Source organism: Microplitis mediator, chromosome 2 (genome assembly GCF_029852145.1).
Source record: "Microplitis mediator isolate UGA2020A chromosome 2, iyMicMedi2.1, whole genome shotgun sequence".
NCBI lineage: Eukaryota > Metazoa > Arthropoda > Insecta > Hymenoptera > Braconidae > Microplitis > Microplitis mediator.
The window spans coordinates 4,378,354-4,441,787 of NC_079970.1; the positions used below are offsets into that span (position 1 = coordinate 4,378,354).

The following is a 63,434-nucleotide window of genomic DNA, read 5'->3' on the forward strand; positions in this document are numbered from 1 at the left end:
ATAGGGTGCATTATAACGATTTATGGTCGACAAATAAACCCTTGCATTGAGATACTTGCTAATGGTTTACGAGGTCTTTTTTTATTTTATTCTTTTTGTTGAATATTTTTAAAACCGGTCTTTAGAAATATGTCCATCATGCACAACGATTTATAATATATAATAAAATTTATTTGAAGAAAAATATATGGCCGATGAGGTTTTTAATAAAAAGATAAATAAAATATAGATAAGATAGATGAGAGACAAATTGACGGATAATTGCCGTGGTGTGATGCATTAGGAGTGAATTCTGAATAGATATAGATTTTTGTTGAGGGTGTGAATGAAAATATACCCGGGTTTATATACCTGGGTTTCATTCTGGTAGTCATGTAGTAGCGCAGTACGTGGGAGTATCAGCAGGTTCAATATTTTATTTATAATAATAATAATAATAATGATGAAAATGAAGAAGCGAGAATGAGTGAGAGAGGGAGGCAAGGGGGCGGTAGGAAGAGAAAGAGAGAAGTTGCCCCCGGTGGTGTATAAGAAGCATCACACGGCTCTACTCGTCGTCGCCCTCGCACTTTTATCCTTGGAAGAAATAAAACTCCAAGTCGTAAGAGCCAGATGATTAATATCCAGCCGACAGTTTGTTGAAGCGGGCGGCCAATAAACGGGATAAAAATACTCGTGAAAAATAGCGCGCTCATTAGGGGTACAGTCACATCTGTGACTGGCTCAGCTTCTGCCTCGTCGCCGTAGTCCTCGTAGTCCTCGCAGTGTAGTTACTGCAGAACGAGTGAGTGAGCACCAGATATGCGAGAGATGATGGTAAAGAGTATGAAGGCGTATATATATTGTTGGAAGAGGAGAAAAGAAAGCTGCGCCCAGACCGCCCGGACGTCAACTGACGACCCGGCAACTACTGCTGCTACTGTAAGCGCGGGCTGAAGGAGGGTACAACTTTTATTTTACTCTGATTTATTAAAGTAATCACAGATTATTTTAATATTCCAATGGGTACGTTTGCCATTCGTTCGGTGTCTTCCAAACGTGCGCTACTCGGCCTCATATCCTCCATCTACACTCTAGTACTATACTCTCCTTCTCTAGATCTACCTCTGCATTTTTATTGCCATCAAACATATCCGAGACAGACCCTGCCTTGCATCGCAGTATACAATTATTTTCAGAGATTTACTATTTTTTTTCATATATATACTCCACAAAAATATCAATTAAAATTGCTTGTTAAAAATTTGAAATTTTTTTATAGAACTACGAAGAAAATTAAATCATAGATAGGGGAGGAGGGGGAAAAGTGAGCCCCTTAAAATTTTCAAAACTTCAAAAAATATAGGGGTAAAGCGGGCCCCTCTAAATTTTCTATACATCAATAAATTCAAACGGTTAATAAGCTTATCGAAATTTCTTATTTTCAAAGTTATATCGCAGCAGACTATTAAAATGATTTTTTATATTATTAAAATACAATTGTTTTATAGTTATTCGCAAATATCACACGTGTAAAGAATAAACAATATCAAATCCAAAATTTTTTGGAGGGCCCACTTTGCCCCTAATTTTCGATTTTTCAATTTCAATGGACGCAGCATAATGAAGTGAAAAAAAGTATCAAGGGTCTGAAAAGAAGTAAACGCGTAAAAAAAATGATATAATTATTTTCCTTAAGGGGCCCACTTTGCCCCCCTCTCCCCTACAACTAATTTAGTGATAAATATAAAAATTGACTCTGTATTTGACCATTGCCGATTAACATTTAAACACCTGCAGATAAGTACACGCACGTTGGCCATGCGCGAGTCTCATATATGAAATCCCCGAGGACTATACTGAAAACCTGTTGTACCTGCACACAAGTAGTTTAAGTTCCCTGATAATATTCCCATCTCAACAGTAATCGTTATCAACAAAACGATGTACGAATAATCAAATACGAGTAACTTTTCAATATGGTAAAAATATATTTCAAAGGAACTTCATTGACACTAACATTATGTTACTGTCAATCCAATTGTATATATATACTACTTTTACTCTATACAACAACAAAATAGTAAAATAGTAAAACGGGATTACAGTCGACTTGTATATACAGTCTAAAGAACTTAAATTCATGAATGAATGCGTACTATATAGATTCTTATGAATGAAACTGCAGGCATCACCGACAAAGCTATGCATGTATATATATATACATATAAGTATACTATATACCAGTCATTTTAGTTTAGTTATAAATAAACGAGGGTGGCGCACCTGTCCTCAATAGCTACTGGGATTTAACAGTTAAATTTCATCCTAAAAGGCATCACTAACGCACAATGAATAGACCGAGTCACTAAGTCACGTCCGGTCACTCCGTGGGATATTCTCATCCTCATCCTCATCCTCTGCTACTCGTTTTACAGTCACATCACTAAAATACCCTTCACATAATAGTAAATACTAAAAATCTATTTTACTAAATTTTTTTTCTTTTCCTATTCTACAAATTAAATGCCGAACCGCAATGTCACTGACTTTGTGTGACTCAGTCATCACTTACGATCGATGGATTTTTAATTTCCCCATTTAACGAGTTTCCATTTATGATTTTTAAGCAACAAAATAAAATAAAATTACTACGGTGTCATTTAGAATAACGAGTGTAACCTGACGTTTGAACTGAGAAAAAAAAATCAAAAATACTGTCTCATTTAATCTATAATATGAAATAACAAAAATATAATGAATGCTGTGAGTTATTAAATTTATTTAGCGACACCTGAGTACCGACAGTTGTTATACTTGTCACTAAAATAACAGCTAAATATCTTTATCAATTTTTCTCAAGCATTTAACTACAAGCTCCTCATTATATAAATACCGCTTTCATCTGTCACAAGTTCACATCTGCCGTAAATAATGTCTCGTAATCCTTACTCTTGTGTAATTGTATTATTTTATCACTGACAGATTTAAATAGATCTTATTAATATTAAATATCCTAAAAGCATGAGCAAACAAATTAAGCGCAAGCATTTATACTACATATTATGTATTACATCTTATATACTAAGTATATGTGGCAATAAAAATTTGTATGCGTATGTGTATGCGTGTGTATATTTATACATATAATGTAAGATATTATATGTAATAAGTGGAGTATATAATCCAAATGTATATGAAAGCCGATGAACAAGCTGCTCTCTGTGACGTCTATCGAAATATGGCCAGACGGTAATAACTGAAAACCGTACAGTAATAATGTAATATATGTGTCATGATCGATGGGGAGTGATTGAGTCGTAATATCGGTACTCGTAGTCTCGGCTATCGCGTAACCATCTGGCGCGTGGCTCTGTTATTGCATCTCGCTAAACATATAGATATGTATATCCAATAAATATATACACTTATATTTATACATATGTATAAATATATATATAGCTTACTAATTCATTTGAGCTGTAAACTAATATGATACATCATAATCTGATCAATTTCCATTATTGATAATCCCGCATCAAATAATTATTGCCATACATTTAGATTTTTAGAATATATGTGTACATGTGGGGGCGGAGTAAGGTGAGCAAAACGGGGTACGAAATTTTGTAAAAAAAATTTTTTAAACAATCCAAAATTAATTTTGTGAATATAGGGAAGGGAGGGGCGAAAGGGGTACTTAGAGAAAAACCAAGTTTTCGAGGACTCAAATACGCTATATCTTTTTTTTTTTTAATGATATTCAAAGTAAATAGAAGAAATTTTCAGTTACCGTTGAAAAAAAAAATTTTTATTTCTGCGGGCAAAGTGGGGTACCCTCTAAAAAAGGTAAAAAAAAAAATTTCTTGATTTTAAACGAATTTGATTAAGTTGAATTTTTTTGTAAGTAATTTACATGAAGAAAAATTATATTTTACATGTTTATTGGATACAAAAGAAGAAAAAAGAATTTTTAATAGTTTTTATCATAAAACAAACGTCATTAATATTTCTCAACTGACAATTGATTTTTGAAAAAGTTTACCAAAAAAAATTCAAAGTAACGCTTAATTATATTTACAGAAGTGATTTTGGAATGTTTAAAAACCATTTAAAATATACAATTTTTTTTTATTAAATTTTGGGGATACCCCATTTTGCCTATCCTACCCCCTTTTGCCCCTCCTTCCCCTAATTGAGCATTATTTTGAATTTTTTTTGTTAAACTTTTTCAAAAATCGAGTGTCAGTCAAAAAATGTTAATGACTTTTATTTTATGATTAAAACTATTAAAAATTTTGCTTTCTTTCGTTGTATAGAATAATTATGTGAAATGTAATTTTTCTTTAGGTAAATTTCTTACAAGAAAATTTAATTTAATCAAATTCATTTAATATCCAGAAACTTTTTTTTAATCACCTTGTTTAGAGGGTACCCCATTTTGCCCGCAAATGAAAATTTTTTCTATTTACTTTCAATATCATTAAAAAAAAAAAAAAAATTTAGCGTATTTTGGTTCTCAAAAATTTAGTTTATCCTCAAGTACGGCTGCCCAATTTCAAAACGCAGTAACTGATAAAAATAAAAATTTTGAAATATGCATCGAATCATGTTTACAAGACTCCACTTGAACGAAAAATACTCAAAAATCGATTTCGAAAAATTTGTCACTTATTGTGTTTTGAAATGGGGCAGCCGAGTACCCCGTTTTACCCCCCCCCCCACCCCTATATGTGAGCATGTAAATATATGCATGTTAACTTTTTTTAACCCTCAATTTGTCATAGTTCAATACACCTAATATCCATTGGACGTTTGTTAAAATTTCTTTTTTTATTTTTTTGAGTTGACCCTCAAGTAAAGCAGTAATGTCATTTGTGATACGTATTTTTTTTTTATATATTTTCGCTATGACATGAATGAAATATATTCAACACGCTCCATATACCCGTTATTTGCTCGTCCTCATCCGTTTTCAAGTCAATAGAAAAGCAAACAGCATCGTTGTGAGCTTTGCACGTGAAAAGGCTGACTCTGAGATGAGTGTAAGCTAAGAGAAGGGCAAAGAGTCGATCTGTATATACTGTATACACTAGTGTAGTGTAGTGTAGTCTAGTGTAAGTTTAGTTTAATATAATAACATATAATAGTGGTATATGGAGAGAGGAAATAAAGAAAGAGAGCTAGTGTAGCTAATACGTGATGATGACAATGGCCAAAAACTACAGCTGCAAACGGCCTGCATCCCAGCCTGTCTATAACTTTTATACTTCGTTCTTTCTCGCGCTCTTTTAACACTAGCTAGTTATGTTCATTCTACCTATTATATAAGAATATTGCTGTTTATTTAATATTTTTTTTGTTGATCCCATTGTCTCGCGGATTACTGGCTTAACTTATTGCTATTACTTAAAAAAACGTTAAAACCATTTACACTGTATAAATTTCAGTGGAATATCATTCCAGGCAGTCCGCCTCAACTTCATCATACTAAAGCTGGTTCTGATTTTTTTTTTTTTTTCTTTAAATTATTATTAATGGTGAAATTAATAAGGTGTGTACTGAAGTACAATGATAATTTATTGCAGGAAGACCTGGGGTAAACTGGAGCTGATGATATATTTAACGCTACATGAACAATTTAGATGCACTAAATTATATTACTTTGGATCAAATTTTTAAAAATAACAAAATTCTTCACTGTTATGAAAAAAAAATTATTTTTAGTTTCGAAAAAATCTGAATACTAATGGCAATTAATGTAAATCTAGACAATTAATTTTAGAAATTTAAACAAGGGCCCATTATTCTTTAAAATAATTTTACTACAATTATTTTTGTTTGTATGCTTATAGAAGCACGCTTGTTATCGTGACTAAAAACACGTGTCATTTTTTCACTGACAAATAAGCGAATCGAAAGAAAATACAACAAATAAAATATTTTCACAAGCTTTAACTTCGTTTCTAAGACCACAGAAAAAAAGAATTTCTTAGAGCAAGAAATATTTCGCACTATGAATTGAAGAAAAAAATTTTCTTAGAAAAAATTTATCGACGCAAGAAATTTTTTTTCACTACAGAAAATTTTTGTTTTCAATTTCTAATGCATAAAATTTTTAGAGGCAAGTAAAAATTTTCTAGTGACGGGTAAAAATTTTTTGCGCCAAGAAATCCTTTTTTTTCTGTGTAATTCCACTGTTCAAAAATTTATATTTCATATAAAAAAATAGACAATATAATAATTTTTGACATTTCTAAATAAGTAGAATACTTCTATAGTTCATGACTTTATTGTAATTAATAAAACTATAATTTTAAAATAAATATAATAAAAATATGAAAATTATATGATCCTGAAGTTAGCAGACAGTTAAAAATTTTTGAATTTTTTTTTTTCAACGATTTAATTTAAAAAGAATAAAAATAAAAATACGCACATGTAGAAAATTTAATGAACCATAGGTGCAATTTTTTCAAATATTTTTTTTTTATAATTTATTGTTTAAAAAAAAATCCAAAAATTATTGGACGTCGGCTAACTTCAGTGTCATAAAATTATCACATTTTCCACTTTTCCTCATCGTTACATCCATAATATTTAAAATATGAGAGTACTAATGTCCTGACCACATCGCAATATTTATATTATTAAATAATAATAATAATAATAATAATAATAAATGAAAATGTATTAAATTAATTACTACAAATTTTCGATAACAAATGATTTATGAGCAAATAGATATATATTATTCTCCGAGTAATGCTTATGATATATATGTATCTATACAGTTTGTATAGTAGAAGGAAAAGCGGGTTTGTGATACTGACAATAAATTATAGAGGTAGCGGGTAATAATAATGTGGCAAATAGCGTTAAATATGGTCGGTTGTGACAGAGCTAATAGGGAAGGAGGGATTTCATAGCTCGTTTTATGAAAGGTATACCTTACACGGATTAATTTTAATTCAAATATTTTTTTATTCATAATAACAATAATAATAAAAAAAAAACTTAACATTCACACTTACGAAGAAGCTAAAAAATTATTTACTAGCTTCATTAAAAAATGAAAAAATGCCCGTGTTAATGTTTCCAAACGTAAATATTTGATGGCATTGAATAGTAAATCTGTTATGAATTTAATTAGAAGCTATTAATTTAAGCAATGGTGAGAAGTACATAGCTTTCACAACTGCTAAGGTAATAAACTTTATGTCTGACTACGAATACGAGTTGTAGTAATTATTATTATTAATATTATTATATTTTTGGCTCAATAACCAACCGAGCGACCCCTTAAAACCGGCTTCTAAATACTTGTGTATATATTATGCGGCTTTTAAACCCATCATACATTTATATAGGCCTCGTATTTATATAATTATTAATTTTATTATTTGATGAGCTAATTTAAAGCCCATTAAATGATACTAAGGATATTTTAATATTCTAAAATTCGTTAAAGATTTATTGGTAATATATTTAAAAAAGAAATATGTTTAATTTATTATTGCTATTTATGATAATTATAATAAAGTGACGGCGCGTTAAAATAAAAATTTGAAAAAAAATAAGAAAATTCTTTTGTCATACAGGTTTTTAAAAGAAATATTTAAAATTCTTCAAGTATTATTTGTTAGTTTGAGTTTTATTACGTGATTTTAAATTATGGTAATAAATAAATCATGAGTTGAATTTTTAAATTTTTTGTTTTATTACCATTCAAGTGCTTTGAGTGTAATAAAAAATACAAGTTTGATTTTTTCCCGCGCTCCTGCCATCTACAAATTTATTTTAAAAATATTCCTCAGTATTTTCCTGTATTTTATGATATGTGGGTACAGTAGTTCGGTTACATGTTTCGGTGATGGTAAAAATTTATCCCCCGACAATAATACGCAATTCCCAAATTTAAACTTCATCATAAACATGTGGGAAAATTCATTGTCTTGAATAAGTTTGCTTTTGACAAGTCGTAAAGAAACGTAATTTTATAATTAATTTATTTAAAAAACTGCTGGTAAAATGTCAACTCCAGATTCAAATACAAGTCAGTCAAGCAGTGAAAATATTTTCAAAATATTACTCGCTACTGACTGTCATCTAGGTTATGAAGAACGCGCTTCGAAAAAAAGTACTGTCACTATTTATTTACGCGGTGTCAATAAATAAAAATTATTAATTACAATCTTTTTTTTAGCGGACCGGAATGACAGCTTTACGACATTCGAAGAAATTTTACAAATTGCTCTAGCGAAAAAGGTCGACTTTATTTTACTTGGTGGCGATTTATTCCACGATAGTACACCATCGCAGAATGTTGTATTGAAATGTATTAATTTATTGAAAAAATATTGCTTTGGCGAACGGTAAATATTTATTTAATATCATCGATATCAATGTCTGTAATTATTTAATATTCGATTATTTATTGATTCTGTTTTTTCAGAACAATTAAATTTCGGTTTCTAAGCGATCCATCGGAAACGCTATCGAATCCGACAGGTCTTAATTTTGAAAATGATAATTTGAATGTTGGGTTACCAATTTTTACTGTTCATGGAAATCATGACAATCCAAGTATATTTTATTACTTATAATTAAATAATTATATTTATTAATTTAAGTAAAAGACCCTAAACCCGATCAGTATTTTTAGTCGCTCACTTCAAGAGCTCGTTTTTAAAACTGGGCTTTAATTATAATTGCTGGTATATCTATATATTATTAATGTATAAACACACTAGTAATTTTAATTTGAATGATACTGAAGTTAGCCGATGTCTAATAATTTTTGAATTTTTAAATGAATGATAAATTACAAAAAAAAAAAATATTTGAAAAATTGCACCTGTAGCTTTTTTAATTTTCTACATGTGCATTTTTTTATTTCTTTGATATTTTTGTAATTGATCTGTTGAAAGAAAATCCGAATGTTAATTGTCTGCTTAAACTGCAGGATTATTAATTGAAACCCGTATAAAAATAAACCCGATTTGGAAAACTATTAATTTAAAAATAAAAATTATCATTGATAAATAATAATTTGTAAATCTAAATTTATTAAAATATGACGTATCAAAGTATTTTATAATTTATTGTAAATTTGAATTGTGACTATTTTCAAAATTGTACTCAGTCTAGTAACGCTCGTTCATTAAATTAAATTCAGATGACGTTGAAAAACTATAAAAAAAAAAAGAAAAGATTTTTCATTGCATTTAGCAATTTATATTGAGTGGTTCAATCTCACTTCAAGAAAAAGTGAGCGGGTAATGGGTCTTTTACGTTACTTATTCAATAAATAAAATTATTCTAGCAACTTAAAGTATCCTATAAAAATTTTAAATGATCATAATAATTATAAATTTTTAGGTTTCGAGTGTACAAGCACATTGGATATACTTGCAGCATCAGGACTCGTTAATTACTTTGGAAAATCAACAGATCTAACTCATCTAACAGTTTCACCAATGGTATTTAAAAAAGGTGATACTTATGTCGCTATTTATGGTATTAGTTTCATTGGAGACCAACGATTGTCTAGATTATTCAGCAATGGCTTGGTATGAATCATTAATCATCAAATAATAATAATTAAAATTTTTTAAAATTAATTACTTATACAATCATCATTAAATTCTGTCTGGGACTGTACTCAGTACTATCCAGATAGTAATGGATACAGTCTAGATAGCATACAGTACACGGAAAAAAAAATAGTAGTGGCTACTCTCTGGGATAGTACTGAGTACTTTCTATAAAGAAAAAAATTTCAGACTACTGTATGCTATCTAGACTATATCTACTACTATCTAGACTATATCCACTACTGTCCGGGATAGTACTCAGTACTATCTCTAGCCACTACTATTTTTTTTTTCCGTGTGTGAAATTTTTTTTTACAGAAAGTACTCAGTACTATCCTAGAAAATTTCCACTACTATATTGTTTTTTCCATGTAATTGTAAAATAATTTTTAAAATTTTCTAGGTCACATTTCTACGGCCGAAAAATATTGAACACTGTGTCAACATTCTTGTGTTACATCAAAATCGTGCTAAACACACTCGTCACGGATACATTCCAGAAGATAAACTGCCATCATTCTTTGATCTAATTTTTTGGGGCCACGAGCACGAGTGTCGTCTCACACCGGAAGAGATAACACTACCCGATGGTGAAAAATATTACATCACACAACCAGGTAATAAATTTACTAATTAATTGTCAGTGTTTTTATTTCATTAATTCAAATTCAAATGATTCATCAATTGCAATTTATTTGACAGGAAGTTCAGTGGCAACGTCTTTAGCTGAAGGTGAAGCTAAACCAAAACACGTGGGACTGTTGAAAATAGATGGAACACGTTTTATCGTTAAGGACATAAAATTACAAACAGTGAGACCATTTGTCTTTGATGCACTCAATATCACAGATCTTATTAACAAAAAATATTGTGACAGTTCATTGAACGGTATCCTTGAATACGTTGATGATTACATACAAAATACAATGCTTCCGCAAGTTAAAAAACTTCTAACAGGTCATCCTAATCAACCGACGATGCCGTTCCTTCGATTGAAACTCACGTATCACGATGATACGCAACAGTTTGATCCCATGTTGTGAGTATTTCTTAAATTATGTATTATAATATATTTTTTAATAAATGATTTGAACATTTTTTTTGCAGGATTTCACGTAAATACTGCGACACAGTTGCCAATGCTAAAGATTTAGTTTTGTTTAGACGCGATAGAGCGTCGCAAAATTCTAAACAAAATTTAGATTTTGATGTTGAAGATGCTGCTGCTGATTTAGCTGAATGTTTTCAACACGAGGTACTTTAAGATTCAACATATAAATATGTTTTCTCCTCGACGGGCGGAAAGAGTCAACTTTCGTCCCGCTGTGCAAAACGAAGTTGCCGCTTTCCGTCTCTGTCGAGGAGAAAAATAGCATACACTCCTCGGGAAGTAAATAAGAAAGCCTCAGATCACATGTTTGTTGACCTCGGCTTCGCCTCGGCCAACAATTACATGTGATCTGAGACATTTCTTACTTTACTTCCCTCGATGTGTAATATACTAATTTTATCACATATATTTTTGTTTATTTATTTATGTAGGCTGATAAAGACTGGTCACTTGCCGTTCAAAATGAAATTGAAAAAAATTTCATAAAAAATGATGAGAATTTACGGGTGCTCTCATTGCTAGGAATGAATGAAGCATTAGATAGATGCGTAAAAGCTAATGACAATGAAGCATTTTTAAGTATCTTCAAGTAAATATTTAATTACTTTCTCAGCTTCGCCACCAAAAAAATATATAGTGATTAAAACGAAATATTAATTTCAGTTATCAAGTAAAGAAGACTCTTGACCACTTTATTGGTCGGCAAATAAAATTGAACCGCGACGATTACAACATTGAAGTTAAAAAATTCCGAAGTGAACGTCTTGGGAAGAATACGACTGATGAAATGAATCAATTCAAAGAACTGTTGAATGACCGGGAGGCGCGTAATAGATTAAATGAGAGCTTTGGGGGAGAAGAAGCACTAGATGATTTAGGGAATTTGGATACTGAAGATGATCCTGCTCCGGTGTCTACTCCGGTATCTACTCGCGGTCGCGGGCGCGGTAGAGGTACAAGAGCTAAAACTACACGTGCAACAACTCGTGGTGGTAGAGGACGCGCTGCTTCTGGATCTTCAACAGCCAGAAGTCCTTTAACTATAACTACTCAAGCTCAAAATAATCAGGTACTAGTAATTTAATTTACAGTCGACTACCCGTCATAAGCCTGCTCTTCATAAGCCTCTTCCCCTTAATCGGGAATTACTGAGTCCAAACAGCTTCCCCCACTTAACCACTCTAAGGATTTTCGTACCAGAGAACCCGTTATAAGCCTCCGTTAAAATTGTCTAAATTATAAACTAACAATAGGAACAAAATATCAAAATAAATGATGAAAATTTACTATCGATGTTTCGCGGAGAATAATTTAATCATTATTAGATAAAATATAATTTATTATTCATAATTGTTGTCATGAATTACATTCAAAGCTTCTGTTACAATTGAAAAGTTTTATTGAGTATTAAGTTGATCTATAAAATTATTATTCTTATTATTACTGTAATCAATACCGTTATCATTATAATCAGGGTACAGAAGTTTGTGCTTAACAATAAGAATAAAAGAAAAGAATTCGCCCGAATTTGTCTATATCAAAATTACGATCGCGAGGAAATTCACGTGAATTAAATTAAAAGATATATTCAAATATTTAATGCCATAAAAGAATGTTGAAATTGAGGTCGTGAAAAAAATATGTTAATAAGACAATCAGCATGATAATTAGCAAGATCACCAGCAAGACAATGAGCAAGACTGCCAGTAAGACAACGAACAAGACAATTGTCTTGCTGATGGTCTTGCTAATTATCATGCTGATTGTCTTATTAACATATTTTTTTCACGACCTCAATTTCAACATTCTTTTGTGGCATTAGATATATGAATATATCTTTTAGAAATTTCTTTGAAAAATTTACGCGAATTTTTTTCTTGTATTCTTATTGTTGAGCACAAACTTCTGTATACAGAAGTGATTATAATTATTATCAGTGTAAAAAGATAAGTGTTTATTTTAGCGCCATAAGCACCAGGAAAATCGGGACAGTCGCGTATGTAACAAAATGTAAATGACATTTAAAAGAATATCAAATAAAACAGGCTTATAACGTAGTCGAGAACAAAACTAAACGCACGGTAGTGAGAAGACGAATTCCAGAAAAATTTCCCCCAGACCAGGCTTTCGACGGGTAGTCTACTGCACTATAAATATTGTTATCTTATTTATTTATTATCATTTTTTTATAGGCATCAAATCAAAACTTCGATCAATTTCTCCAGCCATCAAGTCAGTTTACCACATCAACTCAACGACCAGCGGCTCGTAAGCCAACGCAATTCTACAACAGTGATTCTGATTAAAGATAATTTTAAAAATAAATAAATATCCATCATTACCTCAGTTACTTTAATGGAATTAAATTTTCTATCTTCAAGTATTATTTTTATTAAAAACTTGTAATAATTTATAAAAGGTTTATAAATAATAAATAATTTTTGATAACAATTTTATTACCAATCCAATCAACAATATATTTATTATAATAATATAATATAAACTCCATAAAACTAAACTGACGCCCCAATCTCACCAAGAATCTCAGATAATTTTTCTAAATATTTACTCATTGACGAATACTGCGTCTGACTTCTAGCAATCAACTGAAAAGCATTTATATACTCCAGCTCTGAAAATTGTGGTCCATTCTCAAGTATATTATTCAAAATATCATCAGGTGTTTCGTAAAAAAGTTCAAAGTATTGTCTTGCGTAATCCAGCGCCAGTTCGCGTGCCATCGTGATATTAGTGAGTGTCTGCTGGAGTGTAAAAACATTCCGGCACATGCGTTGAATCCCACTTTTATCTATTTTATCAATATACTGGGCGGATGTTATTAATATTTTAGTTATCAAGTGACCAAGGCCTTCAAAAATATATTTTGTCTTTTTCGGATGCAGTGTTGACTGCAACGACTCGTCTATATTTTGTAGAACACGACTGAGTTCTTGTACACGAGGATCAGCTTCCTGAGGATCTTGAACGCCGTCACAGAGATGACTGTACTCACCACGTGGCAATAAATAATGAAAACACTGAACTCTTACTTCAAGATGCAACAGAAGAATGCACGTGTTAGCAAGTTCTTCAAATTCAACGGCTACTTGTTCAAGTAATTCAACAAGCGAATCAGATACGCGTGGTAGTAAAATCTGACTGTCGGTACTACTCTTAGACTGTTTCAATTCAGCAGTAAGTGAACGTATTGACAACGCAAACCACTCAACACTTTCTTGTAAAAGTGCTAGGCAACGTAACTGACCAACGTCCGATAAAATTTCACTGGAATTAATTCCACCTTCGCCTAAATTACTCGCAAGAATTTCGGCTTCACGTAAATTACGCTGACGGACGTCTTCAGGACTCTCTTCATCCTGAGTCTCCTGTCGACGCATTGACCAACCGCGTGTTATCTTTCCACGTTTATCGCTGATTGACTCACTCTTCATATTGTCCCAGTTTGGAAGTGATTTTATAAATCTACTGATATCGTCGTCCTTTAACCAGGCGCCTGAACATATTTTACGTTCTTCGCTGCCCGATAATGTGATGTTACGATACGCTGATTGACATGTTTCGCGATAATTGTGCAAAATATTTAGAGCCAGAGTACAAAAGTGTTCACCTTGAAGTGGCAGAGCAATCATCAGTGCTCGTAACTCGGCTAAACATTGTTCAACTTTTACAGTTGATTGCAACAACGGTCGTGCTAATCCTAATTCTTTCATCAATTCTGGCGGCGTTATTGTTTGCCAGGCATCTGATGCTTTTGTCGCTGCGTCAATTGTCGTCGCTACCATTATATGATGCCGACCAAGAAATTCTTCTTTTATGTAGTCAGCTATAAAACTATTTAAAGTACACGAATTACCAGGTTGAATTTCTAATGCGCGCTCTATTTCTTCGATAAATTGCATCATAGGACGGAATATAAATGTTATATTTTTAGGATCTGGTTCACATACGAGTCGCTTTGATATTTTTGCCGACACGTTGTCCTGAAAAAAATTAAAACATCTAGTATTTATTGTCCTTTCCTGTGTAAAAAAAATTAGTTCCAAAAAGATTCCAAAAATGTTCTGCATGTAGAGCTTCTAAACATGAGACAGATTAGAACTTTTTTGGAACGTTAGTAATTTTGATGGAAAAATAAAAAAGTCTTTATGAGCGAATTTGAAGTAAAAAAAGGACGTTCTTGGAAATTTTTTGGAATTTTATATGGATATTTAAAAAAATTTCCATAATCACCTCTTTTGACCTTTTTCGGAAGCTAAAAAAGACTTTCTAAAAACATTCCAAAAAAGTTCCGAATCACCACTTTTGACTTTTTTATGAACTAAAAAAGGCGTTTCAAGAACTTTTCGAAATCACTTCTTTTGAATTTTTTATAGAACCAAATAAAACGTCCATAAAAAATTCCAAGAACGTCCTTTTTTGACTCTAAATTTTTTTATAAAAACTTTTTTTTACCATTAAAATTACTAACGTTTCAAAAAAGTTCCATTCGAAGTTCTAATCTGTCTCATGTTTAGAAGTTCTACATGCGGAACTTTTTTTGAATCTTTTTGGAACGAATTTTTTTTACACGGGTTAAACAAATATAAATTTAAAAATTTTTAAATTATTTTAGTCTTGAAAAAAAAAAAAATAATGAATAAAAATTTCATGTCTTTTTATTTTAGCCCTTTAATTAAATAATAAAATAAAATTTACTTACTGTCAAACTAAAATTATTAACTTTGTGATCCTTTAAATAAGTATTCAAAGTTTTAGGATGTAAAGAAAAGTCAAATTTAAATAAAGCGCCATTTTTTTGTCTCTGAGGTTTACGTTTTGCGAAGTAAGTATTGATATCAATGGTAGCTTCTGAAAAATTTGTTGACTGAAACGGACGATCGACGACATTCTGTATATCAAGATACTCCGTCAGTAATAATTGTAAGACTGTTTGTATTTTACTCCAGACATCAGGCATTTCATACAAACGTACATCGACATTATACTTTTTACAAACATGAGAAAAACTACGTAACGCCATTGAGTGGGCATTTGCAATCAGTTTAAATTGATCAAAAAGCGTTTGTAATAATTCAAGCAACGCTGATTGGCCATTACTGTCTTTAATATCAACGTCATTAATACGCACGCCATTTACATCAGATTTAGCCATCGATTTACCAGCATTAGCTTTTACTGTGTCCGATGTACGTGCAATGATATTCAATAATTCAGTCTGCATTCGACTCTTGATAGCGTCAATGGCTTCGGGAATATTATTCAACAACGCTAAGCATTCAACAATAATAGCAATGAAATGTTCGGAATTTTCTTCCGGATTTAATGAATTTTCATCTTCAATAATATTAGTCAGATCTTCCTGTTGAATATTAGCTCCCCGTGACAGTTGACTGTTTGGATAACTAACGTCCAGCAATGCGCGTTTAACTTTATTGCCCCTAGAGCCCCGAGCTTCATTACCACGTTGGAAGTCACGTCCTGATCCCTGTCTCTTGAGCAAAACCTCGCGAGTGGTCTCAACATACAAGTGTCTGGTCAATTCTTCAAGCAATTTAGATTGCAGCTGCTGCTTTTTAGTCTCCAACTCCATTCTCAGTTCTCTCAAGGCTTCAACACCCTCGAGATTACCATCGCCCATTGACAATGCTGATACCAAGAGCTGAGTCGCGTGCAGATATAATTTTTTATTCAAATAATTACTCAGTTTCGCCGGTACTTCTTTTAGTTTTTCGATATCATTTAATAAATGTAATACATGTTTATGTTCAATACCTTCTAGCCATAATTTCATCAATTCTTCACGTCTACATCTCAACAATTGTTTACAAGCATTCAAATTTTCTTTGACTGTATGAATTTTTTCACGTGATGACGTAACTCGCTCAGATAAATTACTAAAAATCTATAAAAATTACAAGTAATTATTAATAATTTATGATACTGAAGTTAAGCCGACGTCGTATAATTTTTTGAATTGATTCAAAATTATGAATTATAAAAAAAAAAAATATTTTATAAAATTGCACTTGTAGTTTTTTTAATTTTCTACATGTGTATATTTTTAGTTTTTTTTTTTGTAAGTGAGTTCTTGAGAAAAAAAAATTCAAAAATTGTTAACTGTCTGCAAACTTCATGATCCTGAAGTTAGCTGACGTTTAATAATTTTTGAAATTTATTCAAAACGATAAATTAAAAAAATAAAATATTTTAAAAAATTGCACTTATAGTTTTTGAAATTTTCTACATGTGCATATTTCTGGTTTTTTTTTTCTTTGGATTTTATTTAATGGAAAAAAAATCCGAAAATTTTGAATTGTCTGCCAACTTCAGGATCATTCCTGAAGTTAGCAGACAATTGACAATTTTCGGTTTTTTTTTCAACAAATTAATTTAGAAAAAAAAAAAAATGCATATGTAGAAAATTGAAAAAACTATAAGTGCAATTTAATAAAATATTTTTGTTTTTTATAATTCATAATTTTGAATCAATTCAAAAAATAATCATACGTCAGCTGACTTCAGTATCATCAAACTTCTTGGTCATAATAATTAATAATAATAATTATTAATTAAAAATACATACTTTCATAACTTCAGTGAGATCTTGATCATGCAGTGAAACCAATTCATCAAGTTTTTGATCACTTCTTTTATATTCTTTTTCAAGTTTAGCTTTTTCAACTTCTCTCTGTTCATTTGTTTCACTTGCTGACAATGCTCTTATTACAGATATCAATAAACCACTCTAAAAAAAAATTAAATAACAAAAACAATTGTTACAATTATAAATATATAACCTTAACACACCTTAAATAATTAATTTATATATTTATTTGCAATTATATTAAGAAAAACTTACCGTTTCCTTGGTATGTTTTATACCTCGCGGAGGTTTTATCGGTGGCCCGGACATTTTTATTAATTAATTAATAAATTAATAGTCATTTATTACACATTCAAAAAATATATTGTTTATCTATTTAACACAGGAGGTTGTTTTTTGTTACAACTGTCAAACGCCATCTGAAACAGCTGATTGTTATGACAGCTCTGGCAAGTGCGCTCGTAAAAACTTGCGCTTATTGAATTTTATTATTGGGAATTAATAATAATAATTAAGTTGTGATAATATATTTATTATAAATATAGTTTGTAATAATGAATTTGAATAATATGACAATATCAGCAGTACGTCCTAGGACAAGTATACTTGATAAATCATTGAGTAAAGGTAAAGGTGAGGTTAGTTTGAGTTGTTATGCATTATTATTTTCTGAATTAGTACAATATTGTCAAAATCGTGTTTATACTGTACCTGAATTACAAAATAAGTAAGTAATTTATTTATTTAATTAATAAATAATATAATTATTTAAACTCTACAGTCAGAAAATTTTAAATTAATGAGTGTGAATGTAGACGAGTATAAATGTAGCAGACATCAGACAAATTTAAAATTATAAATAAATAAATGATACTGAAGTTAGCTGACGTCTAATAATTTTTGGAATTTTTCAAAATCATAAGTTATTAAAAAAAAAAATATTTTAAGAAATTGCACTTTTAGTTTTTTAAATTTTTTACAAGTGAATATTTTTAGTTTTTTTAATTTTTGTAATTAACTAGTTGAAAATAAAATTCAAAAATTTTTAATTGTCTGCTAACTTCAAGATCATAATAAATAAAGGAAACAATTTAAAAAATAATATTTATAAAAAATGCACTTATTGATTTGAAAATTTTGTAAATGTGCATTTTTTGAAATTTTATTTTATCAATTATTTACCCCATCTATTAATAATTTTAAATTTATCAGATGTCTGCTACATTCACTCATAAAATATGATCATACTGATAATCGGAGACGTTAGAAATTTTTGTTCTTGTAAAAAAATGACAGATTATTTAAAAATATAGCGACAATTATTTATAATACTGGAAGTACCAGACATTAAAAAAAATTATGTCTTTCAAATGAAGAAATAAAATATAAACAATACAAAATGACAAAAATTGCAGACAGAATGATGTGAAATTAATAATTTACTTTGTTGTTTAATTAAGTAAATAAAAAATAATGTAAAGTTGGTCATTAATAAAATTGCTGATTGTAGAGCTAAGAAAAACGGTTTTACTTTATGTCAGTATCTAAAATTTTACATATTTTAGACTTGCTGAAGTTGGAGCAGATGTTGGCCACCGAGTAACAGATTTACTAATAATGCGAGATAAAAATGGAAAACGTGAAATAAAATTACTCAACATATTATTATTTGTAAAGAGTACACTGTGGAAATCGTTGTTTGGCCGCGAAGCTGATAAATTGGAGCACGCAAATGACGATGAACGTACATATTATATTATCGAAAAAGAATCGTTGGTTAATAAATATGTGTCAGTACCTAAAGACAAAGGTAGTTTAAACTGTGCGTCATTTGTTGCCGGTATTGTCGAAGCTGTGTTATGTGACTCTGGTTTCGTAAGTACTTCAATACAGAAAATTAAGTATTAACTTATGGTCCGTAAAGCTGTAGTTTAACACAGTAAAGAATTAAAGATTACTACCAAATTTACAAATCACTTGGCAGCTAAATAAATTCACTTAATTTAATTTCAATTAATTTAAATAATTGAATACAAAGAAGAAAAAAATTTAATTCTTCTAGGACTTAAAGCTTCATAAAATAAATTTTCAAAATTTATTTTTTTAGATCAAAATAATTCTATTTGAAGTATCTGTTAAATTTTATAAATTTATTTTAAGAATAAAAAATCAATCGATAATTTTATCGATGAGTTGTCTATTAAATGTATTCAAGTTATTTATTAATATAAATTTTTACAGCCAGCAAAAGTAACAGCGCATTGGCATAAAGGTACAACGTATATGGTGAAATTTGATGACTCGGTAATAGCACGAGACAAGCAACTTGATGACAAATAAACATTCATCATTAGCATTATTAAATTATAATAACTATAATTGTGTATTTAAAATTTAATTGAAGATAAATGACAAATAAATTTTTATGTATATAATTTTTTTACTTCTACTTATTTATTGTTCCAATTATTATTATTATACACGTGTACTTCTGTAGTAACTGTAATTTAATTAAATTTGTATTCCCGGTCGCGGTAACTCACTTGACCAGTCCTCAATCGGTGTTCTTTGCTTTTCTGTTAGGAAAAAAAACGAGCTATTATACATTTAATAAAATTTAAACTTATAAAAAGTATAAATATTTAATAAAAAAATGGAAAAATACCCTATCGTGATAACAACCGTATGTGAGAGCTACTATTGGTATCACACAAACTGCAGTCATAAAGCCAGCATTTTTCCATGATGGTTTGAAAAAATGAGTTGCTGATACTTTCATTGCCATGAAACGATTTATTCCAACATCTTCCTATTTTAATAAATTAAAACATTAGCTATTAATTTTTAACAATAATAAAATTAAATTAAAAAATTACTTGAGTAAAATAAAAGACCCAATTACTGAGGCAGTGTTACAATTCTACTTACAACATCTCTACTCAAGGGAAGTAGCTAAAACTCTAGTCACTCACAACTTTACTCAGCCTCGACTCTACTCACAATTTTTCTTACTCAGGTTTAACTCTATTCAGTCATATCTTTACTCAGCTTCAACTTTACTCAGCTACATTACTCACGTACTTTAGCCTATCGTTGAAAAGCTATTCTTTGAGAGTAAAGTTGAAGCTGAGTAAAGATATAACTGAGTAGAGTTGAAGCTGAGTAAAGTTGCGAGTGACTAGAGTTGTGGAAACTTCCCTTGAGTAGAGATGTTTTGAGTAGAATTGTAACACTGTCATTATTGACACTGTAAGAGATATCTGAGGCATTATAATTTATTAATTATCTCTAATATTAATTTTTTAAGTCCGTACTCTTACTTGCTGCTTCTGATTTAATCAGTGTTTTTTTTTTTAATGATCATTACACTGAATAATAAATATAAAATATTTTAAATAATCACTAAAATGTACCGATAATTGTCAAGTCTTATAATCATGTAAATTGATTACATCAAGTAAAAGAAAAATACATGTACTGAGTTTAGAATTTTTCAAAAGCCAATTTTTTAATTTTTTTGTTTAAAAAATTTTATTTCATTATTTTAAAGTTTTAAAAATTGTCAGATGTCCGCCAACTTTACTGTCATCTTATAATGAGTGTTAATGTAGCAGACATCAGACAAATTTAAAATTGTAAATAAGTATAGTAAATAATTAATAGAAAAATATTCATAAAAAATGCAGTTATTAATTTAAAAATTTTTTAAGCGCGCACTTTTTTTAAATTTTATTTTATTAATTATCTACTCATTGGTAGTTTTAAATTTTTCTGATGTCTGCTACATTTGCACTCATCTCTTTTCAGAGTTGTCGTGAAATTTAATTGTAGTTTTTTTCAATCTTTTATACCTATTACAAACTAGAAGTATATATTTTAAAATTTTCAATATTTTGAAGATTATATTAAAATATTTATGACTGCTGAAAATATTAGAGGAAGTAAAGTAAATAATTAATGAAAATCGAGTATTAATAATTGATACTGTGTCAATAATTGAGTCTTTCACTTTAAGGACAGTAATAAAATAACAAAAACAAAAAATGACATTATGTAATAGACGTAAAATGAATTTAAATTTGAAATTAAAATTTCCTTTCAAGTAAAATATAAAATGAATAATAAATTAAAATATTTAAATAAATATTATTGTAATAAAATTTGTACTTATCGTTGTTTTAATAGATAAATATTTAATTTTAAAGTAGACACTTACAACACAACCTCCAATACCCAGCCCATGACGATAAGGATTTTGAGTTTGTTTCAAATACTCATAACGTAATTTATTACGTCTCGCTGCACGATGTTCTAATATTTCTTTTTGAACAGGAGACAAATCTATCGTCTCGCGCCCAGACATTTTTAATATGTGTAATTTTTATTTTATTGACAAAATGAAAAATGAAGTGGGCGAATTTCTGCTTATAAAAATAAATGCAAGCGGATTAAGGAATTGTTGAGGATCACTGGGAGCTCAGGAAAAGAATATGTGGCGCCGTCATAATAAACTAGCATCAATTTTGTAAGTTAAATTTTGCTCATTCAAATTTTTCCCGCAACTTTTTGTCAGATTCAAATTAATTTTTGCTCTCAAATTTTTTTTTTCCGTAACTCGAAGGCAACTTTTTAAGTCAACTTTCATTCCTATTATCTGTACCCTGATAGCCAATTTGACGGCAAGTATGCGACAAACTATTGCTGCAATTTGTTGCCAAGTTTAACGTAAAAATTTATATTTCTGTAAGTTGACGACAACTTTTTGAGAAAGTTAATGGCAAAAGTTGACGACTTGGCTTTAATTTTATCAGAAAGTTGGCCACAACTTGTAGTCAACAGTTACAAAGGCCGAATTTGATGTCAACTATCGCAAGTAATAGACACCAAGTTTCTGACCAATGAGTTTTGCTATCAGGTATTGTACTGATACTTGAATCAAAACTTAGAACAGCAGAACTTGACGTTAATTTGACGGAAACGCTGAACAGCAACTTTTTGAAGGATGGTAAAAATTTATTGAAGTTTATTTGTTGAAAATATTTATTTAAAATTTATATATTTATTGACAGTCTTAATTATTTTACTTAATTGACAATTTGTTTGTACTTTCAATAGTTGTATTTTTTTTAAATATTAAAATTTTTTAAAAATAAATAAACTATTAACTGATTCGAGAGTGAAAAAATTTTATTGGAATACCATATGATGTTATTTCTTCTTCAGATTTCAAAGGTAAATCTGGACAATAATGTAAAACTGCATCCCAACAAATATCCGTAAGTTTTGGAACTCTCAACCAAGCAGAATAAATTGTTGGATTGTTTCTCCACTATAAAAAAATTAAATTTTTTAGTCCAAGTTGTCATCTAAAAATATCCCTGACGGGCTTAATTTGTACTGTAAAATTTGGATATTTTATAATTGGGTAATTCAAAAATTAACATAATAATTATTTTTCCGTAATAATTACTCATTAAAAATTAAATTAAATTTGATTATTTTATTATTATTAAATAAACATACATTTTGTTTAGCAAACGAATAGTCGCCACCACAAAGTACAAGCCTTCCAGCCGCAGTGACAGTCGTTGAATGAAAATCTATCGGATGAGGCAACACTAGTCCAAATTTTCCAAGACATGTCCATGTTAAAGTTTTCAAATTTATCTTCCAAATATCACTAAAGGCATCCGTATAATTAGTCCCACCTGATAAAATACCATAGGTATCACCAGTATCTGGATCCTTGTACTGAGTAACATCAAAATTGTTTCTCTGAATCGGGTAACAAGAATTACCGGCACTATCGTCACCAATAGTGTCTAAAATATACCATTTAGAATCGACTAAATTGAATCCCGATATTTTACACAGCGGTAACGATTCATCCGACTCCGTAAATACCAAACAGTAAATCATTTTTCCATCACAAATTAATGTCTTTGGGACTTTTGTCAACGGACTTGAATCGGAATCTAATTCATTTAAGTCGTACACACACTCCCATGAATTACTAGCGATATGCAATCGATAAACTCCGAAAATAAATCCTTTATTATAACATTCATCCGCGGAAATCGTGTAATAATAATCGCCATGACGAATTAAATTTCTCGGGTACGCGCCATATTTCAATATTACGTCACTATTGTTAGTAACGACCGTATAAGCATGATTAGTTATCAAGTTCCACGTGTGTAAATACACAAATGGTGATGAACGTAAATGACCACTCATCCAGCAAATTATCAAATTATTGTTTTCAGAAGTAATGCCGATCATTTTGTTGTTATTGAGAGGTAATCTATTGTCGTCATATTTAATCGCTTCTAAGAGTTTATACTGACGCGATGATAGATTGTAACTCCAGACATATTGTACGGCGTAATAAGTATAAAATGTTATCGTATTATTATTATTGGTATTTAGTATTAACCTGCGTGCAGATGGTTTTTCAGAACCGGCCACTGGATTTTTTTTTAAAAGGAAAGGTTTGAATTTGAACATTTTTTGAACGGTGTTTTTTAACTGTTGCACAAATATATGTAATTTTATTGGAAGTTGGTTTACTGTTTGATGTATGTAGATATAATTAGAACTAATTTTTTTATTTTAACTCAGTAAGTTAAATGTTTCGTAGATATAAATGATATGACAATGACTAATTTATAGTTTGAAAAAGTAGGAGAGTGCGTGTGCCATTTTTTTTTTGTTTGTGATGTCAGACATCTGGTACTGACGCATGTAATTTTTGTTGATAAACAAAATGTTTGGTAAATTTTTTACCGCAAGCAAAACGACGGAGCTAAAGGCGGTTTTTACATACACGTTTAATTTTGAAAAACAAAACGGCGCCATCTGGGCGAAATGGCTGCAACGATATTTCAAATCTCAATGTTTGAAATTTTAAAAAAACGAATGAGTTTGAATGTAGCAGACACTAAACAATTTATAAATTTTTAAATAAATAAATTTATTCAAATAATGAAATAGAAAAAATGTGCGTACCAGTTTTCAATTCTATTCTTCTTAGATCTTATTTATTTATTCGAAAATTTGAAAATTGACAATTGTCAGCAACTTCGCATTCATAAAAACGAACGATAAATTTTTTTTAACATCCGAAATATTTTTTGTTTAAAAATTTATAGACAGAAAATTCATGTTTAGATTTAAAATTTTATTGATTGAAAATTAAGGTTGCATTCGGAAATGCTCTAGATCTAGCTCGTGCTGTATGGCAACACTTGGCTAGAGCTAGAGCTCGAGCATGTCCGAATGCACCCAGGCTAAAAAATGTACTTAAAATTCGTTATTTTTATTAATTATTCTTATTACTTGCGTGGTAAATTTAAATATTTGAAAAATAAATAATTAGGAACTGGAGAAAAACTAAAAATCGTACGTCAAAATAAAATGGCGGCAGAAAAATATTTGAAATATTAAAAAAAAACACTTGAGTGTTTGAACAAACCTTGGCGGGAAAATAATATGCAGAAGGGTGTCCTAATACACTTGAAGATTTAAATTAAATTGCTCCAAGTGTATTGCAGCTAAAAAACGTCACTTAACTGCTATTTCCCCACCATACGATGCCAGATGATTTTGCTCAGGAACTTGAAAGTTGTCAGCATCAGCAATCAGCAACACTTTACACTACCATCGAACACTTAACACTGTACACTAGCGCTGAACACTCAACACTTAACTACACTACAGATACTTTGCACAATTAATATTAATAAAAGATAAATTTTACAATCACTGCACAATTTTACATGACGCCACTGCGATACTGTTTCAATTCAAACGTAAAGAACAAAGAAGAATCTGGACTACTACTGAAGTTGTCGATGATACTGACTGCCGCTATTGGACCGCCAGTTGATACAAAACAATCGATTTTGCGATTCATCGACCTCCCCCACTTTAGCAAAAATTTGAACGTCGAATACAGTGACGCGCAGTAGCGCCAACTTAGCGCGAAATTTCAAAATTGAAATTTAATCATTTTCTAAAAAATTATTTGTGTCGATATGGCAACGCTTGGCTAGAGCTAGAGCTAGAGCATTTCCGAATGCACCCAAAATGGAAATCGATAATGCCCGCCAATTTTTAAAATTTTTTTAATAATCGAATAAAATAATAACAGAAAAAAAACCTAATGCACACAAAAAATTTAAAAAAAATTTTCTGTATACATTTAAAAATTATTGTTCCTATTAATATTTAATTTCTTTACAAAAATTAAAAGTTTGTCTGCTGTCTACTATTTTTAGTATCGCGATTTCATTTATTCAAATAAAAAAAAGCATTTTTAAGATTTCCAAGTTCGAAAATAATAAATTTCTTAGAAGACGCATTAAAAAATTACTTGTAAATTAATCACAAAATTATATCAGCCATGATTGTGCATTTATGAAGCACAAAAAAATTAATAAGACTTTAAAAAAATATATTTCAAGTAAAACAATAAAAGCATTTAAATTTAAATGTACAACAAACCTCGACAGAGAAATAATATGCAGAAGGGTATCCTTATACACTCGAATAAATAATTTATTCAAAGTGTATACTTGCTATCAACATCACTTAACTGCTATTTCTCTATCGTACGACGCTAGATGATGAGTCTACTACTCCGCTGAAGTCAGGATCATTGCAGAACTGCTAGAAGCCAGACTGCTGCAATCTTCATCAACACCACATAACTTCACTACTTCACTACTTCCCTTACACTCGGAACATTTAAAAAAAAATTAAATCACAACTAATTTAATTTAAACACTATTTTTAAACTATAAAACTGTTTATTTTAAAGGACAATAAATTATTTAGAATCACTAGCGACACTAGTACGTATTTAAATTAATATTTTTCCGATAACGGCTCAAAAATGTTTTGTTTTATTTAAATTAACCGAACAGTAGACTTAGATACAAGTGATGCGTTCTAATTTATATGTTATTCCGTTGGCTGCTGCATCGATACTGAAGATTCCATAATGTCCGGTAGAGCGTCGCTCCCTCCACCTCTCCCCCCAACGATTCAACTGACGGACGCTCCCTCCACCGCTCCCCCCGCTTCGACCGACGCTCCCCCCGCCACGGCTGGCGCATGCGCGTAGAGCTGACGCGCTGCTCCCACTACTTTCTTCTAGCGGCTAAAATTTTTTTAATCTGCCCACAGATGGCACTAGTGTTGGACGCAACGTTCAGTTTGTCCGGTCCGGTTAAACTTTTAGCTGCGTACCAATCATATAAAGTGTTTTAGTTGAATTAATTAATTAATTAATTAAAAATATTAATAATTTTCGATATAATTATTGTGATTATTTGGATTATTAATGTGAGTTTAAAGTGACTTGAATATATTTATTTAACAAAGTGAAGTTGTATCGCTTCGAGTTTAACTCGAGATTCAAAATGGTCATGGCGACGAAGCTTTGCTTTTCCCGCGCATTTAAATTTATTTTTTAATTAATTAAATAATTATTATATTAATTGCACATTTAATGTGTGCTTAATACAAGTGAAAGTGATTTAATGTTATAAATAATTATAATAATAAAAAAAGTAATAAACCAAAATTTTTTTGGTTTCATAAATAACAATTTTAAAAGTCATTTGTATAACTTTTTATTTAAAAATTAAAATTTAAATGACAAATAATTAAATCCATCGTGGTGTCAAAGCAGAATTAATTTTTCGACCAGTGGTGAGCCGGTGAGTGAAAAAACAAAAATTTTTATTTATTCTTTATTCATTTTCCCATTTAGAAGCTACCAGTAATTTTCAGGTATTTATTTTTATAATTTTCGATTAGCATAATTTTAAAAGTTAATGACAATGACATTGCTGATAAAAATATTTACTTATACATGCAAAAATTATTATTCAAGTATAAACATATTTTTAATTATACAATGCGCATGTAACAAAAATAACCAATAGACTTAATATGAATATTTTTAATTTATAAATTGCGTGATAAATAAACTTTGAAAGTTATAAAAAATTAAATAGAACAGACTAAATAATAATAAAAGTCTATTAAACAAAGTACGAACAGTGTAAACAGTATCTGTTACTGATAAAATAAAATATTATACCACTTATTGATATTTGTTATCAATTATCGTTAATTGGTATACGATAAAAAATAAAATTTTTTGACGTTCTGGGCCTTTCCTCAGAATTACTGGGACTTTTGGAGCTTAATTAGTTTCCATATTTTAGGGCCAGTTTTTCGATTCGGGTTTATTTTAATCCGGGTTTCAATTAATATTGCTAGTATATTTACAAATTAATAATATATAGATACACCAGCAATGTTAAGTTGACCCGGGATTAAAAATAAACCCGGTTTGAAAAACTAGCCCTTAAGGGCTTTTCCTATAGGAAATTTCGCACAAAACGACGCATAATTAATCTAATTTTGATCAATATTGAAATTTTTTACATGTACATAAGGTAATAAACCCAGTACCCGATCGGGGAACTAGCACCCGATCACTCATGTATTTATGATACTGAAGTTAGCCGACGTTTAATAATTTTGGGATTTTTTTTAAAAACAATAAATTAAAAAAAAAATATTTCAAAATATTATACTTATAGATTTTTTTTTATTTTCTTCATGTGCATATTTTTTTTATTTTTTTTTTTTATGTAATTGACTTATTAAAAAAAAATTCCAAAAATTGTTAACTGTCTGTTAACTTCAGGATCATCATGTATTTGTATATCTATAGTTACTGAATTTAGCTAAATATAGATAAACAAATACATGGAGTGATCGAATACTACTATAGTTCCCTGATCAGGTACTAGGTCTCTTACCTCATGTACATAAAAATAATATTTACCGGAACTCCTCAGTCTTTAACGGGGGTTATCAGATATTTTCGGCTGAGTTTTTTTCGGAAACAAAATCTCTAAATACAAAATACAGATCGCACATACTACTACATACTGTCTAATCTAGCAAAGTGCGCTTATATTGTTTGACAATATTCGTTTGTTTAAGAGAAAAACTCGGCCAAAGTTGCCATTTACTGCACAAGTGCAACAAAGATAGTACCGTTCGTGGACTTGAGTGTAATAGAGAGAAAAGTGCGAACCCCTGTTAAAACAAATGATTTATCTTGAACTATTTTGTAGAAAACTCTACACAAAATGATATTAAATGAGTTAGTATTGATGCGCTTTAAAATTTCTGGCATACACGTAACAGGTAGAAACTATAATCAAATTATGCGAGAAGTTTTAATGAGATCGTATTGAACTAATTAATTAGCCAAATGTCAATAACTTTAAGTAATGTTATATGTTCGTGCGCAATCATTTAACCAACCTTCACACCCACCCACCTTAAAACAGAAAATCAAACAAACAAACAAACAAGTTGACCAAACTACGTACTCAAAGTAATTACACAACAAACAAACGTTAATAATTTATTAAAACAGTGCATAGAATATGCTAACTGTTTTGTCCATACAAATTGAACCAGTAATTATAATAATTTCAAAAACAGGTAACTTATGCAAAACCACTAAATGTATCTGTCATTCCACAATAAATAGTTGATAGAAGTATAATAACTATTAAGAAATTAATTATATTTACTCAAATTTGCATCATATTCAAGTTTAATGTTCACTTTAATTGTGCTGTGAGCTTTTTAATTTCAAAGGTACAATTATTCAAAGCTGCTTTTAGTTACAGCTATTGCTTTAACTGAACTTTTATTACTTCCGTTATTAAAATCTTTATTTTGACTACCGGCTTTTGTCTTTAGTTTACGAGGTCTTGATAGCTGTTGCATTATTGTGTTGATCCATTTGCATTCTCTTTCACTTATTTGTACAGGCGTTGTTTTGCACTGATCACCGTCTCCAAGCGCTCTGATTAAAATTTTATATGAATGAAATTCTCTTTTTGAGACAACAGTAAAATCTTAATTGTGTAATTTTGTAGTAAATGTTTTTCTATTTATTAATTTTTATAAAACTTGAAATAATAATGATCTTGAAAATACGTAGGCAAAACATGCTACCGTGAATTCATTTTTTTTATTTAGTTTACTGAGATTGACATTTAATTAATGAAAACATAAAGTTATTTACCTTCGACGTTTTTCCTGTTTTACAATTATTTTCTTCAGCCCCATAATTTCTTTTAGTGCGTTTTTTAGTTCATACTCTTTCTCCTTAAATTTATTTCCAACATAATAAGAATTTATAATTAATATAAATTTATAAAATCGTCTATATATACATATTATTGTTTATTAAAAATACTTCAAGTATTTGTGCCATTGTCCGAAGGTCCTGATAACGATTTTCAGCCAACTGATTCACAATAATTATCTCCTGTGCAAGACGCGTTAATTGCTGACAATTATTTTGTTCTCGCTCCAAATAATTAATTGAAGTTTGTTCTTTAAAAATTAATTCTTCCCTCAATTTATTCATTTCTTCTTCCATAGACATTAATTCTGCTCTGATAAATATCTCAAAAGTTTAAACTCATCAGAAAGTTAGCATTAATTTTACACACTCGTATTACATATAAATTACTCACTGCTACTGACGTAATTAAAGTTAAAACATATTCAGAGATATAACTCACTTAGTAATCAAAACAAAGGATTCAGCTGCATTTAATTTTGGAAGTTTCTTTATACAGTACTTGCAAAATGCCCATGGCATGTAATTTACTTTTCTTTCTTTTAAATTTTCTAAATTTTTCTTTATTTTTATTTTACTTTCATACTACAAGCACAAATATACGTACTTAAAATTTAAAAATATAGTGAGCTATAAATTATACATAAAAAAATATAAATTCATAAAAGTTTACTTACTTGTTGATTTGAATTTATATTTTTATTAAAAATGTTTGAGTTGACAGTGAAAAATTTATCTTCAAGTTCTTTAACTTTACGTGACTCTTTGGATACTCTACATTTATGATAAATTTTATTTAAATTTACTTACTTTACTACAAATAAACCACTGCCTACTTACTGCTCCTTTAAATTAACATTCTCATGAAATAATCCAATAACTCGTTTCTGCATTACTTTTATTCGGTCTTCTTCAAGTATTTTTTTAAACTCAAAATTACCCTCGTTTATTAAATTATCGTTCATTTTGTCTAAATAAATTAATATACTTTTATTAAAAACTAAAGCAATCATTTAATTTCGTAAAATTATACTTTATAAAACAAAATGTTACCACAACAAAAAGTAATTTTTTGAAATTTTTATTATCGTAACATACTTCTGACATTATATTAGTTTAAAAAAGTATAAAAATAAACGAGAGTTGAAGATAAAAAAAAATAAGTTGAGATTTTTGTTTCACCTGAAGTGGCAATTTCATCTGACTTTTTTTCTCTTCCTCTTTTTTCAACTTTTTTTTGTACGACACGTGTAACTTACATTTTTTTTCCGTCAAAAAACAAAAGAGTGTACAAGAGAAAAAAGTAACAAAACCAATAAACTAACCTGTTGAATTGCTATCGATATGTGAATTTCCGCTTTGAATTGATGAGGTAATTTCAAACATTGCCACCTCTCAATTTTTTAAATAAAAAAAAATTATTGTTTTATTCAAATAATAATATTTCCCTTCAAAAGTAGTAATTTAAAATCAAATGCATAAATTAAACTAAAATATTTTTTAAAATTTTATTTTTATGGTATTATTTGCATATACTAGTCAATTTCATTACTTAATTTTTTTTCAAATTTATTCATAATGAGCTGTCAGTAACAACTACTCTCGTTTGTTTGTAATTCAAATGTTATTAAATATTAAATATCCTGATTAAAAACTACGATTGAAGCCTACCGAAAAATTTTAATTAGATTTAGTCCAAAAATAGTTGAGTTTCAATCGAATTCAATCATGTACCTGAAGATCGGAACATTTTTCGCCGAACTAAAATAAAAAAAAAATGCAAAGTAAAAAATCTACTGGATGTAGACTTCTGAAATGTTTCGCATAGATGCTAGTATATACATGTATGTCAGCCGAAAATTTCAGGTCACCCTCAGCCTCCGGAACTTCCTCTGTCACTCTTTAGCAGTCAAATTACATAAATCTTTTTCATTTTCGTTGAGCGGAAAATGTTCCTATCCTTAGATAAATATTAAATCGTAGTTATTAATCAGGGTAATTGAGATCACTCGTATAATTACAGAGTTAAATAATTGACGATGAAATTTCCAAAGAAAATATGCGAACGATTTAGTTGAAAAAATTATTAAATTTAATATAAACTATTTTAAATTTCAAATTTGAAGATAAAATCATGATTTAATTTTCATACGTTTTTATTAATACAGAAATTATAATAAAACATAAAAATTATTTTAAAATAATTACTTAAATATCCAGGTACATAACAAATATCTATGCTATTTATCCTTAAATGTACATACATTTTAATTTACAAATAAATAACAAATAATATTTTCAATTACACGACAATATTGATAGTAAATAATTGATGTCATAATTCATTATATATTACCATGCAATAATTAAATCGTAATTCAAATTTTAATTAATCGTTTCATAATTCACTGTTTAAAAAACAATTAGTTAATATTATTTTACAACAAACATTAGCTCTATTAATATGACATATCATTTTAAACGTTATTTATATTATTTACATTTATACTTTGAGCGTATTATTTTTCCACTTTTATTTTGATTACAATGATTATTATTTTTGTACTTGTAATAAAATGAACAATGCTATACAATATATTAAAGTAGTTTAAATTTAAAAATACTGGTAGTGATATTACGTATTGTATATTAAAGGTACAACAATTAAATATTTTTAAGTATCATGTTTTTATTTTCTCTTTAAAAAAAAAAAGAATTAAATTAATTGAAAGTAATGGATTCAAATAAATTCATTAGACCCAATTATATAAATTATATAAAATTAATTTAATTCAGTTGCAGTAGAGATTATATAATTTGTATTGTACACATAAGAGCAGTAATTATATTCTCTAAATAAAATCTGATTTAATTAATCTATATTGATTTAAATAAATCAATTCGTTATATTATTGGTTTTTGTTTTAAATTAAAAAAAAATGTATATATATTGGGGAGGAAGGGGCATTATTAAGTTTTCGAGGATTCAAATACGTTAAATCTTTTTACACAGTTTGAAATTTTTGTTAAATTTAACACAAATCACATGTCCCACCAAACGGTCCACTCAATTTTTTGTGTTAATTTAACACGTTATACTTCTGTCCAAAAATAACACCGGTTTAAAACTTGATGAGATCAGATAACACATTCAACTTTAGTTAAATTTACACGTGGTGTCAAATAATTGACACAAAATATTTAACTATTGAATTTTTATACACAAAAACACAATATTTTTAACTGTATACATAATTATTGCATACATTAGGAAAAAAAGAAATTTTTGAATATAGTTCTTATCGTAACACAAAAGTCATTAACATTTTGCGACTGACACTCGATTTTTGAAAAAGTTTAACAAAAAAAAATTCAAAATAATGCTCAATTATATTTACAAAAGTGATTTCGGAATGTTTGAAAAATATAATTTTTTTTTTATAAAAGTTTAGGGGTAGCCCGTTTTGCCCACCCCGTCCCCTATATAATCAAGAATCACAATGAAATTTTTCGAAGATGATTTTATAAAGACAGTTGATTTATAAATTGATATTACGATTTTTATACATATTTAATCGACGTTTCAGGGTATATTCATATATATTTATTTATATAATACTATTCATATAATTTAGACAAAGGATACCATGACGTGTTTCTTAGACGCTGAATGAAGCATAGAAATATGTCCACTTCTTCTTGACGAATGAGCAGTCAATGATGTTGTAACTGTTGTCGTTCTCGTCGTGCCCCTCCGAATATTACTGGCGCTAAAGCAATTATATGAACACGGACAGCACCGTCCCGAAACCCAGGAAACCGCCTGCATGTTTCTACCGTTAGGTGGAACACAAAAATTTTTTAAAAAATGAAATTTTTATTTACTCATTCATTTCGTACATATATAAAACACAAAATATATTTATCGCGTCATAACTTTTCTTTTTTAAGCAAAGAAATATGATGAAAGTTGCGTTTAATTAATACCAATAGTTATTCAATATTTACTTAGTTAATTATATAAAATCTTTGAAAAAACTTTTTATTCATTTCCTTTAATTTATACTTCGCGCTATCAGAAATTTAGAAGATTTTATATTACTTAATAACTAAATTATTTGTCAAGTTTTTTTTTCCCATTAATTAAAAAAAAGGAAAAATATTTTTTATAAAATGAATCCTAAGCACTTAAACGCTATAATTATCCATCTTAATCTAATGTTCTATTAATGAAATGTTAATTAGTTTTTGGAACTGACTCGAAGCCCAAGTAAAAGGATTAAAGCTTAAACGGATGTTTACCCGGATATTGGATAAGTTTTGCGTTTAGGTGCCGCGATGAAATTTAAATTAATGAGATAAACGAAAAATATTAAGCTATGATAAACATTAAACTCATTTTATTTTAAAGATTGTATTTTTTTCTGTGATTTTAACTCAAATTTACGATCATTCTGATATAAACATAAACATAATTATTATTTTTTGTATCGTTGAGTTTATTTACTTTGCAACAAAAAAAAAAGAAGTAAAGACTTTTAATGGGGAATTTTTTTTTTTAAATCAAGAGAATATGTGGTACCGCTTGAAAGTTATTGAGATTTTAAATGACTTTTTTTTATGGATTTTTTATTAGGTAATTTAGTATCGTACTTCAAAGAGGTAAAAGATAATTACCCACTCCCCTTTATGGAACATCAAAGGGTAGTGTTGTAAGTAATAATATCAAGTGACTTGAATAAGTAGTTATTTTTAGGCATATTCAAATCCATCTTGTCAATGGAAGTAAATGTAATTTATGCAGCTATCGAATTAGCATTTACTGTGAGTAATTAGTCATACACCTACAGGTATTTATTATATAATGCTATTCAAAGGATCTTACCGTACGTTCTTGCAAAATGGTGTACTGAAGAGACAGTATATTATTGGATTCGCTGCTGAATTCAATGGTGCCAAACTTTGAATAAATGTTGCCACTGCAATGTTGGTTTGTGTTTTTGGTACATAGCCATATACTTGAAGTAAATCGAACACAATATATGGACTCCAACATAAAACAAAAACTAAAATGCATAAAAAAAAAAAAATTATTATTTTAAAATTTTTATAATTTTTATGGACACGGAAAAACATTTCGCAAAAAGTCAAAAGTTAAATTTGATGAGTAGGGTAGAGGTACCATTTGTGGCCACTGCTCCATTTTTGGACATTTGATAGTTTATTTTAATTCATGAAAAAGTGTAAAATAAAATTACAATTTTGATAGTGGGTTAAAAGTATCTTTGAACACATTTTAAAAATTAATTTTGTCATTGCGTCTTTTACAAATTATTTTATTTTAATTTTTCAAGTGTCCAAAACTGGCCAAAAACGGTACCTCTACCCTATGAATAGATATTTTTTAAAAAACGTTTGAATAAAAATATTTTTTGTCGAATTTCCGCATCGGTTTTAGGATTTTCATGGCTTAATTTTTTTTCTTCGATGCTTTGAATTCAGGTATTTAATAATCGGATTTCTGTTTGTATATTTCATTGTAATATATTTGTTATCGCGGTATAAAATAAATTAAAAAAAAATAGAATACTCTGCCACGATAATAATTATTATTATTAATAAAACAAAAAAAAATATTTTCTATTTATAAATAACTGGTGTCCTTATTGAGTTGAAGAAACAAACATAAAAATAACAACTAGATCATTTTTTTTTATAGAATAAACACAATCCCTAGAGGTAACTCTTTCTAGATGCGCAATATATTAATTCAAAGAGCATGTATTTGAATTTATATTTCATGTTTTCACAATAAAATTATACATAATTTATTAACTTTTTACTCAAAAATGTTATTCCTATAAATTAACTTTATGTAAATGCGTAAATACAATATTGTAATAAATAATAATATTTATCTTAAATGTCACATAAAAACGTCCCATAAAATATGAGCATCGAATTTTGTCGGCATATCAACAAAGTGCATTAAAAGTTACAGCACGTGTCTCTGCTTAAAATAAAATAACTTGCGGTATCACAAGCATTTTTTATTTTACATTCAAAATAAATCAGTATTATACACATCAGTACTTTGATTCGGAGTCTTAATAATAAAATTAACTCCCCCGTGTAAAAAAAAAATTGTTTAAAAAAGGTTAAAAAAGTGTTGACTATTCAAAACTCGACACAACGACGAACTTTTTTTGAACGTTTTTTAAACTTTTGAAAATTTAAGAGAGAAATCAATAAGTATCTTTGTATTATTAAGCTATGCTAATACAAAAAACGTTTAGAAATACTTCAAAACTAGTTTTTTCTGAACATATTTTGCACTGAAAAACGTTAATTTGAAGTATCAAGTCAATTGTTTCTTTCTGTGTATTTTCAAAAGTTTGAAAATAATTTAAAAAAGGTTCGTCATTGTGTCACGTTTTGATGTTTAGAATAGTCAACACTTTTTTAACGTTTTTCAACAATTTTTTTATATGGGCCTTTAGGAAGTGAATTTTACTCCGAACCGGAGTTTCAGTATTAAAATAAACTCCCGTTTGCAGTGAATTTCACTAGGAGGGGATTAAATAAATAAGTAGTCATCCGCTCCGCATTCATACACTGATAGAAGAATTTCTTAGTATTTAAGAAACCATTTCTTAAACATAATTTTTTTTTATGTAACAAATATTTCTTACTATTCAAGAAATTTCTTAATAGTTAAGAAATCATGCCTTAAGAAATCGTTTCTTAAATAGTAAGAAATCATATCATAATTAATAAGAAATATTTGTTAAATACAAAAAAATGGTGTTTAAGAAATGGTTTCTTAAATACTAAGAAATCTTTTTAAATGCTAAAAAATTCTTCTATCAGTGATACACAGAAAAAAAAAATTCTCGATTGAAGGTAAATATTCTTGATTCAATAAAATTTTTTTGGAAACCTAAATTTTCTCAGATAAAATAAAAATCTTCTCCGACCAAAACGAATTTTTTTTAACCAAGACAAGTTCTCTTGGCTCGAGAAAATCTTGACTTGGTTCCCGAAAACGTTTATCTTCCAAAATATTTTCTTGACTCAAGATAACTTATTTTTCTGTGTACCGCAAATTTTTTAAAGTGCATATTTAATTTATCGTAATTTTATTTTACGTTTATAAATAATTTCACTCTATCATACCGTACTATATTTCATTTTATTGATATTTACTGTCTCGATTGTACGTTAAAATTACAATATAAATATTCTAACGGAGTTGAATTTAAAATAAATATTATTTCACATTAATTCAAGTAAATATTTACTTTTCATTACAACTAGTATTGTTCAATTTTTGATATTTATTATTCAATTATAAAATAATACTTACCGAAAACAATAACGAATGTCATTTTCACACTTTTGATCTTAGCCCGAGGTATTAATCCCCTAGATGATGCCCGTCTGTCATCGCGCATCGGGCTCTGACGTAACGCGCTGCTTTGTGTCCAAATTGTTGTTACGATTACCAAGTAACAACCACAAATAATTACAGTAGGTGCTATAAATAATGTGAAACTAACTATACTCATGTAAATTTGCCAATTTATAGGCGAGCCTAAGTCTATCCAACATTGTTTTTTTTCCTTAAATTGAAAAGAATAATTAAAATTAAATATCGCCGGTAATTTAGTAAATAAAACATTAGAATAAAAAAGCGCGAAGATAAATAATTTTTTAGTTTTACCTGAATAAGCTTTTCTTCATAAAGAAAAATAATTGGAATACTAAATACCACAGATAATCCCCAAGCAGATGCAACTAGAGCTCTTGCTCTCCACCCTGTCAGAAGATAATATATTTAATAGAATAAATATAAAAAAAAAATATGAAATATGAGGGACAACGTTTGTCTTTTCTTGATTAAATGAAATTTAAAGCTTTTACACTTTAAAAAATCCGGAGTGAATTCGGATTGAAATTAAATCCGAATTCACTGCGCATTAATTCCGCCACTCGGAGTTCCGGAGTTTTAAAAAAAATCACGCCTCATGCGGAGTGAATTGGGAGTTTTTTTTTAGCGGAGTGACGCGGATTTTATTTCAGTCTCGATTCATTCCGGTCCGGAGTTTTAATACAAATAAATTTATATTAAACTGCTAAACAATGTGTGCATGTGTGCAAATGTGTACGTGTGTGTGTGTGCGAGTGCGCGTGTGTGTCTAAATATGTGTGTGCGTATGTGTGTGCGTATCAGCTGATCAATTATATAATACGCGAGTTTTTACTTCGATTTTATTGAGTGGAGTTATTTTTTATTAATAATATTTACAAAACTCCACTCCGGAGTGAATTTCACTCTGGAGGGATTAAATTAATAAAAAATTATCTACTCCGCGAAAACTCCCTTGCGGAGTGAATTTCACTCCGAGGGGAGTGAATAATTAAAAATTCATTCACTCTGCATTCACTCCGCGAATTTTTTACAGTGTATATTTATTATAAAAGTACATAATTATTTATAGCATCTACTCGAATAAAAATGCGAGTAGATTTTTAGCTTATATACAAAGAAAAAAAATTGACAGTGATAAAATATTAAATAAAAATATAGAGTAATGATGAGCACTCACAGCTTCCGGAAAAATTCATCGGCCGGGTAATGGCATCGTATCTGTCAATCGAGAGTGCAACCAACACATAAGTTGAACTGTACGTCACAACCACTTGAAAAAATTTGATGAGCTTACAAGCGATGTTGCCTGCATGCCATATTATCGTAACTCGCCACACAATGTCCGTCAGTACTGAAATTAAACCGACGAGTAAATCTGTAAAGAAAAAAAAAACGACATTTTCTTTTGTGATATAAAAATTGATGTAAAAAAAAATTATAGAAGCTTTTTAGTAAAGCTACAAGAGCTCTCAGTAGGACATTTCTGCTTTTTTATCGATCACGTTAGCTCTCAGGACATTGTATTTTCTACTTTTTTACGTCATGGTCCATGCACATTTTTATTGAAATATCGTTCAAACGAAACTGATGATTGATAGGATTTTGATGTTTCGCAAATCATTTAAATACAGAGCCGTATATTTGTCGTACATAATTTGAATTTGAAAGTTATTTTTCATACGCTTCAATTATATATACATATATATATATGTGTGTGTGGTTGTGTAAAGTTTTTTTTTATGATCAAGATAATAGTACTTGGATCAGAGTTTTCCATAAAGTGATTTGCATAAATAGATTTGAAGAAAACGAGACGATAGATATTGCACTCAGAAATCCTACTGGCTCAATGCTTACAGAGCTGGAAATGTAGACAAATTGAAAAATACAAAGGTGAACATTATTGAAATTGAATTTAAATAAATATGTATGCGCTGCACTTGCATTTAAATAATAAATTTTAAATCAAACGATAATGTCTATAAATTTTATGATAAAAAAATTGAAATGTCTCAGACAATTTTGCTTACAAAAAAATTTAAAGCGGTTTTTTTTTTTTTTAAATCATCGACGCGTATATATTCAGTTGCATACTTTATTAGCATACTGTAACTATCTAAATATTTACTCTTTTCCATATTATTTTATGAAAAATGAAAAAAATCAATGTCACAATTTTACAGCATGAAAAAAGGATTTAATAAAAAGCCCTGTTTGTCCTGACAACAAAGACAGAGTACTTATACATTTTATATAAAATTTCGTACTTTAATTTTATTTACAATTAAATTTAAAACTAGGTATCAAGCGACAATGAAATTGAATTTTCACTTCTTAACATTAAATTGAAACTAATTAATTTTATTCTGAATAAACTGTCAAAAAATTAATTAAAATTAAATTTAGTCATATTTTCACTACAGTTAATTTCAAAAATTCATGAAAAAAACTAACTTAACTCAGTTATTTTGATATTAGATTAAATTTTAATCTGTATAATATTATTACAGTTGATATCCTTTAGATGAAGTTTATACAGAATATGTGGGATGCAAATCTCTAACTATTCAAGCGATTTCTAATTTATTGTGAAATGCATGACTGTTTCTACACGTGGTAACATACAAAGATCAATCTGTGTAAGATTTAATAATGTTAAAGACAAAGAGAATATTTCATTTGATAATATATAGCCAAGCTCCATTCTCGACAGTTTAGATCAAAGGATACTTTATACGATACCAAACAACGTAATCAAATTCCAGTATCGAAAAATTTAATATTTCAAATTTCGCGCGGAAAGTAATTACAAATTTTTCAAAATCAATTATTGCAGTGAACATTCACATGTCAGTTATAGGGGAGAGGGGGCAGAGTGGGCCCTTAAGGAAATTAATTATAATATCATTCATTTTTTTTATGCGTTTACTTCTTTTTAGACCCTTGATACTTATTTTCACTTCATTATGCTGCATCCATTAAAATTGAAAAATCAAAAATTAGGGGCAAAGTGGGCCTTCAAAAAAATTTCGGATTTGATATTTTTTATTCTTTACACGTGTGGTATTTGCAAATAACTATAAAACAATTGTATTTTAATAATATAAATAGTATATTACACTACAAGGGAAGAAAGTTGAAATTCCTGCCCTGTGTGATAAGATGCCCGAGGCGAAGCCGAGGGCATCATGACACACAGGGTAGGGCTTTCAACTATCTTCCCGTGTGGTGTATACGATTTTTCTTTATACCTGGTCGAAAGTACGTTTATTAATTACATTTTTGAATACTATAAACAATACAACCACGTTCTGCCTTCAGCTGACAGGTCGGCCATGTTTTTTTTATTTGCTCCCTATTGACGCGCCTCTTTCGGACATACATAAAACTTTAATTTTTTTCCGTCTCTCTTTTTTTTTTGTTGCGTTTTTGATGCCTGCCCCGCGACATTTGAAAGCACGAGCGAAGCGAGTGCGTCTGGTCGGCGGGGGCAGGCATCAAAAACAAAACAAAAAAAAAGACATAATTATACTTATAAAAAATAAAAAATAAAAAAAAATTATTTTTTTTCGAAAGAAATAAATTTATGCCTATGAACAAGTTTTTTTTCCCTGCCAATAAAAAATATATAAATGAATACATAAACTTTCAATAATTAACCTCGCCTCTGCATCAAAATCTTTTATCACCTCATCCTCGTCCATAAAGTCATCAGATGATATTTTTTCAGTCATTTTATTATTGCAAGTACACTGTTTACTTAAAATATCACAAACAACGAGACACAAAAACACTGACATATATATAAATAAAGCAACGATCTATGATGTTATCGTCAAAAATTTTATTGATAAAGTGGTAGACGTTCAGTAGATGGCAGCAGCCGGCTGTTTCCGTAGGCACGAAAAAATTTTTTGCTCCCGGCGATATAAGTGGGGCGCGTGTAACTCCACCAGGAGAGGGAAATGAGACTTTAGGCCTTAAAATTAGGGAGGGAAGTGCGTACTTTCGACTAAGGGATAAAGAAAAAATCATTTTAATAGTCTGCTGCGATATAAATTTAAAACGTAAATTTATTATCTTTAACTTTCTTGATAAATTATATTTAATGAACAGTTTTGGTGGTCTATTTTAGCCCTCATTGCATAAGAAATTTCGATAAGCTTATATCTGCCTGAATTTATTAGTGTAGGGGAGGGTGGGGCAGAGCGGCCCCCCTGAAATTTTGATAAAAAAAAAAATTTTTTTTTTTTCAACTAATTACTATAAATCCGATATGTTTGCGCATTTTTACCCCTACGCATGACATTTGGGGCAAAATGGACAAGCCCAAAATTTTGAAAAAGTGATTTTTTCATATTTTTATCGTCAAATTAAAAAAAAATTATCATAATTCCACATTTCTAGTCCTACGCATAACACCTGGGGCAAAATGGACCAGCGAAAAAATTATTTTTTCATATTTTTCGGCCGTTTCTCTATGTAAGAGGCAAATTTGGTCACTAAAAATTTATGAAAATTTAATTTTTTTTTTTAGTCGATAAATTTTTGAAATAAAGTAAAATTATAGAATTGATTTTTTTTTTTATTAAATAACCATTAGTAATTAAGGTAATCGAGCGTGAACGATTTTTTACGCTTTAAAAAATTTTTTCGAGTAATATAAAACCAAAAATAGTTGTCAAGAGAAAGAAATACATTCTTAATGATGAAAACAATTTAAAAAAAAAAAAAACGAAAAAAAAAAATTTTTTTATCACTTTTTGAAGGGGGGCCGCTCTGCCCCACAAAAAAAAAAAAATTTTTTTCAGAATTTTGGCAAAATGTCCATAAATTTGTTCGAAATAGGACTAAAGTAAAGTGATCTTATGGTTGAAAGCCACAAAAAATAATAATTGGCTTAGGGGGGCCGCTCTGCCCCACCCTCCCCTATAGAAAATTTTGAGGGGCCCATGGGCAAAGTGCACTTTGCCCCCATATTTTTTGAAGTTTTGAAAATTTTAAAGGGTCCTCTTTGCCCCCTCCTACCCTATAATTATTATATTTATAACTAGTTACATTGTCATACATACATATACATACCAGCGATGGCCAGTTGCTTAATAAAAAAGTCCATTCGTGATTTTCGTCGCTTTCCTATTAACAGACCCACCAGCACTGAGAGATTACCAACAACTATCACAATAAATAATAACCACAGTAATGTAAATTGTTCTGTCTGCAAAAGAAAAAATGAAAATCATCAGTGAGACAAAATAAAATCAGATGTAAAAAAATAATAAAAAAATTGCAAGACTAACAGAGAGTATATTTCATAATCTCTTCTATTATAGTAATACTCCTACTAGCAGTATAAATCACTTTGAGATTAAAAAAGCAAGGCCAGATAGATAAAAGAAACACCGACAAAAATATATCCCGGTTATGTCATGACATTACAATTAATTAATGTGTATACAGTAAATACACTTACAGAGAAATAAGTTCAATGTACATAATGTGCTGTGGTCATCACAGTTGTAGCGAAAAAAAAAAAATTCAACTCATAATTGCCGTATTAATCCTTTCATAAATCATTTTTTAAATTAATCATTGTACAAATTGATGAATAGAATTTGTTGAGTCAAATTTATTTCTATGCCAATACCAAACTCTCTAAGACAATTGCTATGAAATTAATATCTGAGAAAAATAATCCTTTGATAATTTATCATGATTTTGAATAATGGTATTTTTTATTTTGAAATTAGAAAGTTGATTTTATTATACAGAAATAAATTTGCGCTTATATAATAGTAATTATTATATTTATTCCTATTGTGAATATATATATTTATTTTGTCAAATTTCTTTTTTTATATTTTCTTACTCAATTCTGTCGATCCTTATAATTGACAGACTGGTGAATAATTCATTGAATATAACCCTTACGGGCGTTTAATTTTGTGATAAATACACGTTATCCATGGCCTCATAATTTTCTTAACTTTAAGCGTTACGTATACTAATTATTATACCATTATAAAAATTTAATACTTGGTTCTTGAATCCTGTATCAACAAGTTATCTTAATCTTCCGGGTTCAACGACATGCAATAATTATAAACTAAGTATATATATATACATATAATGCATGCAAACTTGAAATAATAATGTGATAATGTGAAAAATATTTACAACATGTCAATATTATAAAACGATTTTTGCATATTGTTCGATAGTAAATGAACTATCGATCGATATACAACGTCACGTGTAAGACGTTGTTTTTTTAGCGATTAAATTTAAATAATTATTTTCTAACGTAGTAATTTAAACTGCGTCGTCAACACTAAATATATTTACCGTCACTTGAAACATAATTAAGTGACACAATTAAAAATAAAAAAATATCCTTATTAGTAATTATTAACGCGGAAAATATTTTTGCTAGTTACGAAATTTGTTGATTACCGCAAATAATATAAACTAAATTTATAGCAAATAAATCAATTTTTTATGTTATTTTTTTTTATTTTTTACATATGAGAATATAAATTTCGTATAAAAAAGTAACCCTGGCTGTATCATTCTTTTTACTTATGTTAGATACTTTTTTCCGTTGACTCATCGCATCTTTCTACCACACATTCTGTCACTTAACTTTCGAGAGTGAAGAAAAAAGAGACTTAGCAAGTTAAGTACCCAAGTCCTGAAAATAATATAAAGAGAAAGGAAAAAAAACTCTTGTACACTGTTTATTAGATATAAATTTTCGACAGTCACACATCATATATATATATATATATATATATATATATATATATAGAAGCAACAAAATAAAAATTCGTATTAGACTTAGGCGTTGTGCAAAGCAATACTAAAAAATATATAGGTTAACGAGATTCTAATGAGTATGTAGCACAGTCTGATTCATTCTGAACTTGCGAGTAAAAATAATAAAAGATAAAAAAAAAATTAACTCTCTGTATTTATAGCAAGCAAAATGGAACTGTGAATGTTTCTCTCAATCTAAATATTCGTGACATTATAAATTCATGTCAAATTTTTTTTTATTATTTACTTTTTACAAAGTGCTATTGGCCATGTATTTTTAAATACAACCCAAGGAAATTATTTTAGTAATGCGTTATTTGGAATATTTTTGACAATTTAATGTCTCGATTTTTTTGAATTTTTTTTATTAAATTTATCGATTCTCTTTTTAAATGAATCAATTTAGTTCAAAATAAATGATCACTACTATGAAAAATAAATCATATTGTACAATGGGGGATTTTTTTTTAATTATTACGGCTGTCTAAATATTTATATTGATCGTCGAAGAATTAAAATTTTTTTTGTATCAATTGTTTTACTCAATTAATCAGTCATTAACTCTGACCTAAAAAAAATAATTCATATCAACAGTTTAATCATTAAAATAATAATTAATGATCGGTAAAATATCAAGCGTTTTAGTGAGAGCTATAATTATAATAATTAATTTTTTTTTAATAGATATTTTATCGGATATTTTTCTGATTATTTAATTATTATCTGAATGTGAGCTTGAACCTTTAAGCAATATTTCATGGGTATAATAAGTTCATTCACGTGTGTCCATGACATCTCGTGCATTTTATTCTAAAGACCGCAATATACTCGTGAGAAGGATTTTTATCTTTTACAGGTGACAAAAATGTATTTCATATTGCAGTAAAATAAAATTGAAAAATCAACAATCCATGAATTTTAAATTTATATACAAAATACTTTAAATTTATTCAAGAGTGAAAATATTTAACATAAATTATTAACACTTGATAAAAAAATAAGCTAAAGTAATTTATGCGATGCGCTGTGCACATTTTTACAATATATAACTTTTTTTTATTAAACTTATAGATGATTTCTTATGCACTCAACTAAGTGGTTTATTTAATTAAATTCTTCAACAGAAATATTACTTTAAAGTTTTTGAGTTAACACCCGATAAATAGTTAGTAAAATTAAATAAATATATAATTTGTATTCTGTTGCGGTTGGTAGCAAGTTTTCAACAAGAAAGGTTTTAAATATATATGTATTACTTTCACATTTAACCTTTAGGTATTATATAGAGTTTTTATTTTATACATGATTCAGTATAATCGCGTGAACAACTCCAGAGGCAATATCGCACCCTGAAATATTGAATTGATGTGTAGTAACTTTTACCTCCAAGGTCTGATATTTTTCTCGCTTCTAGCTGTTTAACATCTTTTGTTCATAACTCCCCGTTAAAATAAATAAAATTACTGCATCTAAAATATGGTATATGATCAATGAAAAATATTACTTTTTTCAAGTTAAAAAATTTGAATTGTTTTTCATAAATAACTTGTTGATTAATTTATAAAATATGTCATTTTTAATTGATTCACTTGCAGAAATAAATAATATTGCTCACGATAAATTTTATTGAGTCACAAATTGTTATTAATCATTTGTTGATAAAAAAAGTATTGATAATTTTCACGGTCGCGGTCACGAATATGAAGATTTAACGAATTATAATTTTTTTTTTGCATCATGTCGATAATTTTTGAGGCTAGAATAGATATTTCTACACTCTAAAGAGAGCGGTGTTAAAAATGGACTCAATTGAACACTCTGCGGTGTTAAAATTGAATAACACCAGTGTATGTGGTATAATTTGGCGGTGTTAAATCGGTGTAAAAAAAATTCCACGTTCAGAAATTAGAAAAAAAAATTTATATTATATATAAACAAATAGAAGAATGTAATGAATGTTGTCTGGAGGAAATTTCAAATTTTCTATGTACTTATTTAAATAACTAGCTGCTGCCCGGTTCGCTGGGCATTTTATAATAACTTTATATTAAATGAAGATATTGCCATAATTTTTTTTTAGGTAAGGGCCAAATGTCTAAGAAATAAAACTTAGAAAACTAAATTGAAATCTATCCAGTAGTTTTTTCCGGGATGCGCGCACAACTGCAGACCTCTATTATTTTATTTATATAGATTATTTATGTTCTATGTAATTTAGTAAAAAGTTACGCAATTTTACACCCATCATTTCAATCACCAATTATTTAATTAATAAAAAAAATAATTTTTAACTGTAGAGATCGAGTAAGTAAAAATATTCATAAAGTTAAATATTTTCAACACCGAAAAATATTTTAACACCGGTAAAGAATATTTACACCGGCGGCTGTGTTATTTTAATACCACTTAGTGTTGAAATTTAACACCGAAAATTTTAACACCTACACCGCTTGGACTTACCCAATTTTTTTACAGTGTAGTAATTATTAAGAAATTAACTTTTTCTGCAGATTAATTTTTTTTTTTTTGTAAAAGTATAAGTTCTTTTTTAGTGCAAAACTAATAATTTAAAAATTATTTCTCGTAGGTACTTAGATTGAAATATAAGTACCAATATATCCACAAGTTAGACTCGGTGGTCCAGCAAAACTTTTCAAAGTTAAGAAAAGTTTTTATATAATTTAGTTGATCGAAATATTAATGTAAGAATGTCTTGTTTGTTTTACGAGTTTGTTAACTTTATTCACAATAAAGATATATATACTCACTAAATTATTAATATTCAACTTCTTTGCGCTTTTTATTGATAACATAATTTACAAAACTTGTATAAATATAAAAAAAATATAAAAATTTATGTGGGCTATTTTTAAATTAGCTCGAGATAAATTTTTCCAGAGTAAATAAAAAAAAATGACTCCTTAAAAATAATTCAGCATTTTTTTACGTCCGTTGTAATGTAAAATAAAATTCAAAAAAACACAACAATAGAATTTAATTAACAGAATTGCCCGGTAATAAATAATTCATGAATAAATTGGTAACTTGTATTTTTATATTATGGATATTTATCATGATAAAAGCTTTTGTGATACACTTTTAACCACTTATCCTCAATTCGGGCGATATAATACTTATCGAAACGTGACGATCTTTTGCTCTGTTTATCTATCATTAAATCTCGTAGCGGGTTATAGTAAAGTATTTTTTTTGTATCCCTCTTTAGACCAATTAAGAAAATAGTTGACCGGTTATGCGAATAAAGTCACCAAAAATATTAACATTTATTTATAAATATCATAAAATCTGCAGATTATTTTTGCAATGAAGGTAAACTCTGATCTATTATTATTTTTCCAGTTCATTGATCTGATTGATTAAGAAAAGTGATAAAAATTGAGACAAAGTCTTATGAGTTTTAATGCCGATTTTGTGACTTTATTTATGATAAATTTTACAATTCGGTATATTTTTGTTTATATATATATATATAGAATATAAACTACCCGCGTATAATGTTGAGTTATCAAACAGATAAAATTCTCTAGTGAAATCCCGGATTTGTCAGACTCGCTTATAAACCCAGCAGAAATGTCATTTCGACGTCATGAAATGAAATTTACGACATCCTCTACACATGGACTATTCGGACAATTGGATTGTAATCGATAATGAAGAATGAAATAAAAAAAAAACCCTTGGTTTGTAAAAAAAATATTCTTTTATCTCGTAATAATAATAAAAAAACAGAAAAAAATGAGAAAGCACTATGGACAATAAAATTTCCTCTAGAATTGGTTTAGTCATCTGAAAGTTTTTAATGACAATATTTATTACCAAAATAAAAGTCAAATACAAGACTGAGTTATCGTAAAAAATATGTTCATCAACGGAATTATTATTTTACCGGTTTTTTGTTTGTTTGTATGAACATTTATAAAAATTTATTTACCACTACTTTTACCACACGCAGAGAATTTTACGGTATTTTTTACATCAAAAATTTATAGCAAATTACTATAGTCATAGTAACATGAGGACAGTATGGAATTATTGTACAAATTACCGATAACGAAGAAATTTTGAAAATACATCGAACAGAATTTACAAAGTGCATTGTAATTTTGACAAAGCAACAGATTAAGAAATTTAAATTTTTTGGATAAAATTCAATCTGTTGCTTTGTCTAAATTACAATGCACCTTGTAAATTCTGTTCGATGTATTTTCAAAATTTCTACACGGAAAGAAATTTTCTTTAAAAATTACCGTTAAATTCACTGTAATCGTGGGACGAATGGCACGACCTACACAGAAAAAAAAAATTTCTTGGCATAAGAAAAAGTTTTCATTATGAAATGAAACGAAAAATTTTCTCAGGACTAGAAAAAATTTCTTGGTGCAAGAAATTTTTTCTCGCTTCAAAAATCTGTTTCTTGGCTCAAAAAAATTTCCGTTTTCAATTCATAATGCGAAAAATTTATTAGTGCAAGTAAAAAGTTTTTGCGTCAAGAAATCCTTTTTTTCTGTGTAAACATTTGTCGGTAAGTGAAATAATTTTTAACTTTTTTTTTTTCAACAAATTTTACCGTAGTCTACTGTAAATTTTATTCGTTTTTCGGTCAATTTTATTAAGTCTACCACAAAATAAATAAATTTTTTTGTAATTTTTATTTCAAAAATGGTAATAAATAAAAGCGCTGCATTATGTCCCACGATTACAGTGAATTTAACGGTAATTTTTAAAGAAAATTTCTTTCCGTGTACGTTATCGGTAATTTGTACAATAATTCCATACTGTCCTCATGTTACTATGACATAGTAATTTTTCTATAAATTTTTGATGTAAAAAATCCTATAAAATTATCTGCGTGAACAGACTCAATGAAAAAAAGAAAAAAAAACTGATTTGCGTTGATTAAAAACACTGAAAAGACATCTTGCTATTCAATTAGTTGTCGATAAAAATTCAATTACGTTGGTTATAATTATTATATTTATGAAATAACTTTGTGTTTTACTTAAATGAATATGTATTTCAATGTTCGTCCAATGTCACTCTTATTTTTTGCTAACAATTATGTACGTAAAAAAGAATACGTGCACCTGAACAACCTTCAGCAATGCCAGCCGCGAGTTTATAAAACGCAAAAAACTACATCGATTTTATTAGTTATTGCTGATCATCTGTATAACTATTTTATGAAAAAAAAAAAAAACAATAACCATACAAATAGCATTCCACAATCAGCACGCATTTCACGATAATATTGAATGCTTCATTCTTTTCAATAGTTCATTACTGTACTTTATAATGCTTTTTGTATATATAAGTACCTTGAGCGCTTAGTGATCATTATTTTCAGATAAACGATGTATAAAATAATTTTAATTGCTACAATTCACAGAAAAAAAATATTAGTAAATATTACTGAGATTCTCGTCAACAGCGCGCCTAGACCAAATCTCAGTAAATATTATGGAGTAGAACGTAAGAAATTAATAACAGATGCATTTTTTTGACAAGTGTCGTGTAGTTTTTTTAAGGTTTAAGTAGTAATTTGAAAATAGTCAAGCAGTATATTTCAACGATTAACTGTTAATTGTAGCAGTTTAAACATTAAAATCATAATTTTACTGATTGAAATGACATTAGTTATTGAACATAACATAAATAATTACAAGTTGAACTACAATTATTGTCAATCATTTTTTTCCGTGAAGTTACAACTTCATGCCGTAGTACTCTGCCGGTATTTTTATAAGTATTAGAATTTTATACCGTAATGTTATATAAAACGTTTCATACATTTTTCTTCATACAGTAGAACCTCGTTGTAAGACTAGCTTGGGGCTGTAAAGAAAAAAATTATTAGAATTGAGGTACCCCCACCATTGTACTTAACAGCGTTTGCGCCCAAACCTCGCTATAAGACTATTGCTGTTTTGCGTTTTATTATTTATGCATTCGGTTCAACTCTACTCTATTATACAGTGAATCTATTATACATATAATCATAAATAAACAGAATTTTGACGTTCTTTTCTGTTAATTAATTAAGTGGTACCACGAAATTTTAAGTATTTTTTATGAAAATAAATTATTTAATCTAAAATCTTCATGTATGTATATTTTATCTCGATTTTAGTGGTAATTGTCGTTAGTCTTATAGCGAGGTTTCGGCTCAAAACTTTTATTGAGATGTTGATGGAGGAAGCGTTCCGAGCGAGTATCAACAAATTGAGGGGAAGAGTCTTATAATGAGGTCCTACTGTATTAGATAAAGTAAAATTTGAGCGAATTCAATATACAGTCAAAAATGTATTTTAAATTTTTTTCATTTCACTACTCAAATAAAATTTAATCCTCAGGCTTTTTAAATCGCGATCAATCTATTAACTCTTGACATGATGATTGATTACACTTGAAATTAAAAAAATATATAAAAGTATAATTATAGATGAATATCTTTATATTTTATTATCATCAAATGTCAATGGATAAATTATATTAATATTTTTACAAGTAATAAAAAAATGTGAAGATTTTGTAATAAATTTTAAATACAGAGTAAATTATTATTTATTTATATAACCATTTAATTATTAATTATTATCATAACCACTTCTTACTAAACTCACAATATCTAAATAAGTAAACGTGAATTTTTCATGACCTCGAAAATGGTAAAATATAAGATAAGCCAATAGCAATATACAATAATGCAAGTAAAATATTGTATGTATTTAAAACAAGTTCTTGTTCTATTACTCGGTTATTAAATATCGTTTGAAAAAAAAAAAAAAAAAAACACGGAAATTATGAATATGATACGGTTATCTAAAACTTTTGTAAATGTCTCATTAGAATATTATTTTAAATTATTTAGCTTATAATTCACACTTAAAAAAAATTAGTAATTAAATTTCTTTCTAATTGTGCAAATTTAATTCCCATATAAACAATTAAAATTAATAATTAACAATTAATATTTGAATGCCAAAAATTTAATATAATTACAAATAAATTTGTGAACTATTTTAGTTTCATACCTACGCTTGATTATAATTAACTTTGCTGAGCTTTTTGTGACACGTGTACGTATACGATAAAACTTTATAAATAGTTATCTTGATTGGGTCAATTGTGCAAAATTTATAAAAAAGTTGCATGATTGTTAACCTATATTATACTACTATTCATGATTATAAAGTACAATTGAAACTAGATCATAAAATTTGACATCAACCAAAAAAATATAACTCATGATTGAAAGAATTCCACTGTTAAAATTTTAATTTACGGAAAAATTTAGTTAACATTTATGACTTTGAATAAATATTTCGGGGGGGGGGACTAAACGGGGTACTTAAGTTAATAATGTTTTCGGAGGCTCAAATACCTCAAATATTTTTTTTATGATATTCAAAGTGAATAGAAAAAATTTTCAGCTGCCGTTAAAAAAAATTTTTTATTTTTTGCGGCAAAATGGAACACCATGGTATCCAATGGAAATATAAAAATTAAATTTTTTTATAAGTAATTAACATGAAGAAAAATTATATTTCACATAATTATTGGATGCAAAGGAAGAAAAAAAATTTTTTAATAGTTTTATTACACTGTAAAAAATCACCGGGGTAAGTCCAAGCGGTGTAGGTGTTAAAATTATCGGTGTTAAATTTACTCCCGAAAGCGGTGTGAAAATGACGCCGCCACCGGTGTAAATATTCTGTACCAGTGTTAAAATAACGCCGCCACCGGTGTAAATATTCTAGACCGGTTTTAAAATAACGCCGCCACCGGTGTAAATATTCTTTACCGGTGTTAAAATATTTTACTTTGTGAATACTTTTACTTACTCGATCACTATACTTGTTAATAAATGATATTTTTTATTCATTTTTATAAAGAACTGACATTTTTTGTGTTTTATAATCTTTAAAGTTAATACTCCAAGCGGACGCAATTTATCCTGCTTTTACACCGGCATTACTCCACTTTGACACCTGTTACCCCGCTTTTACACCGGTTACCCCGATTTAACACCGGTATTTTTAACACCGGTGTATTACTCCTCCTACACCGGTGTAATTTCATTTTTACACCGGGCGGAGTTAAAACGAGTCCATTTTTAACACCGCTCTTTTTACAGTGTACCATTATTATTATAAAACAAAAGTCATTGACATTTTTCGACTGACACTTTTGATTTTTGAAAAAGTTAAACGAAAAAAATTCAAAATAATGCTCAATTATATTTTCAAAAGTATTTCGGCTCTCCCTCCTTTGTCCCTTACTCTCTAAAAATGAATCAGTTAAATTCACTTCATATTAGTGAATATTCACTGGGAACCAGCTATAAGTATACCACTGGTTGAATTAGTGGTATACTTATAGCTGTAGAAATAGTGACTATCCACTGATTTTCGAGAATTTCACTCATTCATTTTTAGAGAGTATATTATCTTAATTTATTTATTGTTAATAAATAAATTTCAACAGAAAAGTAATTATTTTAAATATCTTCATTATGGTAAAATGAGAAGGGATAGTCGAATTACGTGGGTATAATTACGAGCTTCATCGTTCGATTGAATGTCAATGACTATCAATTTACTCTCTTCAAAATAATTTGATATCAAACCTCAGTCGAATGAAAATGATCTGCTCCATCAGTCGCAATAATTACTTCTAATATTATTCCATAAATTCTATCACGGAGAAACTATTCCCTTTAGGATTCCTATGGTTTCTCAGTAAAGCCGGATAATGATGACCATCTACAGAAATTTGAATAAACACATGAAAAAATTACTATGGCCATAGTAAAATTAACAACGATTTTACCTCAAATTACTGCAACCATCGTAAATTCTATTATGGTCATAGTAGTTTTTCCATATGTTCATTTAAATTTCTGACAGGTGTTCACGTCCCGGCTTTACTATGACACCATAGCATTTAAAACAAGAACAATTTTTCCGTGTATATTTAACCATTGTCAAGTATTCCCCTAAATTATTACATTTTTTTTAAATATATGGAAAAGTATATAAAGTGCAATGTACTGAAATGAATTGCATTTAAAAATCACAAAAAAAAAAAATGGTGAAAACAATATAACTACTTTCTATTGAAATTTATTTAAAACAAAATTGAATATAAAAATTTGAAAAATAAATATTTGTCGCATTTGAATTTTAAAATGTGTAAAACTCTTTATGATTGATTTTATGTATGAACTTTTTTTCATAATTTTCCACCGCGATTCACTTAGAAGTAAGTGAAAAAATAAGAGAAAAAAAAAACTAGCATATATAACGTGATATAACTTTATTCGTTTCACTGATTTCCAAAGAATATATATAGAGATAAAGTAAAAAAAATAAAATAAAATAAAAAATAAAAGGCGAGAAAAAGAAACAATGCGATAAAAACAAACCAAGTCTGTTCAAGATTGGAGTGGTCAGATAGAAAATAAGAGACGTCGGGACCTAAATCACCAGATAAACACAATTGTTCATTTCAACGCGTGTAAAAGAAGAAAAGCATAAAGCTTTTCTGTTCTTGTCATTCATCTGTATGACATTCCCTCTCCGTTGTTGAATCTCTTGGATCACAAAGAGACAAAATGGCCAAAACTCAAATGAAATGTGGGCGTCCCAAGTCAATAAAAGTGTCTTTGACATGAGAGAGACCAAATTTGTCATTCTTTTCATTAATAAACGGAAACTCATCCGCAAACGTTTTTTAATTTTAATCAAAATTTTTTAATAGCTTCCATAAATTAAAAAGCCGCGTAATTTATTTTCATAATTGCAGCTAAAATAAATATTTTAATTCAAAATGAGTGTGTCTGACTAATGAACTGTTTTACTACTATCAAACTTTTTTTCATTTTCTCATTTATTTTCATGCTCGCGTAGTGAAAAACAGAAACATACGAAAATAAATAGCTGTGTAATTGAAGTATAAAGTTAAAATTACCTAACAGACAATTAAAACAGTCTTGAATAATTGTTCGCTCATTTATCATTTATTTTTAGAGCGTATCAAATAATTGAATTAACTTCTTCAAAGTTAAAAAAAATTTTATACTGCATTTCCGTGCATTTACATGATAGAAGAATAATTTGAATACGGTAAATTATACATTCATAACTGTCTATGCCTGTGTAATTACATTAATCATTGATACAACGCTAAATAATTACACTTGGCAAAATGAAATTCATTTATACCCATTACACTGTAAAAAATTAGGAGTGAATCCGGAGTGATTACGAATTTAATTTCAATCTGAATTCACTCGGAGTTCCGGAGTTTAAAAAAAAATCACTCTGCATACGGAATAAATTGAAAGTTTCTTTTTTCAGCGGAGTAATTTCGGAGTGATCTGGATTTTATTTGAATCCGCATTCGCTCTGATTCAGAGTTTTAATATTAAAATAATCTTTTAGCAGTGAACTTCACTCCGAGGAATTTAATAAATAAACAGTCATCCGCTCCGGATTTACTCTGCTAATTTTTTACAGCGTATATTTATCTGCACAAAATTATTGAAACTATTATCGTAATTTATAAAATTGATGATTATAAATTTCAAACAATTATATTGACTCTTTTAACCGATACTTTGTCTCAATTTTCATTCTATCAGATTACAGACGATTTAATTAAAAAGTCCTCACATGAAACTCACTTTTCTTTAATTACATTCATTTAAGAAGATTATTCGCAGCAGTAACGAGTTGTTAAGTCAATTAATCTACTAAAACTTTTTTTAAATCAATATTTACTCGCGGATTTGAAATAGTAATCCTAGCTTGATCATTAAAGTAAACAAGTATTGAATAATATTTTTTTATCAAAATAATTAGAATTTTTTTAATATCAATACTTGACTTTTTTAAACTTAAAAAATTACACATTTATTGATAACTAATAATTTGATAATCTTAAAAAATAAATATTTCTTTTGATTTTATTACAAAAAAATCGATTTACTCATAAAAAATTTCATATAAAACTCAAACAAACTCAACTTCCGATTTATCATGAATATTAAATTCCTTATCGCAAGTTAATAAAAATTTGTCCATTTCATAGTTCATCTTCTTTCTTTATCTTTTACAAAACATTACCGGGCAAGTTGTTTGACGTCTTTCGAGAAAAATAAATTTTAACGATGATTTTAAAGAATCTTGTTTATAACTTAAACTTTGATCTTCCGTATATTAAAAACGCTGTACTTATAAACTTATTGTCTGCGTACTTTTAAAAAATGCTCGTATCGTAAGAAAGTATTAAATGTTTGCAGTATTGAAATATTGATTTATACACAGAAAAAAATAATTTCTTGGCGCAAAAAAAATTTTTCATTATGAAATGGAAACAAAAATTTTATTAGGATTAGAAAAAAATCCACCCTAAAAAAATTTTCGTTTTCAATTCATGATGAAAAAAATTTCTTAGGGGGAATAAAAATTTTTTTGGGGCGAGTAAAATTTTTTGTGTCAAGAAATCCTTTTTTTTTGGTGTAATTATGATATCATAATTAAACAACTGGATTCGACCGAATTAAAAATTTTAATTCTGTTACATTCTGTCGAATTCTGCAAAACAGAATTCAACTGAATTGAAAATTTGAATTTGAATCAAACAGAATAAAACCGATTTAAAAATTTCAAATTCGGTTTAATTCGGATTCAAAACCAGAAATTGGAGAATTATTTTCGAATTAATCAGAATTAAACCGAATAGAATTATTTCAATTCGTTTTAATTTGGACAAATTCTGGTTTTCCTGCCGAATTAGACAAAATTCATTTTAAAGTTAGGTACCGAATTAACACAATTTATCTGAATTAAATAGAATTAAAAATTTAATTCGATCGAATTCAGTTGTTTAATCAGGGATTATCTATAATATTCTTTTGATGTTTTTTGTTATTCGTTTTATTTATTTGACTCATGAAAAAAATTTTCATGGAGGAGTTGTGAATATAAATTTTTTCTATTTACTGTGTAACATAGTCAAGTAAAGAATGTTTGTTATGATGGACAACAACGTCAAGGAATATTATCCAAGGCTCTATATATATATATTGAGGATCGCAACCTCGTCCTGTATTACATCGTTATTTATAATCTAATCATCTTATCTTCACAACTAGTATCATTCCTATTCAATGTATAACAATATTTAAGTGTTGATCTGATATCAAGTTTCGTGTCTTGCTCCGAGCAAATCTAACTCTAAGGATAATAATAATAATATCAATAATACCGACAATAAATACAAGGATAGCTAACGGAAAAAATACAAAAAAAAAATTTATCTTTCAATTACTATTTATAAAATTAATAAATTAATATTAATTTGAAAAAAATGATTACTATTTTATAGCATATTGAAAATAGTCATGCATTGCAAAAGTAATTAATTTTTTTTCAGCCTGTAATTTAAATATTTAATTGACATTTTATTACCAAAGTCAAACTGCAATTATTTCATATTTATTAAATATTTCAACTTCACCATTGAATTTCGTGGGATGTAATTTAATATTTATATAATTTCAAAGTCATTGTAAAATGTTAAATTATACCATACAATTTAATTAACAACTTTTTAATTATAAAATAAAATAATGAGTTTTAAGTGATACCAAAGTTCACGGAAAAGTTAATTGATCTAATTAATTTTTTTTATTTTATTTATTTATATTTTTTTGAAAGCTTTCCTCTATAATTTTAAAAACTTTTTGCTTCGAAAAAAATTATAATTTTTTTTTTTTATACCGCGAAATATTTTAAATAGAAAAAAATTTCGTAAAATAACTTTTCATCATTTTTTTTTATCGTACGTAAATAAAATAAAGTATTTAATTTAATTTTCCCCTCCTTCTTAAATTAATTTATTCACTAATACAAGACTCGTAAAATCTTTCAAAATAAAAAAATGAATGAATGAATGAATAATATGAGTAAAGCGAGTATCATAATAATGACGAACCTCGTAAAAGTAGAAAGAGTCAATTTCAGTGGTGGCGTTGACCTCAAACATGGACGAAGTATTTGGCATAACGTATGTGACATCATAGCGTTCTTCGGTGACATTGGTAACGTCAAGAATCTCGTTATCAAGTTCTAAAATGGTCTCGTTGTCGCCGGACAACAGGGCGACCGTTTCATCAGTAGACATCTCTCTCTGTTGTCTTAGTTGTGTCTCGAGCCAGAATCGAACGTGGCTCAAGTGATATCACCAATCGATTCTCCTCATCTTGTCCTGAGTTCATTTCCCGTCCTTAGGTTTTTTCCCATTCTACCTCAATCACCTTCTTTCCGTCTCTTCCTCTTTCGCCAGAAGCACCTCCACCTTTTTATTTTTATTTTCAAACTTCTCACTATTGCTATTATGATTTATAATATTCTTTCCCAACTATTACTTCCAATCACTAAAATACTCTAATAACATTTGCAATTAATTATATATAGATATATAATTTATATATTTTCTTAGCCATTGCCACTTATTTGCAAGAAAACACTTGGAAAATTTTTTTTCACTATTAATTTATGTAACACATATATTTGTTTTATGTGACGAAAGTTTTGTAATTGAAGATTCTTCCTTCTAATAGCGTGAATTGAAGCATTTTAATTCCATTGAAACTTTGTTAAATTTTCTGAATTACCTATGATGCGGCACTTTATAACTTCTTATAAGTTGACAAACTTATTCAACCGAATGTCCTTTGACAGTATTACTGAGAGCTTTGTAAAGTGTCTAGTGTTGTACAAAAGTTTTAACACGAAAATCTTGATACCATTCAAGTACGTGAATATAATTATGGAGGAATACATTTGAGATAAAGAAGAAAAATTTTTATTACAACTGCATGCACTTAATTTATTAATTTTTATCTTCAACTAAAATAAATTTAAATGTCTAATTTTTAATTTTTACAGACAGCATAAAATGAAACTTTTTTTTTTTTTGAGTCAGATCAAAATTTTGAAATAATATGAATTAGACTGTCATTTTGCATAAATAAGTTTTTTTCATGCCTACCGTTTGAAATCAATTAGTAATGATAAGAAAAAAAAATTCTAGAAATCACAGCCCGAAATTTGAATTTTTAAAAGTCGAAATTTTTTTCAATTCAAATATACACAGAAATAAACATTTTTCAAACTGAAGTTTCGAAATTACATAAAAAAATACAATGAAATTTTTTCTGGTATTCTGTAGCCTACAAAAAAAACGGATATTGAAGTCAATAGACTGAAAAATTAAAAGAAGTTCCGGGTATTTTAGAACAAACTCAAAATAAGAAGAAGCTTCAATGTTTTTTCAAGTTACGAATTCTATATCGGGAAAATAAAAATTATACAGCATATGTATGATCAAAGTCAGAACGAAATATTTGCATAGGGTAAAAATAACAAATATGAAATAAAAATTCTTTTCTTTTTTCTACTGCTATCGTAAATATCACAGAATTTTCAATCTCTTTTAAATTCTCATTTGCAGTTTGACTTTGCGATAATTTTTTTTGTGATTACTTAACAATTTTCAATAATGAGCATGAAAAAAATGTCGTTGGAAAATTGCAGTCTAATAATTATATATATTTTGTAGTAATGAGGTGATATTGTACAACAAGTTACTGTTTTTTCCACAATATCGACCGATAAATTATTTCACATACGGGCTGATATAAATTACATCTTAATTATCTCAAGGCAAAGACGCGTTTTCTAAGCACAGGATCCGTTTCTACAGATTTTTTTTTTCTTTTCTCTCCTTTTCTTTAACACACAATAATAATCAATCTTTAAATCTAGCATTCAATGTGGGTAACCTCTATATAAGGACATTATTTGTGAACTTGATCTACGACCGTTAAGAAGACATGTGTCACCATTTTATTTCATTTCTCTCTATATGTTTTTACTTTATGACTTTCATATAAATCACACGACACTCTTTAAATCTTTATCCACTATTCAATGGTGATATCAATAATCTTTTTTTTTTTTATTTCATATCTATCGTGTCTTTTTTTAATTATAATTCTTATACATCGCAAGTATGATAAAAAAAATCATTATTATTTATAGAAAAATAAATAAATTAATACCGAGTAGCCGAACATTTAAATTTAATCTAATCACTTTTATATTTTTCTGCAATAATTATTATTATTTTCAAAGTTAAAATTTCTTAATACTCTTATCAACTTAATTTCAAGAAGTTTCAAACTTATTATTTAAAATACGAACGAATTATTGCGAATAGGAATCAAAATATTGGAATAATTTTCCTGTTGTCTGTAGATATTATTGATATTTAAACTAATGCCGCGTTTGATCTTTAATTTTATTGTTGAAATAAAGAAAAAGCTCGAAACTGTCATCTCAAGTGTCAAACACAACATCAACTGTATTGAGTAAACTGACAGTAGCATTTATTCTATTTTATTATTTGTATTTAAATGAAAATTTTAAAATAGTGGAAACAATATAAAATAAAACGTGAAAATGTCTTTCGCGAGGATATCCTTTGAGGGAAAAATAAAAATTTAACTCGACACGAATGACAATAAACTTGTCGGAAAATAAGTAGTAAAAAAAAATGTAACCCAAAGAAATTTCTACTCTACATTTTCTCAACATTTATTTGCAAGGATCCTGAGCGAAGTGTAGTTGCACTAAAAAAAAAACTACCTATTTGAAAAAATAGTAAATGTTACTCTTTATTTATCTCATAATTGTTTGTAGACAAATAAAGAAAAGTGAAAAAAATTTTTCTATAACATTAAAAATTTTTTGTTTCAATGAAAAAAAATTAAAATGGACATTCGTCGAGTTGAAAATCGAATTAATATTAAATTTTAGTATCACTCAATATTATATTTTTATAAAATTATAGTTTAATATTATGAATATTTCTCTTTTATTTGTCACAAAATATCATTGTACTTTGTATCCTACAACAAAAGGATTCAACATGAATAGTGTCCATTGAGACTTGTACTCCAGTCTGATACACTAACAGCATTTTTTAATAAAAATATAAAATAAAACCAAGTTCTTTATCATTCGAGCTTAGAGAGACAAGAAAATAAAATAAAAAAAATTAGTTTAATAAAAAATATTCATATGAAATCTTTAGATAAAACGTCTTTGATATCTACGAGGGATGCTTGACAAAAGCAGACTAATGAATATTTTCAAAATAACATTTAAAATTACTATAAGATAATGAAAAGTAAGCGGCTTTGATAAAAAGTATAGAAGCGTACGGAAAAAACAGAACACACTTGCACGTCGACGCGCAAAACGCGACTGAGGCTAGTGATCGCGATACGAGTCGCGAGTCAAGGCAAAGCCGCGCGAATCCTGTGAGACTGCACTCACCACTCAACGTATAATAGTTGAGTTGTCGAGTTATCCACGGATAAAGTCGGCAACTGACGGTATGATCTGAATGTCAAATAACTAAACCGACCACTACTAATAAAACTAATGTGTACTCTGTATAAATGTATCATGATACTTGCTCGTATTCATATTTAAACTTTTGCGCATGCCCTATTTCTATATATACATATATTTTTTTTTCACTTCAAAAAATAAATTAATTCATCAAAATCTACTGATAGGTAAATAAACAAATTTGCGGTGTTGATTAATCTTTTTAAAATTTTTCTATTAATTACACATCAATGAAAACAATTTATATAAAAATTTTAATTACTAAGTGGCATTTTTATGGGTAAATTATTATCTGGTTTCTACATCAATTCAGAAGCTTTAATAGCATTAAATAAATTAAAATAATTTTTAATAAATAAATCGGATTAACTGTAAAATATTATTGCTGTTTATTTATTTATTTTTATTAAACTACGTATATATTTGTTTTATTTTATAACCAATTATCATATATTTATATATTTTTTTATTTTATTTATTTATATACCAGGATATACAATATTTACATACAAACTTAATACCTATAGAGGCGCGTACACCTGTACATAGGCCTGGCAATTAATTTGTACATAAAATTAAGCTTAATCCAAGTCAATATATATATCATATATTGCATAAACTTTTGATATATTTATTTTGCGGTGTGATCTTTGTCTTGTTAAAATTTGTTCATTTATTTTTTAATTTCAATTTGTTTAAAGTATGTACATATTTCTTGACAAAAGGTCTCTACATAGAAAATTTTTTGAAATTTTGTTACCGCATAAATTCCTAGCTTACTAAATATGCAGATTAATAAGTATGTAAAATTCTTAAGTTTACCATGACACAGTCTGACATTCCAGTTATTTTGCAAATTCTTTTTATTAATTTAGTAGTTATTTTAAATTAAAAAAAAAAAGTAGCGAATAATGAAATTAAATTCTTGAAATCATAATAAAAAGTTTATTAAAAATTTTATTATATATTATAAAATAAAGTAAATTAATTACATTATGAATGGAGTCATATTCAAGCTTCTTTAATTAACAATCAAAAATTTCGGTTAATTTAACTAATTCAGTTACTGTTATAATTTTTAACTCTATTATCTCCAGATTCAATTTAAAATTTTAATTTTTTACTCTAATGAGAATAAAAAATCAAAATTAATTAACAGTAGATTACTAAAAGAATTGTTACATATATTTAAAATTTTAATCTCTATTCATTTCTATACAATATATTTATTAATTATATCTATATATAAATAAATCCATCGGAAATTGTAAAGCGTTAAACAATAACTGTGAATTGTTATAAATTTTGAATATATTAATCAATATTATCATATTGTAAAGACGGGAAACCGGTGTATGGTATCGATCTATTGGAATAAATATTGAATTAATATTTTTGTAGCGTAATACTGTAAATTAATTAACTTACAACCGTTTTTCGTTGGTGAATGGATGACGAATTTGAATGAGGCTTTAAATTTAATTCGTTAAAACGCGACGATGATTACCATATTTGTAAAACAGTGACGAATATGATGGATTATATTTCCGTGTAAGCATGCTTCTGAGTACATTCAACATTGCGTTGTATTGCAGTCCCATTTCCAGCTATTATTTATTTCCTACCTTAATAAACTCACTTTTTTTATTTTTAGTTAATTGAAATGAATAGAAGGAAAATTGAAACAAAACGCAGTATCTAGAGTAAGATAAACTGATACAAAAATTTTTTAAATTTAATTATTCTATTATTTATGACGGTACTAAATTTTGATCATTATTAAATTGTGTTTACTAGATAAGTAAATTAATTAGTAAAACAATTTACACTAGAAACTAATGCTGATGAGTTAAAAAAATATTTTTTATTTTAGTAAAAAAGTTGCGATTGAAAATTCTCATTTTTCTTTACGGAGGGTCGATAATAATTTTTGTCCAAACTTTTCTCTCAAACAAAATCATTAAATGCAAACGTTATTATTTTTCAAAATTGTTCATTTGTTGAAGAGAAAAACGTGGACGAAGTTTCCATTTACTGCGCAAATGCAACAAGGATAGTACGATTTGTCGACTTGAGTGTGACAGAGAAAAAAGAGACGACTACTTTTTAATACAAATGAAAAATAAAATAATTCTGTGCACTCGGAAAAAAAGGCATCCATTTCTTAATGTTAATTTTTGTCTGACTCTCCCCTATAGTACGTATACTTCATTAATAATTCATTGAAAATTTTTTTAAAAATGTAAAAAAAAATGTCTATAATAAAATTATATAATTTGAACCATCTCGATAAATTTCACAGCAAGAGTTTAGTGTTTCCTCCAACGTCACTTAAATAGAAAAAATTGAAGCTGTTTAAATCCCGTCCCACTGATTTATTATCTTAATTTTTCTCTACTTTCTCTGGGTACTTAAAAATAGAATCTACCCTCTATCAAACCATTAGAGTATCAATTAAAAGATTAAAATTTTAATTAGACATTTATTCACACTCTTATCAAAATCATAAGACAGATCTTTCAAAAAATTAATTCAATTTAATTTAAATATCGATAGTGAAAAAAAATCTATTATATGTTCATCCAATTCATTAACTTGGTTATAATCCTGATAGTACACTAAATTCAAAGTTTATTACAGGATAATTACATATAATTGTATGACTCCACAGGATTATGAGTGTTTTCAATGACATTTAATTTGTATCAAATTAATCACTTCGCCGCAAGTAAACGCACTCACATGTAAAATCACGTACAAAATTTATTGAACTAATTTAATATTAATTTCAAATTCAATAAATTATATATTTTACCAAATGTTGGCATTAATTACTAATAATATTGATTACATAAATTATTCAAATTACTACAAACAACAAGTCCAATTTTAAAAAAAATAATTTAATTAAAATATAATATTAATTAATTAATTAAAATAATTTACAAATATTCTGATTATTAATAACTATAAATAATTAATTTTTAACTGAGATCTTAAGTTAATTAAAACTTTTAACTTCCCGCTAAGAAAATTTCAAATTTTCAAAATACGAAAACTACTCGTTTCAATCCAAGTTTCGAAACTCGAGTTTTCATTAGATGTCGTCGTTTGAAGTTTTAAACTCCTAGCAACAGTTTTTACTTTTTCTATATACTAATGATAACCGACGAG

At 28.2% G+C, this 63,434-nt stretch overlaps 7 protein-coding genes across 21 annotated transcripts; 2 read left to right on the forward strand and 5 right to left on the reverse strand.

Annotated features, from left to right (window-relative positions):
- The first annotated feature begins 7,877 nt into the window (after nt 1-7,877).
- On the forward strand, nt 7,878-13,126 carry LOC130678695 (double-strand break repair protein MRE11). The gene is made up of 10 exons (XM_057486099.1): nt 7,878-8,119; nt 8,186-8,354; nt 8,435-8,565; nt 9,361-9,551; nt 9,979-10,192; nt 10,278-10,614; nt 10,683-10,830; nt 11,118-11,275; nt 11,350-11,755; nt 12,879-13,126. Exons 1-10 carry the CDS (start codon nt 8,011-8,013, stop codon nt 12,990-12,992), a joined length of 1,977 nt encoding a protein of 658 aa, XP_057342082.1. The 5' UTR covers nt 7,878-8,010; the 3' UTR covers nt 12,993-13,126.
- Nucleotides 13,127-13,137: 11 nt separating this feature from the next.
- On the reverse strand, nt 13,138-17,710 carry LOC130678694 (exocyst complex component 4). The gene is made up of 4 exons (XM_057486098.1): nt 17,567-17,710; nt 17,291-17,452; nt 15,407-16,609; nt 13,138-14,687 (listed from the first exon to the last, which is right to left on the reverse strand). The coding sequence occupies exons 1-4, from the start codon at nt 17,618-17,620 to the stop codon at nt 13,200-13,202; spliced, it is 2,907 nt and encodes a 968-aa protein (XP_057342081.1). The 5' UTR covers nt 17,621-17,710; the 3' UTR covers nt 13,138-13,199.
- Nucleotides 17,711-17,865: 155 nt separating this feature from the next.
- LOC130678696 (trafficking protein particle complex subunit 5) lies at nt 17,866-19,746 on the forward strand. Its single transcript, XM_057486100.1, has 3 exons — nt 17,866-18,038; nt 18,877-19,186; nt 19,553-19,746. The coding sequence occupies exons 1-3, from the start codon at nt 17,866-17,868 to the stop codon at nt 19,649-19,651; spliced, it is 582 nt and encodes a 193-aa protein (XP_057342083.1). The 3' UTR covers nt 19,652-19,746.
- Nucleotides 19,744-21,764, reverse strand: LOC130678697 (uncharacterized). 2 transcript variants are annotated; one of them, XM_057486102.1, is made up of 3 exons: nt 21,528-21,764; nt 19,977-20,120; nt 19,744-19,907 (listed from the first exon to the last, which is right to left on the reverse strand). In XM_057486102.1, the coding sequence occupies exons 1-3, from the start codon at nt 21,672-21,674 to the stop codon at nt 19,866-19,868; spliced, it is 333 nt and encodes a 110-aa protein (XP_057342085.1). In that variant the 5' UTR covers nt 21,675-21,764; the 3' UTR covers nt 19,744-19,865. The 2 variants fall into 2 exon arrangements, with proteins under 2 accessions (XP_057342085.1, XP_057342084.1); XM_057486101.1 differs by having other exon boundaries at nt 19,744-19,887; nt 21,528-21,761.
- A 582-nt stretch (nt 21,765-22,346) lies between these two features.
- Nucleotides 22,347-24,056, reverse strand: LOC130663025 (kelch domain-containing protein 10 homolog). The gene is made up of 2 exons (XM_057462054.1): nt 22,835-24,056; nt 22,347-22,640 (listed from the first exon to the last, which is right to left on the reverse strand). Exons 1-2 carry the CDS (start codon nt 23,816-23,818, stop codon nt 22,473-22,475), a joined length of 1,152 nt encoding a protein of 383 aa, XP_057318037.1. The 5' UTR covers nt 23,819-24,056; the 3' UTR covers nt 22,347-22,472.
- Nucleotides 24,057-28,760: 4,704 nt separating this feature from the next.
- LOC130678551 (synaptonemal complex protein 1-like) lies at nt 28,761-31,249 on the reverse strand. 4 transcript variants are annotated; one of them, XM_057485827.1, is made up of 7 exons: nt 30,830-31,244; nt 30,345-30,474; nt 30,182-30,278; nt 29,947-30,089; nt 29,616-29,817; nt 29,442-29,524; nt 28,761-29,219 (listed from the first exon to the last, which is right to left on the reverse strand). In XM_057485827.1, exons 1-7 carry the CDS (start codon nt 30,888-30,890, stop codon nt 29,015-29,017), a joined length of 921 nt encoding a protein of 306 aa, XP_057341810.1. In that variant the 5' UTR covers nt 30,891-31,244; the 3' UTR covers nt 28,761-29,014. The 4 variants fall into 4 exon arrangements, with proteins under 4 accessions (XP_057341810.1, XP_057341812.1, XP_057341811.1 ...); XM_057485829.1 differs by lacking the exon at nt 30,830-31,244 and adding an exon at nt 30,687-30,770 and having other exon boundaries at nt 28,763-29,219; XM_057485828.1 differs by lacking the exon at nt 30,830-31,244 and adding an exon at nt 30,558-30,696 and having other exon boundaries at nt 28,765-29,219.
- A 465-nt stretch (nt 31,250-31,714) lies between these two features.
- On the reverse strand, nt 31,715-60,249 carry LOC130678549 (cardioacceleratory peptide receptor-like). Of its 11 annotated transcripts, none has more exons than XM_057485825.1 (8): nt 60,068-60,249; nt 56,773-57,689; nt 42,019-42,154; nt 38,114-38,311; nt 37,228-37,322; nt 36,871-37,126; nt 34,390-34,570; nt 31,715-33,327 (listed from the first exon to the last, which is right to left on the reverse strand). In XM_057485825.1, exons 2-8 carry the CDS (start codon nt 56,959-56,961, stop codon nt 33,219-33,221), a joined length of 1,164 nt encoding a protein of 387 aa, XP_057341808.1. In that variant the 5' UTR covers nt 56,962-57,689; nt 60,068-60,249; the 3' UTR covers nt 31,715-33,218. The 11 variants fall into 11 exon arrangements, with proteins under 11 accessions (XP_057341808.1, XP_057341809.1, XP_057341802.1 ...); XM_057485819.1 differs by having other exon boundaries at nt 31,717-33,337; nt 60,183-60,246; XM_057485822.1 differs by having other exon boundaries at nt 31,717-33,337; nt 56,773-57,578; nt 60,068-60,246.
- Nucleotides 60,250-63,434: the final 3,185 nt, after the last annotated feature.

What these genes read in the sequence shown, in the direction of transcription:
- LOC130678695 (XM_057486099.1), top strand. Translation starts at nt 8,011, where the DNA reads ATGTCAACTCCAGATTCAAATACAAGTCAGTCAAGCAGTGAAAATATT. An exon ending in TGGAAATCATGACAATCCAA is followed by an intron (nt 8,566 to 9,360) that starts GTATATTTTATT and finishes ATAAATTTTTAG; the next exon opens with GTTTCGAGTGTACAAGCACA. An exon ending in CTGAATGTTTTCAACACGAG is followed by an intron (nt 10,831 to 11,117) that starts GTACTTTAAGAT and finishes TTATTTATGTAG; the next exon opens with GCTGATAAAGACTGGTCACT.
- LOC130678694 (XM_057486098.1), bottom strand. Translation starts at nt 17,620, where the DNA reads ATGTCCGGGCCACCGATAAAACCTCCGCGAGGTATAAAACATACCAAG. An exon ending in TAAAACATACCAAGGAAACG is followed by an intron (nt 17,453 to 17,566) that starts GTAAGTTTTTCT and finishes ATTTTTTTTTAG; the next exon opens with AGTGGTTTATTGATATCTGT. An exon ending in ATCTCACTGAAGTTATGAAA is followed by an intron (nt 16,610 to 17,290) that starts GTATGTATTTTT and finishes TAATTTTTATAG; the next exon opens with ATTTTTAGTAATTTATCTGA.
- LOC130678696 (XM_057486100.1), top strand. Translation starts at nt 17,866, where the DNA reads ATGAATTTGAATAATATGACAATATCAGCAGTACGTCCTAGGACAAGT. An exon ending in GTACCTGAATTACAAAATAA is followed by an intron (nt 18,039 to 18,876) that starts GTAAGTAATTTA and finishes TACATATTTTAG; the next exon opens with ACTTGCTGAAGTTGGAGCAG. An exon ending in TGTTATGTGACTCTGGTTTC is followed by an intron (nt 19,187 to 19,552) that starts GTAAGTACTTCA and finishes AAATTTTTACAG; the next exon opens with CCAGCAAAAGTAACAGCGCA.
- LOC130678697 (XM_057486101.1), bottom strand. Translation starts at nt 21,674, where the DNA reads ATGTCTGGGCGCGAGACGATAGATTTGTCTCCTGTTCAAAAAGAAATA. An exon ending in TGGGTATTGGAGGTTGTGTT is followed by an intron (nt 20,121 to 21,527) that starts GTAAGTGTCTAC and finishes TTATTAAAATAG; the next exon opens with GAAGATGTTGGAATAAATCG. An exon ending in ACGGTTGTTATCACGATAGG is followed by an intron (nt 19,888 to 19,976) that starts GTATTTTTCCAT and finishes TTTTCCTAACAG; the next exon opens with AAAAGCAAAGAACACCGATT.
- LOC130663025 (XM_057462054.1), bottom strand. Translation starts at nt 23,818, where the DNA reads ATGTTCAAATTCAAACCTTTCCTTTTAAAAAAAAATCCAGTGGCCGGT. An exon ending in ATTCGTTTGCTAAACAAAAT is followed by an intron (nt 22,641 to 22,834) that starts GTATGTTTATTT and finishes ATTTTTTTATAG; the next exon opens with TGGAGAAACAATCCAACAAT.
- LOC130678551 (XM_057485827.1), bottom strand. Translation starts at nt 30,890, where the DNA reads ATGTTTGAAATTACCTCATCAATTCAAAGCGGAAATTCACATATCGAT. An exon ending in ATATAAATTCAAATCAACAA is followed by an intron (nt 30,090 to 30,181) that starts GTAAGTAAACTT and finishes TTGTGCTTGTAG; the next exon opens with TATGAAAGTAAAATAAAAAT. An exon ending in CAATGGCACAAATACTTGAA is followed by an intron (nt 29,525 to 29,615) that starts GTATTTTTAATA and finishes AATAAATTTAAG; the next exon opens with GAGAAAGAGTATGAACTAAA.
- LOC130678549 (XM_057485819.1), bottom strand. Translation starts at nt 56,961, where the DNA reads ATGTCTACTGATGAAACGGTCGCCCTGTTGTCCGGCGACAACGAGACC. An exon ending in ATGAAGAAAAGCTTATTCAG is followed by an intron (nt 37,127 to 37,227) that starts GTAAAACTAAAA and finishes TTTCAATTTAAG; the next exon opens with GAAAAAAAACAATGTTGGAT. An exon ending in GACATTCGTTATTGTTTTCG is followed by an intron (nt 34,571 to 36,870) that starts GTAAGTATTATT and finishes TATGCATTTTAG; the next exon opens with TTTTTGTTTTATGTTGGAGT.